We start from the raw sequence: 72089 nt of genomic DNA on the forward strand, positions 1-72089 counted from the left end.
ACCTGACCCTCCTGCGAAAAACAAACAGTACAAGATAAGTCATCCAGACCACGGCAAAGAGAGAGAGAAGGGAAGAAGGAACGGCAGGAAGGTTAACCAGACTGAGTCCAGTTTGCTACCCTACACGTGGAGAGTGGAATGGAGATATGCGTCAGTACAGAAACATGTTTGATGCAATATATTTTCGTATTCATCGCATCCATTACAACGTGCTGCCACGCCTCAATACTGTATACTTGCACTAAGCAAACTGATGCCTTAACTATTGCTTTTACAGGTTGTAAGCACCTGAGTTTAGCTATGACGGATACACGCATGATAAAAGAATTAAAAAAAGAACAAAAGAAAAACGTAATGGACAGTTCCAGGTTGTTTCTTAGCCTTGATACGCAGTTTTCGCCGTTCGTTCAACAGCATTACCGATCGCATTAACTTACGGCATTAAAGCGCAGAATTCCTTAACTACTTCACCCACTTGAAGTGGACGTCGGCCGATTCTCGCGCAGTAACAACTTGGAAAAGAGTAAATAGCGAAGAAAGGGGCACGGCAAGAAGCCTAACTGATCGGCGCGCGCTCCCTTGACGTCAACGCAAGGGGACGAGGAGGGGAGGAAGTCCAGCTACGAAAGCCTTATCCACAACGAACGGCTCAGGGTCATGCGCAGCCGCTGGATGTGTAGCCATTGCAATAAAGTTGCAGCCAGGACACTAGGACAGTGGGACTGCTGCGAAGTCTGAACAGGTGGCGAAGTTTGAACAGGTTACAGCAAGATATACTTCGTTGTGGCATTATTTGGCATCGTGGTTGGTAGCGAGATTGCCACTTCTTGCGCCTGCTGATGTCCCCATAAGGTTTCGTGATTCACGGATCGCATGGGGATACGCAGCTGGATTCATTACATCCTTTACAACGTGCTACGACGCCTCATGGCGTGTATAACATTTCAAGGATCGCACGGAGGTGTACAGCAGGGTACTCGAGAAAGCTATCGCGGACGTTGAGAGTCATCTTCGCTGTTGTGTGCCTCCATTTCACGACTGCCTCCACTTCACGACTGTCTAGGTCTATATCATAAATATAAACAATCTCGATATGAAATACAATATGTCAGCAGTGAGGCGTTGCAGCCACGAAGTTCTATACACATTACGCTAATGCGAATATATTCATGCCGCGAATGTGCATCGTTCTGACAATCGTATTTCGGACAGAAATTACAGTTGAGCCTAAGCATGCGTCTTTAATAATTACCCTATCTCATTTCGAGAGAGTATTAATTAAAAGACGAAATGGTGTAGAAATTTAAACTTTCCTGAATACGGTAATCTAAATTTTACACACACTAGAGCGGCAACGTGCTGTACATAGCTGGGTTGAAGAGCTTCTACAGAAGCACGATACAACATTATTTCAACAGAAAAATTATTAAGACGGCGCACTTCTGTTTTTATTCATATTTTAGGGATAATAAAATTTGGGATCGCAGACACACCTTGGACATCTGGAATACATGAATTTCGTGTCTGCCTATTTGACAGGTGCGGTAGATATAAGGTCACATGCGCGAAGTGCAAACAAAAGCGATATCGACCAACCGCTAGTGTGGAGACCGGGCATTCCCTACTTCGAGAACTCAATATCAAAGATTGATGCAGTCAGTCATCCTTGCATAGCCTAGTTAGGACGATCTTGCCGTCACAAAGAGCTTTCAATATAATACGGAAGGTAAGCGTTAACACATTTCGGTTTGTTTGCTTGCTTATTTATTTTTACACATAAGGTGAATAAACTTTATGTGTCAGACAAAATGCTCGCTGTCTTTCTTGACACTTTCGACTTTAGATTGCGTTGGGCCTTTCCGACCTAAATAACCCATTCCGCAAGCATTAGCAAAACTTGCTATCTCTTATAGGTTATTTATTACATGTATAATATATTATCTTTTATAAGTACTAGCATGTTTTCAAATTTTTTAGCCTTTCTGTTGTAATACCACATTGGCTTATCATGAACTTTTGCCGGTTAGCATTGTGGGAACCAAAAACAAAAGTTGTTTCTTCAACAATATTTACATTTGGGACATTTGCATATCTTCAAATATTGGTGCATGATAGGTGGAACACCCTGCACCCGCCGTGGTTGCTCAGTGGCTATGGTGTTGGGCTGCTGAGCACGAGGTCGCGGGATCGAATCCCGGCCACGGCGGCCGCATTTCGATGGGGGCGAAATGCGAAAACACCCGTGTGCTTAGATTTAGGTGCACGTTAAAGAACCCCAGGTGGTCAAAATTTCCGGAGTCCTCCACTACGGCGTGCCTCATAATCAGAAAGTGGTTTTGGCACGTAAAACCCCAAATATTATTATTATTATTAACACCCTGCATATTGACGTTATGAATGAAAAAAATCTGTCATACAAACGATAGTAGCAAAAAGCTACAGAGGAAACCATAAGGATTCCTCAAGAAGAAACGTGTGCAGTTGAAGAGTTTCTTCGGAAATCAAGAACGATTTTACTCTTTCATGCATCTTCTTTCAACTGGCCGGCTTCCGTAGAATTGATTTGCCAGAATCACATGATTTTGAATTACACCACGACGGTGATGAAGTTGTTATGACGAGATGGAGTTTCGGTCTGTCACGCCCAATTATCTAAAACACTTGAGATTCGCGTGATAGGCAAACATTACAACGCTCTAGTTTTCTTGATATTGTTACGGATGAGGCGCGTTTATTTACAGATGATGGATGAGAGTCTGGAAAAACAGTCCAGCATCGGTTTCGTTCTGCGCTCCGCACCAAAAGATCCGTCGTCCTCCTCATCTCCCTTTCGCCTCCACCAAGGCGTTACGTTCCTCGTTTCGCAGGCGAAGCCCACCATGGGAGTTAGGGCTGAGTGATAATGTGATATCGCTTGAGGCACGTAACATGCGCGAGTTGAGTAGCGCTAGAGCGGCGTCCTGGTGGCCTTACACTGGCGACCACATATGTTAAATCACTAATTCGGTCAATGACTCTGAAGGGACCAGTATACTGAGTCAAGAACTTTCGGCATAGCCCGAGTCTGCGCTGAAGGGTCTGCAGCCAAACCAAGTCACCGTTTTTCGAATGAAACTGAGTCGTGGCAGCGGTCATACCGCTCCTTGGAGCGATCTTGTCATGCCAGTGTACACAGACGAGCAATTTGTCGGGTTTCTTCAGCACGGCCCAAAGTTTCGGCAACTGAGTCTTCTGTACGGTGTGTAAAGCGGAAAATCGTGTCGAGACAGCTGCGCTGTGCCCGAGCTTAGAGCAGGTAGAAAGATGTCAAGTCCGTGGTTTCGTACTTCGCTGTATTGAAGTCATAGGTAATAAACGGTAAGATGCCATGCCAGTCCTTGGGATTGGATGATACATACATAGCCAGCATATTGTACCAACGTACCAACCGCCAGGGTGCGGCTGGTACGTTCGACAAGGCCATTCGCTTGGGGATGATCTGGTGTTGAGTGGCGGAACTGCGAAATGCAGAGTCTAAGCATTTCTTCCATGGTGTCAGCGACGAATTGGCGATCACGGCCGCTGATGATTACGCGAGGCTTACCTTGGCGAAGAATTACGTAGTGTGACAAGAAGGCAGCGACGCAAGTGGCTGTGGAGGAAGATAGCGCAGCTGCTTCCGCGTATCTAGTAAAGTGATCGACCCAGACGATGACCCAGTGATTATTGTTTGAAGATCGTGGAAACGGTCCCAGCAGGTCATACCAACTTGCTCGGTACTCTGTACTCGGTACTCAGTACTCGGTACGACACTCGGTACGGTTTTTCCCGGACCGGATGGGCAGGTCTTGTATCGATCTTGGGCTGAGCTCGAAAACAGGGTAGAGATGGTCGCTTCTCCTTTTCGCCGAAGTCAAACACAGAAGCATGTATTTCCAATAGCCCGACCAATCTCTGTCGCTCGCGTGACCATAGGTTCTTAGTAACCATGCTCAGAATCTGCGACTCGTAGGAACAACTGCAATCGCAAACGGTCAAGCGTTTTTGACCTTCTTCGCCGTCAACGGCAGCGATAAAATTTCCGATGGCATCATCAAAGACGGCGAGCTTCATTCCTTGAGGAAATATAACAGGCACTGGCGAACATATAAGTGTCAACAAAAACGTGGCTCGGTTGTTAATCGACACAATACAGCGACGCACTAAGATGTCTTTCTTAGCACACTGACCGGTGAGAGGTTGAACGACGGCGTCAAAGAGAGATACGGCAGAGACGGAAGCAAACACGGCAACTGACCACATGAACCATGGTGGCACTGTCAGTTCATCGGAAACAACCATTGTGTCTTCCGCGGACGGCAGCTCGTCACTGAGGGCAGGAACAACTTCACTGCTGACCGAAAGTTCACCGGTTCCACAGTAATTCTCGGTAGTGGCTTTCTTGGAGAGAGTAAATACCGAGAAAAACTTCGTGCGTACAGTGCTGCAGAACCAGGAACTCAGTTGGGAACACCTTTCCGGCCAACAAGACGATAACGACGCAAACTCCGAGAGGGTAAAGCATTTCCCCGCTGACACCACGAAATTTTGTAGATTCGTGCCAAGTAAACATAACTTTGCGGTCAATGCTATCTTTGAACGATCGGCTCATAACAAATGATTACACCAGTGTCTACTAAAGCCGTTACACACAGTCCATCTATTAACACGTGTATTTTGTTCATAAGCATTGTAACTGGTGGAGGCATCTGAGGTAAGTCACTTAGTGCGACCTCACCTCCATCGGTCGCGCCGGCTAGATTCCCGGTGGTGACGGTGGTGACAGCCGCCGTCGCGGTGAATGCGAGCAGCGCAGTCGGGCGGACGGAGGTGTCAAGCTACGGTCAGAAGCGGGAGAACTATTGAGCCGATTCGCTTGCCGTGAGGTGCTCCTGGAATATGCAGACCAGGGATCGTCGTTGTGACCATTGCTGGCGCGCTGAAATGTTGATGGCGGATCGTATCGTGATGTTTCCCTGCGCCGACGACAGAACCGAGCTATGTGCCCGATAGCACCACAACAATAACACACAGGAGGTTGGCGATAAGCATTGTACTACTGAAAAGCATTACCACGACACTGTAGGACAAACGCATCTTCACGCAGCTCCTGGTGTGTAACGGCCTGCTGACGAGGATAGCTGAAGCGGTGTTCCTACCTCGACTCTGGGTATAGTGATTGCGCTGCAGCCTCGGTGGCAAGCGAGAACTGTAGTTGTAGTCCTCGACGCCAGTTGCAGCAATATAACCATGATGAGAGGGGCCAGGGATTGGCGCAGAAACATAAGGTGTCGAGTGCCCGTGTAGGGTGAGCTCTTCCCGTATAAATAGACGCGAGATCAAAGGAAGTCTATTCGTCAACACTTGCAACGGCAGTCACATTCGGTAACCGACCGAAGTTAGGCGTGATACGCCGCATCTCCAGGATCTCGAATGTACGACAGTGCCGTATGACGTCAGCCACTGTACCAAGGTTCTCTTCGTCGATGAGGAAGTGATACACACCCTCGGCAATTCCTTTTAAGAGGTGGCCAACCTTATCTTTCTCTGACATATGCGAGGACTGACGCTCTTGCAGAGCCTCAATATAGCCTCAATATACGTCGTGCACCTCTCACGTGGGACTTGGGATCTTTGCAGCAGCGTTTGTTCATCATGCTTCCTCTTCGCGACTGAGTCCTCAAAACACTTCGTTATTTCGGACACGAACCGATCCCACGTCCTGAAGGTGCCCTCATGGTTGTCAAACCACACAAGCGCCGTGTCCATTAAGAAAATCATGGCATTGGACAGCTGAGTTACCGCATCCAAATGGTAATAGTTGCTCACCCGTTTGTAGTGTGTGAGCCACTCATCCACGTCCTCGCCAGATTTGCCTCCGAATGTGCGAGGCTCTATGGGATAGTGAAGCAGCCAGGGACCAGCCGCGGCTGAGGCACGTACCGAAGAGGCCGCTGTAACCACGGCAGGGGCTGCAGCTGCAGGAACTGCAACATTCCGGGTTCCGTCTTCACCGCGAGACATCTCGAGCACCAGCGGCAACGGGGGCATGCCAACAAGGCGACGGCTTCGTCGTAGATCAGGTGGCTGCAGAACCGTGTTGCTTGGTTGGGTACCCAGCACCTCCACCATAAAACTGTTACGGATGCGGCGTGTTTATTTACAGATGATGGATGAGAGTCTAGGAAAACAGTCCAGCACATGTTCCGTTCTGTGCTCCGCACCAAAAGATCCGCCGTCCTCCTCCTCTCTATTTCGCCTCAACCAAGACGTTACAACATGTTATATCAATTGCCTTACATAAGAAAAAAATTGTATTAGCCGTATTTTCAGAGATTAAGACTTTCGCGCTCAAGCTTTGGCGCGTTGGGCGAGATTCAAGAATAGCTTATATGCGAGTGAATACGGTATAAAGTTATCCAAGAGCTTTGCCGGAACCAGAGCCCCCGTTTTCAATCCCTTGTCGCGATATTTTTTATTCTTGTTTTCTCGCTACTTGGGGCGATATAGTGCCTGCGGCACTCTATTAATTAGAAGGCCGAAATTCTTGTGTGCGTGTGTTTTTTTTTTTTTTTTTTTTTCAAAGAACGTAATGCTGTTTTTGACGCCTGAGACAATCTTTGATCGCCTTAGCACTCCTTTCATTATGATGTCTTACAGCTTACGCAAGCAAAAAGATGGAAGAATTGTATTGAGTGAAATAAATAATCGAGATATGACGAAGACATGTTTTATCACGCAGACATTCATTTGTGTATTGTTTTATACTTTGCAGGGTGCCGGAACCTAAAGAAATGGGGCCACTAGAACTAAAGTACGAGTAGAGTCAGGATAAAAAGAAACTGACACAAAAACAGAATAATTTATTTTCGTCATAATTGGCCAGGTAAGGTGAGAGAGAAATGTCAATAGCACCCTGGGCATGTGCCCTCAGTGGCCGAACGACGTGTCCTCATTTAAAGTTATACTCAAGAGCCACGCAAGACAATAGCCCGAATGTGATTGTGGATTTGTAGATAAAGATATACATCCCCTGCTTCTAGATTGCCCACATCACGACACACCAAGACGTCGACTTAAATCAACCATAAATACACTAGGCCGCAGACCTTTCAGTTTAAAGAAACTTTTGGGTCCTTGGGCAACATCGGCCTTGCAGAAAAGCGCTTTAAACGCGCTAACAACATTTCTCGAAGACAGCGGCATGGTTGGCAGTTATTAACGCTTTTAATGTTCCTTTCATTTCAATATGGCTGTATATATGTATACGTTTGTAAATTATGCTATGTTGACTGTTCTGTTGTGACTATATGTGAAAAGAGAGTGTATTATTAGGCGACAGGGGGTATCATTTGCATTTTTTAAGCTTTCTTCTACAGAACTGTGAAGTAATTTAACTTGTATATTGTATGTGCCATGTATTTATGACGTCATAGTGTTACTGCGAAAACGTTGTTTGACAAGTTCTGGTGCTTGTATAAAAAGGTTATTTGATACGTAATCTTGAACCATGTATGTTGTAGGCTAGACCAATGCAAGAGCTAAGGAGTAGCCGGCGCCTCAAATTGTGTGTCAACATCTCCTTATATCATATCAATAAAAAAAAGAATACCAATGCAAGGTCTACTTCGGTGTTTTCTCTTCCTAGCAGGATGATCAACAACACGGCAAGATGACCTAATTTCTGCCCAGTCACTGTTACTGAAAAACAGCTGTTGTAATGTCTTTTTTGTCCTTTGCATATGTGTTCAAGTGGCACATTGATTGATTGATTGATTGATTGATTGATTGATTGATTGATTGATTGATTGAATGATTGATTGATTGATTGATTGATTGATTGATTGATTGATTGATTGATTGATTGATTGATTGATTGATTGATTGATTGATTGATTGATTGATTGATTGATTGATTGATTGATTGATTGATTGATTGATTGATTGATTGATTGATTGATATTCACTATAAGCAAAACCAAGTCTATGACAGGCACCGTAGGTGAGTGCTCCAGAATAACTTCGACAGAGTTTATTTTTATTCTATTAGCTTTACAAGATACTCTTCTCAGTAAAGAATAGTTACTTGCGTTTCTATCCAAGAGTATTGTCGGACATCAAATATTAGAGACGTCAGAAGTCCGAATTACTTATAAAACGGCCTGAAACAGACTCCATGCAACCGCTAGTCTTGATAACAAAGTTCTCGAACGGATTCCCAAATAAACAACATTTTAATCGGGCCCCTCAGTTAACCCCCTTTCTTCTCGTTCATTATATAACGAGGTTCCCTAATCCGGCAAATTGATGCCTTCAGGCAGCAAGTGTGGGTTTATTGACCAGTTGCTCTCCACCAAAATGCTTTCGCACTTGTGATGCCTGCGGCAGAAAGGATGTTCCACATCCGCCGCCAAGGTTTGTGAGTGGTGGCGGTGGCTAACACTCCCAGGGTTAGTTCAAGTAGCAACACATAAATACCCTAGAAAAGGGTATGGGAAAACGGCGCCGTGGTAGCTAAATTGATAGAGCATCACACACGTAATGCAAAGACGTGGGATTGTTCCCCACCTGCGGCAAGATGTCTTTTCATCCAATTTCATTTCCATTAATTTATCTTTTCTTTAATTCAAATAGTAAGTACAAGTAATTTGCCCTGTGTTGTCCTTTGTGACTCTGTTTGTTGGCTTCTTATGATATGAATTTCAGTGGGCCATTAAGATTCTATACTGAAAAAAAAAAATAGTTTCGCATATTCACAAAAGCCTTTAACAAGGATCTCACCGCGAACTACAGCAGTTCGTAAGAGTTCTACGGAGAAACAAAACCAATATTTTTCGATAATTACAAAGGCCTTTGACAAGGCTGATTCTGCTCTGGCGCTATCAAAATACTGGAAAAATTAAAGCACACAGCAGCAGGCCAGATAACAGAATAAAATAGCAGTACTAACATATACGCAAGCAAAAGGATGAGCGGTCGAAAACGAATATAACCTCGCACCTTGAACGCAATCAAGCGATCTCGAACAGGGCGTCCAAAGATTGTTATTTTCGCTGAGAAAGCGCAGCAGCAGCGTGGAACAGGCGATGCCGCGTCGAGTCGAAACCCCGCACATTTCTCAGCAAATTGGCCACCTGCTCCCGCTTATTATCATGCAAACTACACAGCCGAGAAGCGGAGATCGTTTCAAAAGATGCGAGTCTACATTTTATTTCTTTTTTTTTATGCACATATTCTGCTTGTACTTACTTCTCAACCTTTTCATTCTCTTGTTTCTAACTTTCTGTTTCCCCCGCCTGCATATCTTCTTTCTATCATGTCTTCTTTTTCTGCCTTACCCAAGCGCCTACATAAACTTCATGAGAAGCTCAAAATCGCGTGAAAATATTCTAGCTGGCCTCTGTCCGCTACTACCACACGTATCAACACAAAACTATGTGAGCACAAAAAATAGGCTGTTTCTGCGTGCGTGCGCGTGTCAAGTGGCAAAAGCGTCGACGGCAGATGCAAATGAAACAGAGTGATTCAGAAATACCAAGACGCGGCGCGAAGTAACGGCTGCCGCTACTCTATAGCGTCATTGATTTCTTTTTTATGTATGCGCATATAAATCACGAACACCGTCTTTCCGTTCGCTCAGCACGCAAAATGTCATTTAGAAACCTTTCTGCTGCCAAAAGACAAAAAAGGCGTTAAAAAGGCGTTGAAGCTTATAATGGTAAAAGATGAGAAGAGAGAGAGAGAAGAAAGGGAAAATTTAAGGCAGGGAAGTTAGCCAGAACGGAAACGCCGGTTTGCTACCTTGCACTTTGGTACGGGAAAGGTAGAAAGTTATAACTGTACACAGACAGCGAGAAACAAAGAATGCAAATGCATAATCACAGCCGGTGACGATCACCGCACATCAACATAACACATTAATGGTAGGGCATATCGAAGAACATCACTGCTACATTGTGACTTTGCCACTCACGTCTTCCCGTTGCCAATTTTTGTTTTATTTTGTGGTGCCAATTGCAGTGCATATAGATAGCTCAACGATATGAAAATAAAGCTGTAGGAAGTCTCTGCCGCCGTATGTCGCTTTCATCTGTCTCTACGTTCCCCTTGTCCTGTTGCCCCCTCCCCCTTTTTTTCATTGTTAGTTTTCCTCTTTTTTTTTTCAACAGATGGGAGGTGGACGAAATTCGCAATATTCATACAGGATGTCTCTCGTTGCCTGAACGCAGCTAGCTACAAAACGCAATGTGCTACCACTTGCCATAATACTGCTACAGCACTGGTGCTACACGAGTCGCAAGCGCGATCGCATTTTGTACTTCACAGGCTACAACCAAAAGGCCAGTCGAACTTTCACGTCTCGGCCTAATTTTCTCGCACTCCTTCCCCGCCTTTAATTTAGGCAGATGACTTACACCTAATTGCCTACCGCTCGTTAGCCGTTCGTTCCGAGAATAACCGGACCAGTGATCAGGCGAGCACACGCTTCTGCACGTTGTGCAATGAGGACACGCTCGCGATATACTTCTTCCATGTGCTATGCCTTTACTGCAACTTTCTTTATTCCCCTACAGTGGCCTTCGATAGCGCAGGCCATTCGTTGGCGAGGTTTGCGTGCCTAGTAAAGCCCAATCCATTCATTGATTCCTCCCCGTGCACCTCTCGTGTACTAACGACGCAGCTGGGCAACGCGCTGTAATGAAGCTGCCTTGCAGGGACGCGCTTGCCTTTCTTTGCTCTTTCGCAGCCAGCTTCCGGCGATTGGCATCAGCAGGGAGAAGAGAGGCTGCTGTGGTGTGAAGTCCTGCGTGTTTTGTTTCGTTTTGTTTTCTTGCAACCACCATTATTCTTTGTCAGTGAGCTACAACCCGAACGAACTCGACAACTAGCAGACGGGAGGAGGTGGGGACACGAATGTATCTTCTCTTTCCGCTGTGTGTAGATGTATTCGCTTTTACTTTCTGTGCCCGCCGAAACACAGATAAAATGCCTAGTGAGGAAAGCGGAATAAAGGTCCACCCCCACCCACTCTATAAGGAAAGTTGCGACAAAAGCGTGTGCCGGCGCCTTTCTCGCACACTGCCACGCGTGCCCGCCGTATAGAACACGTCGCCTGTCGCTGACACTGATGCATGGGTGTGGCGATAGAGTGGCGGCTCCCGTTCATCGGCCATTCGGCTCGTCTATTGATTGCAGAATGAGGAAAACACGTATCCCGTGCCCGCCAGCATCGTCGAGACGCTGACTTTCGGCGCGAAGCTGCCTTTATTTCCGATAATTCGAAAGGTCGGAGTTCCCGAATATTGTAGTTCACATTCGTCTCGAGGAATTCGACTGCGTTCACAGTCGCTTATGCACATTCAAAGAAAGTACGGAACTACGGCGAAAGGTTGCGAGGAACAGCTGCGATCTCGCGGAAGGACTTGACTTCGTCCGTATCCTTTCTCTCACTTTAAGGCGGCTCTTTTTTGTCTTAAAGGAAATAAGGAAATATTATGTCAGTTTTCTGGGATGCCGCAAATGTTAGAAATTATATTGCGTTAATGTCTCACTTCACATTGATAGCCTACTGCTGCTGACATCCACGCACGCGTTCGTTTTGTTGAAGTGCGTGACGGGACATTTAAAATAATGCGCCGCACCAGACGCATATTCGATGGCAGCGGAGTGCGAAAACGCTCGTATAGCGTGACTCAGGTGCACGTTAAAGAACTTCGAACGTTGAAATTGAATCTGGAGTTTCCCACTATGGCGTACCTTGTAATCTCATTGTGGTTCCGGCACGTAAAACCCCAAAATTAGATTTTTTTCTTTGTGCAGAAATTCACGGTAGATAAATTGGACTTCGAAGCCGTAAACAAGAAAATTTACAAACGTAGTATCACCAAGCAATTTGACGCGGACCACGTACTTGCGACATCTGTCAGCACTGCGTTGTGCTTCCATTAGTGACAGCCTTCAAGAAGATATTTCCTTCATTAGGAGCCACTAGTTTATTCGTTAGTTGGTTGAGAGAGAGAGAGAGAGAAAGTGGTTGACAGAGAAGAGGAAAGCCTGCAGACCGCATCGTAACTGTCCAGTGCACGGCTGACGCATGAACGTCGGTCTGCAATGTGGGGAAGGAGGAGAAATGACAGAAACATGACAGAGGTAGGAAGGAAGCGAGTGCTCGGAACTGACAGCTCTGCTGGCATAAGCTGCTTTGCGAGCACTGAACACGCTTCAGGAGCGTGAAAAGCGACAGAAATCCCACTGCACCTGCTACCTTGCAGGTGCGAATCAATCTACCTAGCTTACATTAGGCACGCTGTCAATCCTGACCGATCAAAGAAGTTAGCCAGGTTACAATGCGCCTTATTTCGTACGCTGGCAGATCCCCGCAACTAGAGGAAGCATTCCCCGCTATCGAAAGAAAGGCAAAGTTCGCGGTACTTATCAAATAGCCCTTGACTGGCCACTTGGTCGAGCCCATGTGAGAGGGAGATTCCACGCACGAAATTCACCTGCTGATTCCCAAAACAATGCTCGGTTACCACATCGCATTTAAATGGTGTTTGGATCGCAAGAGCAAAGAATTTGCGGCAAGTGTGTTGTCGTAATGTTGCTGTAACACGCGTAAACAACTAGTGCTATGCGCTCATTGTACTTCTTCCACGTTTATTGTAACACCAGTTACTGTACACACGAACATCAAAGCTCTCCTCCTGACCGAGGCGATATTAATCGCAGCCTTTACAATTACTTCTGCATATATCAGTCAATTTATCATTCACTCATCCAATTAGCTAATCAACATGCATGCTTGCTGCCAAGCTATATTAATATAATTTGTTGCTTATGCTAAGGTATTAATGCATTTCACCCAGGAGACAATCACGTACTCAGGTCATCCGGGCACGTATTCACAAAAAAAGAAAGAAAAAGCCGTTTGCATAATTTTTGATGAAGAGAAATCCTTGTGATCGAGCCGTTAGCACGCCCTCTCCATCATACCTAGCCGGCGCCCGTAAATTGGGGAATTACGAAACGCTCTCATGTAAGACGATAAGCAAAACGAGGACAAGGTGAAAGCAGGAGCCAACGTTTCGACAAGTGGACATGTCTTCTTCAAGGCGACATATGCTCAAAAAAGCATATGTCGCCTTGAAGAAGACAAGTCCACTTGTCGAAACGTTGGCTCCTGCTTTCACCTTCTTCTCGTTTTGCTCATCGTCTTGAATTTCCCTCTCCCGCCTTCCCCGTGCTTTCCCTGGCTCTCGCGTAAGATAACTTTTTATGAATACGGGCCTAAACTATCTCTGGACGTGATCGTGTTGCTTAATAAAACTCGCTAAAAGAAGCTGCGCATTAGCAAAAAAAAATTGCAAGCTAGAAACCAGGCGCATGATTGGTTAATTATCTGACCGAATGGTAAATTCACTAGGTCTTCGTTGGAGAAGACAGGGCAAAGGTCCAAAATCTGCTGCGCTTTATTAGGTTAATCCTTTATCGTACATCCGTGCACAAAAGCAGTGCATATAGGAAGGGCGATTGGATTAGGATGTGACGTCCATGACTAACCTAAATGAAGTGCAGTAGATTCTGAACATTTTGTCTGTCGTCTCAAACAGAGACGCAGTCATTTTTTCTTCTCAAAACGGTAAATTGATCGGTTTATTGACGCAAAGTGCTCTGCGATGTAAATGCTTGTCACATGATAACATTTCGGCATCAAATCTGCACACTAGGAGCAATCACAGCTTAAAGACGAATCGGTCGTTCCATCTTATAGCGCTCACGATTGTATACATTGTTTCACAATATCGCACGGCGTCACGTACATGCGACGGGCGCCCCCTTCGCCGAAGGGAAAGAACCACGGGGCGGCTCGCGCGTTCCTCCAGGCCGCCCTCCCATTTTCCTTTATGGTCTCCCAGGCCGCAGGAAAACGACCCAGCGAGCGGCACCAAATGGGGAGTCGTAATGAGGGTGGCATTACTAGGATCGCCGCGCGCTATTCCGTTGTTTCCAAGCTTTCGAGATGGCCGCGGTGGTACTTTTGTCAGTGCGTACTCGCGGTCTCGCGAGAGCCCGAACGCAATTCGGGTGATCTTTACGTGCACCAATAGGCGTAAACTACACGGATCGTGGTTTCTCGGGAAGTTCTTGGCTAAGAATCGCATTGAGAATGTCGCGTTGCCTAACAATTCCCGCTATGTGACCTGGGTCGAGTGGTGTCTCGCGCAGTTTTACCTGAGACTGGGTCAAGAACGCAGTGGACTTTTGGCATAATATGGCAAGGTAAACGTTGGACGCATTTCGTACAGCCTGTGTCGAGAGATGGCAACTCTTTAGTCCCCTAACAGAAAAAGAAGTCATCCATCGTGCACAGAGGCAGTTTTACGCCCTTCCGTGTGTCAAAAAAGGCCTAAATCTTCCATGAATTAGGCGTACATTTCATCCAGATATCTTCAGATGACTTAGTTCCTTACCGCCTTCCACAAAGGGGAAATAATAATTATCAGCGTATCTCCGCTCCAAGTTTCTAATATATGACATACGTCACCCTAAGCTTGTAATCATTATTGTTCGTAAATAAATAAGAATACTCTGCGCTCCACTGCCTTGTAGTGTAAAATATATTGATGTAACGTTTACTACGAATTTATAGTTCGGTTGTTCGCACAGTTATCTTCGAAATCCCTTACCGTGCATAAGACTCAGACAAATAAATAGTGTAATGCAAGAAATAAAGAAACACGAGGTTAGGAATGTAGGCAAACAAATGGCCGATAATAAAGGAGCTTCTCCTTATCAAAAAAAGCGAACGTGCTCTCGATGTTCTTTTATTTTTATTTTTACAAGAGGAGGCAGGGGACGCATGCTTTCTTACATTTGCTAGGCAATGCAGACATAAATCAGTGCCGATGGCGGTGCAACACTCAAGAAGCCTCTACACCCTACTTATTTACAGCCATTTTTATAACTGTATTCAGTGGCGCTGCACCAGTTTAAAAAATAAAGGGTGGTGAATGTTGTCACTAGGCGAACTCCATACCATCCCTCTTGCTGTGATTTGTGCACACACACACACACACACACATATATATATATATATATATATATATATATATGTCACGGCTCAAGATATATCCGAGCTATCTTATCTGATACAGGTGCAAGAAAACACGCCTTCGAACAAGCGCGTAGAGCGTCTAGGCTTAATGCGAAAATGTGCGGCCGTACTCTGCAAAATGCGCGATGGCTCGCCCGAATCTCACTTTGTTAACCCCCCCCCCCCCTCCCCTCTACCATTACTTCATCTTTATTTGTTATCCACAACTGTTTCGCTTGTTTATAAGCAAAGGCGCCGCCTCCAACACGTGTTACGTTCTCAGATATCAATAAAGCGCATAAACACGCAAGAATATTACACCCTAAATATTTCTGTTACCTGTCACGTAAATAAAGATTCATTGCTCCAAAGATTCAATAGCGTGTAGCCTGCTGCTTTCCTGAATTTACGAGCCTCACATATTGAGATACACACCACGCCAGTGTGCTGTCTCCTACTTTAAGCTTATACTTTATTTCTGGCTATAACCGAGAAGGCATTTTGGAAGCATTTATTTATTTCTCATCCTGTCACAACTGACTCCTCTTTTTTGTCGGTTCTTGTGTGCTTAGAAAAGAGGAAAACCAGGAGCCGTTTGGTGCGAGACCGACATTGTTGTTGTTGTTGTTGTTGTTGTTGTTGTTGTTGTTGTTGTTGTTGTTGTTGTTGTTGTTGTTGTTGTTGTTCAGCGAGAACATTATTCGGGATAGTAAATAACCCTCCCTACCTGAACGCCATTGTTTTCGGTTCCGTCAAATATCGAACAATAGTGGGCAAGCATGCTTCGTTTAACGAGGAAACATATCTGACCTTATCACGTGTTTATTAAACGCATACACTGCCCAGCCAGTGTTTTCCATCACAACTCGCATTTTCTGCGTACCTTGGACAAAGGAGCCTCACAGGATTGAACCCAGAATGACACACGCTCGTTAATAAAAGCAAAGATACCACAAAACGGGCGCTTCTGTCGCCACGGTCACGACTCCGGACTTCGTATATTTTTTATTTAATTTGCTTCTGTTTCTTGTCGTCGTTGTCGTGGTTGTCGTCGTCGTTGTTGTCAACGTTGTCGTCATCGTTGTTGTTGTCATCGTTGTCGTCGTCGTTGTTGTTGTTGTCGTCGTCGTCGTCGTCGTCGTCGTCGTCGTCGTCGTCGTCGTCGTCGTCGTCGTCGTTGTTGTTGTTGTTGTTGTTGTTGTTGTTGTTGTTGTTGTTGTTGTTGTTGTTGTTGTTCGAATGCTCGTAGTGCGTTGGCGCTGCCATTGTCGCGTTGTAACGATATCGATACGCATGCGATTCGAGGGTTAGAAGCTCACCAGAGACGGGTAGCAGACAAGCGAGGGGAGGAGGAGTAGGGGCGAGGGCGGAGCGCTGTACGCACGCCCACTAAGTAGCTTGTCGTTTACCGCGGTGCACACACTGGTCTGAGCTGAACCGCGGAGCGTAAACATCGAGCTCAATCTGTCTAATCATTTCTTTGGCCGCTGGCGAATGTCAACGGTTTTTCCTTCCGTCTCGTCTCTTGCACAGTCGAGGTGCGATGTCTGCGACGCCATTAGCGGCGCGCACCTCACCATGTGACTGCTCTGAGGCGCCTTGAGCGCAGCGATAAAACTTGCGGTCGCTTTCAATGCTTCAACGTCGGGGCAAAACTGTCAATTTATCTATCGTTCCTTGCTTACCTTTTACGTCGACTTAATCATCTCCATCTGAATTAGCAAGTCTGGCATGCGGCAGGGTTCACACCTTCAGTTTTCATTAAACTTTTTCTTCACCCTCTCTTTCTCTCCCTCTCTATTATATATATATACAATAAAAAACGCACTTTCCTATGTTTTTCATCCTGCAACAAACAAAAAAAGACATAACGAGATACGAGACAGTAGGGTTCACAAAACCACTGCACTCACGTCGGTAGGAGTGAATATCCTTCAGTACAGCAAAGCGAAGAAATATTCCACCGCGACCAGCGACCACAGTGATAATGGATCTCCTAGCCGAAAAAAAGAAAGAAAAAAGAAAGACTGTACAACCACGGTGACGCCTTTTAACGACTTTACCGGCTTTGATACGCGACGCTCATTTTTGCAGCGGAATAAACAAACCAGCCCTATCGTCAACTTTCTTGTACTGGCGATTCTTCTTTTTTGCCCCACTTCTCCACGCCATTGTTTCTTCGTCTCTCATAATTGTGAATGCAAGCAGGAAACACAGTTCCTTCGCCTTCGCGCTTTATTCTCTTTTTTTTTTCTGTCTTCCTTTTTTTCAGTTTTGTTCTTGACTTCCCTATTTCTTACTTAGTTACTTGGTCGTTCTCTCTTTCCTTGTCTAAAGACGTACTTGTGTTTTCCTTGATCGTTGATCGTTTTTATATTGTTGTGAACTACCGCGGCCATACAAACCTTAGTCCCCTTTTCCCCTTCTTTTATATTTCGTTTTCTTAGCTTAGAGCTTTTATCCACGCTTCTGTTTCCTCTCGTCACATTTCATTCAGTAATAGGCGTCATTTCTTTTTCCTTTATTCTTTCTTTCTTTCATTTGTATTTTTTAACATCGCCCCACTTTCATACTTCTTGTGTTTCTTGTGTTTTCTTTTCATAATCTTGTCTTCCTTTTCTCGCGTGCGTGTGCGTGTGATTAAATCAAAGAGAGGAGACCATGTCACCGTATGCTAACTAGGGCTACGGGTTTTCAATTGCTCGTTAAATAAAGCAAGGAAATAAACGTCAAACACACAGACATTGTTTCCTCTTTAATTATTTGCACGCCTATTCCTTCTCGAGTTCATTTGTTTCTTTCCACGTGTCTGTATCTGGTCTGTTCGTTCTCGCTTTGATTCGTTCCATCTCCTTCTTTCAGCGCCGTTCTCTGCGAGCGGCATTTGGACGCGAAACGCCTTCCCGCGTGCTCAGACGTGCTGAGCTCGACCCAAATGATACGGCTGGCTCTGGCCACAGGAGAAGAAGACCGCGCGCCCGAAGCGGTCACGCAGCGTAGAATACCGCCCCCCCCCCCCCCCCCCCACCCCGCAGGCGGCCCCGTCCTCCCCTCGTTGCGGGGTTTTCGCGCATGGCGGCGCATGCGCGCGGAACATGCAGCGGTGCAGCGTCGGCAGTTTGCGGGGAAACAAAAAAAAAAGAAAAATTCGCCGGAGTAAAAGCGCGCTGAAAATGAAATAAAAGTAAGGCATTTCTGTGTTTGCGTCCGTGTTGGTTAAGGAAAGGCACGCGATGAGAGAAAAAAAATGTCTGGCTGCCTCCAGACTCATCTTAAAACGTATTGTGCGCAACAAACAGGGTTTTACGTTTTACGTTTTAAGATGAATTTGTTCCAACTAGGCCGACTCGCAGTCTTGCCTCCAGACGTAACAGCATTGACCTTCATATACCGGAGAGAGACACCGATCACCTGCGAAAATGTTTCCTTTATGCAGCCACTTTCTACAAGGAACTCTATTTACGGCCATATTAGCGGCATGATTCAGGTTGCACCTACCTTTGTACGCAAGCATAATCTGTATTTTATTTATTTATTTATTTATTTATTTAATTATTTATTTATTTATTTATTTATTTATTTATTTATTTATTTATTTATTTATTTATTTATTTATTTATTTATTTATTAAATATGGCGGATATGAAAGGCGGACATTCGGTAAATGCAGCACGCGAAACACATTGAGCGTGCTGCACATATAATCACGAGTAGCGGCGTATTAAAGCCCTTAACCTAAACGCCACGTGTCTGAGACAAGGCAGGCAAAGAGCAGCGGCGTGCTAAGAGGCCGGAAAGGCCGCAGAGGTGCGAGCCATGCGTAGGTGCGAACCGAAGCGAGAATGAGAGAAACCGCCGCTGTATAAAGCGCCGGTGATGGCTGCGGCTTCTGGCGTCGTAATTGCGAGATGCCGGGTCGCTGCTTGCTACGGCTTGCTTGCTACGGCACGTGTGGCTTCGGTGGCGCCAAAAACCAAAACCGACACGGCCGCACCGAGAAGCTTGCGAGCATTGTAGCCGGAGTCGAGGAGGCTACATTTCTTTCTTGATCCGCGATACCTGAGCTCGTCGGAGACGGATTCTGGAGACGTTCGAGGTCTTATAGAAACTTGAAACTGGTGCCAGTTTCAAGCTTTAGTCCAACCTGATATGCTAATTCGTAAATTGCAATACCTGCCCCAAAGTAATTAGATAAATATTCTTTAACTCGGTAATTTGCTGGGAAAAATTTCCGTTACCCGACAAGCACGCAGAACAATTCTGCATCCAGGATGAAACATCGCATACGGCTCCATGGTACTCGTTAAGTTAAATGCTCACATGTGGGAGGTGTTTACATGCAGAGGTAAATGAAGGAGTAAGAATGAAGAAGGAAGTATACCTTCACTCGGTAAACTTTTTTTAACAGACATAATTCACCGACGATTACGATACTCCCTAATGCGAAATGCGAGTGCAGCTCATTACGTGTTTTCATTTTACGATGTATTGACTGGCACGGACAATCTGCCTCGTGCGGCACGTTGCGCGACTGCCTCGCTAATTGGGACATCATGAAAGGCAGGGCGTGGGTGACGCATGGGCGCTATTCACAGCAGCTGCTCCCGACAGACCTCCACTCATGCAGTGCTTTGTTTCCATATATGGTATCGGTGTTGTCATCGGTGAACAGACGATACGGACCACACCCTTGCTTCCGAGGGCGACAGCGAGGGTGACGTGGCGTCGCGGCGACGCCCTCTGTCCTCACGCAACACGTGGCGCGCTATCGCAGCAGCAGGTGTTCCATATGTCGCCCGCTCTGCTTCGTCGAGGCACGCTCGTGACGTGGCGTCGCAGCCAATGGGAATTTACGTGCCGTTTCGCGGTTCCAGACGACAGACGCCGGCTCTTTCGCTGAATGGGCTATTTGACGCTTTCGCATCAAAAATCATTTAGTGCACGACCGGTTCTGACACGCCCTCTCGTAACCATATCTTCCTTTTCCCTGCCAATAAAAAAACCACTACTTATATGGCGACCTAGGCTGGGGGTGGCGTTTACGCGCGCTCATGTGCGCCTAATGCGACACACCGAGTCTCTAGACTGCGAGCGGTGTCACGAGCAGCTGTCTGCAAAGCGTGCTGTATGGAACACTTCTCAGTACGTCGAAGAGCAACCGAAGTTGACTGATGATCTTGCGCGCCTCGAAATCCAATGTTTGTCAGACGACGTTACATATATTGGGTTCTTGGCGTGACTGTAAGTCTAGTTTTCAGGTCAGCCAGGCCTTACTTGGCTTTTCCAAATGTACGGGTCTGGTCTCTAGGCTCTGAATGCACACACCTGTTGCGTGTTTCGCATCTTCCTTCTGTCGTCATCGTCACGCATCATGATTCTCTTTGTTTCCCCTCTCTCCATTCTCACTGCGTAGAGTAGCTGGCCAGAGGAAGTTCTTCAGGCCAACCTCTCGGCCTTCCATATCTTCAAACTTTTCTTTCTCTCGTACCCAGAACGGAGCGGTGAATCTGGAAAAGACAGAACTTAAACCATGGGGCGAAACTGCCTTGAAATACTTCTCGCATGTTTTCCCCGTAACGTGATGAATTTTGACAGCGTCTACTTGCGTATAGCTGAATATTTTTATGAGAGTGTAACTTGTGAGATACTTTGTGAGAAACTGTATTGCACACTAAAAAAGCCGGGGACGAAACCTATTTAGGAAGGGCAAAGAACTTTTCCCGTGCTATAATTGCCCAATTACGCGAAAAATGTAAATTAAAACTCGTGACGCCACACTGATGACTATACTATTGGTGACGCTTCGGCTAGAAATACCAGAAACGGTAAGTTTGTGTTTTATTTTCTCCAGAAAAAAGAAAGCATTTTCATTTTTCACGCAAAGTTAATGAAAGTGTGGTTTTCACGAAAAGTGAATAGAATCTGTTCGCACTTTGCCATTTCAAACAGATTTCACGTTGGCCTTTACTGTCATAATAGTGCAGTGCGTGTTTCACAGGACGACGAGACTTGTAGCGTACCGGTTAGATCCTTTTTTATTCTTTATTACTGTTTTTTTTTAATCTCAACTGCAGCCGGAATGTGCTGTTTTTGTTCCTCTACATCTGCCTGCGTAGAGCAGTACATGTACAATAAATTACTATACTAAATAATAAATTATTATTATTATTCCCATTTATAAGCCTGGCACGTACTGCAGTCATTTCTTCACAAGCAACTTCAGGACTTGTTCTAATCGTAGGCACGGTTAGTGGACGTACCAGAGGAGGTCACACGTTTAAAAGGCAAAAAGGAAAAAAAAACTTAGCTTGTATTCGCAATATTTCTCTTTAGTAAGACCGCTTATTCACAGGTTGGTGTTTGGGTGACCGCCACTCAGTATAAAGATCGGTGGAATTAAGAAAAATCGCCACAGCGATGGACACACACTATTTATTTTGACATACGCGAAAAATGATGCTTCTTACACATTCAGTCCCCGCTAAAATATGCGTATCTGCAGCTGATGTTCCCATTTATTGTTTTTTACTTACTCCAAACTGCACTCTGCAGTTCACGCTTTATGTTGCATTGCCATAAATGATATAGAGGTGCTTCCGTTCGCGCTCGACGTACCTAATTTTATTTGGCTTACCGTACATTTTTCACGAAGTTCTTCCTAGCACTAAGCCCAGGAAAAGTAATTTCTCGTAATTTACAAAAGACAATGTGCCTCGCACATTCCTCACATGCAATATTCCTGCTGCCTCGCACCTACGGCGGCATATAAATGGCATCACTTGCCACGCGCGCAGCAGACGTCGTTTGTCTTAATTCGGGAAAGCCGAGGACGCCCGCTCGGGCACCAGACGGAGCTGCAATCATGTCACACCTTGTCTGCGAACCGGGCTGCATTGCTCGCCCTCTAAATTGCCAACATTTGCACGCTTTATTCTTTTTTTTTTCTTCGTCGCCTGCATTACTAATCTAGAAAAATTAGCAGGCCAGAAAATACGCACATCCTCGGCGACTGTCACCAAGAAAGATTCATCGCGCAGACGCGAGCTAACGAATGGTGTGGCCATTGCAACAGTGGTATAGCGATAAAATATTCTTGCGCAGAAACCACGTGGGAAACGAGATCGCGAGTGAATTATTATCTCGGCCACTTTATGCACAGCCGCTTCCATACGCAGCTGGAATATTTTACAATATTACGCGTTCACGCTCGCCTTCTCCTTGCCCCGTATGCATGCTTTGGGTAGCACTGACGAATATGGTAAATACACGGACAAAAAACAGGCCAGTCAATTGGAGGAGATATTAAGAAATGCAGACGTTTCGTGTATGCCTGTGTGAGATGTGCCGCGCAACGACAACAAATTTTTGTTTTTTATGCGAGCACCCTGATATATGTTTCTTTTTTTTTTTGCGAGAGCGCGTTGCACGCCCGATCAGACGTATTATCTGCGAGTAAACCTCGTCAGCTTTTGTAGAAGACTCGTCGAATGTCCCGCGTGCCTTCCAGAAAGTACTACACGATTCGTGCCGCGCATACAGTCTCATTACACGAGGTTCGGCGAGAACATACACAACAGATAGAATGAACGATAACATTCGACTGCATTCCAATTCGTGCAGGAGCGTCTTGCGCTGAGCGATAACTTAAAGTTAGCGGGCGAAATACAGTCCCAGGAAAAAGGATAAATAAGTAAACGCGTCACTGTAAAACGAAAAGCACGGAAAGGAAGCAAGAAAACAATCAAGCTTAGAAGCAAGGAAAGAAACACACAATAATGAAGAGAAATATGACCAAGCAGGAAGGCAATCAAGCAAAGAAGGAAGCAAGCGAATAAGAAAAGCAACGCGAAGAAATGATCAAAACGGGGGAAAAAAACGAAAGGAGGGCAGGCAAAGAAAAAGGAAAGAGGCAAACGGGAAGGAAAGCACAAACAAACAAAACCAAAGGCGACGCCGCGGTTATTTTATCGTTTCGGTGATCTGAATTACCTGCTACGAGAAAAGGTGGAACCGGCAAGAAAAGAAACGCGAAATTTGTGCCACTGTCGCCGCCCAGACAAACACCTATAAAGTTAACAATGCCCCCCCAACAAAGGCGGTTACGCACAGGCTACTTTAATAAGCCGTGCCGATCTACACTGGGACCTTCGCAGGTGCAAGCCCAAGCCGGCTATACAGGAGAAAGGTACGCGATACAGGAGAACGTGCTCCTGACAGCTGCAGTGGTACAAGTGGCATATTTCAATTAAGGCCGGGCGCCGAAGAACGAAAACGGTATGTCAACGCTGCGACGTAAAATACGCGCAACACCTCCACACAGACGGGCGCCTGCCCGTCCTTAATGTGGCAAGAAAGAGAAACACAAAATCAGTTTCGCCTAATTAAGGATTCTTTCAAAACACCATCTTCATTAGTTTTGCGGTAAGATTTTGGTTAATGAAAGAGAAATTCAAGGGTGAAATCTAATTTTTCAATTTCACGCCCAAACCTCGGACCAGGTAAGCCATTCTGACGCACGAACTTCAACAATTTTTTTGTCATATCTTATAATGCATCTGTTGGACTTTTTTTATGCTTGCAATGCCCAGTCATTGGCCCTTTTAGAACGCAATGCAGTCCACGTGGACCGATAAAAAAAAACTAACTAAGCCCGAGCAGACATAGCTAAAATGCACGATGTCTCGGTGAGATGGTGTTGGAACTTTCAAGGCGGCGTCACCACCAGCATTTTCTTTCGTTCTTGCGCCTTTCCCTGGATCAGCTAAGAGTGAATGTTTCATTGTTGTACATGGAGTAATTCGCTAATGCAGCTCAATTTAGTTTTTCTTCCTAGTGTTCCGTTTAAGTGAACATTAATTTCATTTTTCCGTACTTTTCGATGGCATCCCCGAATACGGGCTGACATTGTACATAATATATTACACCGCACTGAGGCAAAAGTGTCACTGCGGCTTCAGATAAACAACAATCTTCTCTCTCTCTCTCTCTCTCTCTCTCTCTCTCTCTCTCTCTCTCTCTCTCTCTCTCTCTCTCTCTCTCTCTCTCTTCTTTTTTTTCATATTTAAAAAAATTAAAATTATATTATGGGGTTTTACGTGCCAAAACCACTTTCTGATTATGAGGCACGCCGTAGGGGGGGACTCCGGAAATTTCGACCACCTGGGGTTCTTTAGTGTGCACCTAAATCTAAGTACACGGGTGTTTTCGCATTTCGCCCCCATCGAAATGCGGCCGACGCGGCCGTTTCTTTTTTGAGAAATCGCTTGCGGTAACTCAGTGGCGCTGCTGAGCACGAGGTCAAAGGTTCGATGCAGGCTGCGGCGGTCACATTTAGATCGATTATGAGAGAAAGAAAAGAATACAGAGAAAGGCAGGAAGGTTAACCAGAGGTAGTTCAGGTTAGCTACCCTGCACGGGGGGAAGGGTTAAGGGGGATAAAAAGAGAAAGAGAGTGGAAGGGGGAGATAGAGAGAAAGAGACGAGCATGAACAAAGCGCGTATACAGCGCGGATCGCGTACATGCTACAGAAGACCCGGGGATCAAAACTGATGACCCGGAGTTCCCCAATGCGGCATGCCTCATAAGCAGGTCCTGGTTTCTACAGAAAAAGTTCGAGAATTGCATTAAATAAGTTTATATCATGTTTTCTTTTGAAGAAACGAAGAACGTGCTCTGTAACCAAGCAACATAGATTGATAAGGCGTTCAGAGTGAGCACATCGTAACTTTGACTTTTTCACAAGACTTCTGCCACATGCCACTGGCGCAAAACTGACATGCTTGAACAAGAAATACACGCTGTACGGTATTACAAGCCGAAGGCAGCACAGAACCACCAATTGAAGTTATAAGAATCTAGATTAAATTGTAAACAAGCGAAGGTGCCCTACAATTCAGTGGCTAACAAGCATGGCTAACTAAATATTCAAAGGAAACTAAACAATAATATTGGGCAACCTTCATCAGGACATAAACTAGGAAAGTTAATTAAAGCGGAATGTGCTTTCGCTGCGAAAGAAGAAAAAGAATTCAACTTCGGTTAGTACAGAAAACGGGAAAGTGTGAGTTCAGAAGTTGAAATAAATGGGGAACCAGACCTGTCAATCTGAATGCTTTCGACTAGCTTTTTCAAACTATGAATACTGTACTAATATTGTAGTCATAAGCTTCAACGTCTTTCTTTTCTCCAAGTTAAAAATACCGCCTCTATAGTTACCAAACGCTATTGTCAGGCCTACAACTCCAACATTGTCAATGTTAAGTTTAGTTAATTCTAAATCTGTAGCAGACGACTACTGTACAGGGCGTATCAACAACCGAGCGAGAGACGCTATGAAATGAACCGCACAAGATAGAAAAACGTATTCCTATGACATTCACCAGACGCGAATTTAGCGCACCGGAAGTTGACTGAAAAGAATGACAAAGCAAAAATATAGTCATCAGTGGCTCACGCTCGGCGAGAATGAGCTTGCTGACAAAAGAGCATTCGCCGTACGAAATGATAGCAGAGGTATAAAAATATAGAAGGAAAAGCCGTCGCGTGTTCACGAAAGCACAACAAGCTCTCAATGACTTCGGCCTGAGCAACGGAAAATAGGAAAATAATGCTATGACTTTGACGGCCCCTAAAATAGCACCGGAGGACGGGGTGGGAAGAGACGGGGCACGAACAAAGCCGCAAGAAACAGAACTAGTAGTGCAAAACACCGAGATACTGACAGAAAGAAATATGAGGTGGGGACGAGAGAAAGCCCACAAAGAGTCACTGTAGCGGGAAAAAGACTCGCAGCCAAGAGCAACATACGGAAACAAAAGACAGTAAAGACAGACGTTAAAAAAACACCGCAGTGGACACGCTATAGCCTAGACCGAAAACCGACAGGAAAGCTAAATACAGAACTGGCGTATTACAAAGCGTAGAAAAGGCACAAGGAACGAGCGAAAATCGCCGAGTCGAGACACGGCCGATTGCACGAGTAAACCAAAAGAACAAGACGCGCGCCAAGTGCCACGGCGCTAGAAAGCAAAGAAGAACGGTTAAGGAAGAGATGCGCGGAGAACGGCGAGAAGGGACGTCCCCCAAACACGACGACAAGCAAGCGAGGGCAGCCGAGCGTAGACAAGGGCAACAAACGACCTACGCGTCTCTGGGGCCAACAAAAAAAAAGAAATAACGCCCAATTGTATCTCTTTGTCTCCCCGACTTCCGTCTGGCCATCGTTTTCCGGAACTTGTCGGTTTATTGTTTCTTCGCCACGCGCGGCGTCCGATGAAGAGTGCAAGAGCGGCACAAACAATGGGGCGGGGGGAGAGGGGGGACAGAACATCGCAAACAGGCAAACACGCACTTAAGCACGCAAGCAAGCTAGCACATACGCACACATACAAACCCACACGCGAATGAACCGCGGCTGAGGACGCAGCAGTGGTTGCGACATAACTAGCCAATGGCCCACCACGACGAAAGCCAAACCTCACTTAGAGACAAAAATGTAGAGGAAGAACCGCAGCGAGAGAGGAAGACAAGAAATGAAAAATTGCCAGTGGCGGGCTTCTACTGTGTGCCTCCTGGTAGCGGCCAGGAGGCAACCGGATCTCCTTTCGGGTTCGCAAGAGAAATTCGAGGCACGAACCGCACGCACACGCTTCGCGTTGACGCGGTTGCAGTGGTTGGAAGAGGAGAAAAGGAGGGAGAGCCAGCTAGGCTTTGGCAGGGCGGACGCGGCGTCCGCTACAAGCGCTCGATAGGAACCGATGGAGGCAGTGACGTTGGAGAGAGGGAGAGAGAAAGGGGAAGGGGTCGTCCAGTAGGCTAGCGCGGGCTCCCGTGTAACAGGACCAAAAACCGAGAGGCGGATGAGAGATGTTGAACACATTTGGAGGCTACCACCAAGCGGGCCTCATAGCTACCGCTCTTGCTCCATTTATTTTCCGGAGGGAAAGAACGCGAAGACGAAGACGACGACCGAGCATTCCCGCCTGCATCTTTTTCTTTTTCTTTATTCGTCTACTTCTTCAAAAAGCCACCGTGACTAGTACGCGCACCCATCGATGCAGGCTCACCCCTCTCTCTCTCTCTTTCTCTCTCTCTCCTTTCGCTACCCGGCTACTTTTCCCTAGAGGCAAAACAACTGAGTTCTGGCAAGTCTTGACTCACAGGCCTCCTTTCGTCACACTGCACGTCTTCGCGCTTTGGTGCCTTGGGGCTCGCGGCATTCTGGAGTCGATTCTCCCCCGCTCCTTTCTCGGTTATCTCGTTTCCACTCTTTCTGGCGCGCACCATTCTCGGTTCAGGCCCAGCGTTTGCGCGGCTCGCTTTTATTTCGCGTTTTCGTTCTTCGGAAATTCTCGAAAAAACGAGTGGCCTTCCCAGGCAAGCCTCCACGTGCCCTCGGCGCCGCCAAATGCGCCTCGTCGCATTTCTGCTGAACGCCTTCTTAGGCCATCGTGGATCCCTTGACACTGGACAGTGTCAATGGCACTATCACAGCCTTCGAAGTCGACCGTTCTGCCACTGACGGCATCAAATGCCAGTCAGTGTGTCGAGTCCCCACGTCGTTTCTCTGGTCTTTGTGAGCAAGGTTTGCGCTTTGAGACGATATTCCTGTTCCTTGTAACAACATACAAACGGATCCCAGTTCCTTCTTTTTTACTTGAGATATTGGCGAAATGTTCATCCGATCTACTCGGTATTATACCCACCACCCCTACCCCCAAGCGATGCTATTTTTTTATTTACTTCTGTTCAATTTTGCCTTCAATGTTCTTATTCTCTATTCCTTCATTCAAATATTACCCTCCGGTGCTCATGGGCACATGAAGGGAGTTACATCAACGAATACAATAACAATGTCCTTTACACGGTGCACTTGCTCTTCAGTCACCCTTTTACACTAGCCTACAGTTCAGGCGCAGAATTAGTTAGCAGACACGTTCGTCTTGATATGGTATGTTAAAATTTTGCATTCATGATAATTACACAATAAGGCATAGTGATACTTTTTAGGTAGGCTCCTTGTTAATTGCATTCTTACAGCGGTATAATAAATACCTAGGCTTATCTCAGTTTTCTGCATCGGGAGGTAACTGATTCCCAGCAAAGGTCACCTTTTAATGCCGTGCAACTTACTCTCCTTTCGTATCACCCCAAGGCAAACCTGGAAGCTCGGCTTTGTGTTTGCTCTAGAGCGGTAATGATTGAGAATTCGCAAGAAAAGTACAAAATTACCTTTGGAGTACTTGCCGCTCGGAGTTAATTAGCGCTGGGAGTATACTTCGCTTAGCGCTTAAGCACTGCAAGTGATAGCCGAATCTATTCTTCGCCCCTGCTGGCTGCAACTGCCCGAGCCGGTTACCTGCTGCAGCACGTCAGCATGCGCAATGGCCCGTTTTATTGGTGAAAAATACGTAGATTTTGAATGAATAAGGAAATAAAGTTTAGCGATCACCCAACACAGATAGGAAGAATGAATGACACGACGTGTATAGGGCTAGGACGCGTCGTTTTTCAGCTCTGTGGGTCAAAAATGTCCAAGGTCGCTGAATTCGGTTACTGAGTTCCACTTAATATATTGTCAACACAATACTTGTGCTTCTGCTGCCTTTGTCCTTTGTAAATAACTGTCTATTTTTCTGTACTACGTTGCAAGCGGCATTCAGCGATAGCATCTATGCGCATAACGACCTACGTGGCATACGCAACAAGACAGTACTCGCATTTCGCTTGAAGGTGAATAGTCGTAACACAAACATGCCTCGGCGCCACACTTTCACCAAATCCCGCTTGCGGCGCAGTACGTTAGGCTTAACACAATGCAACGTAAAACTGCCGTTTTTCGCAGTGCGTGCCCCGAATCGGCAGGTCTGAACTCAATCACGATTGATGCTGCCTCCTGCCACAGTTTTAAAAAAATTAATTATGGGGTTTTACGAGCCATAACAACGATATTATTATGAGGCACGCCGTAGTGGGGGATTCCAGAAATTTGGACCACCTGGGGTTATTTAACGTGCGTCTGAATCTAAGTGCGCGGATGTTTTCGCATTTTGCACCCATCGAAATGTGGCCGCCGTGGTCGGGATTGGATCCCGTGACCTCGTGCTTAGCAGTCCAACACTATGGCCACTAAGCAACCACGGCGGGTCCCGCCACAGTATATGTTCGTTTATAACTGAATTCAGAATATAAAATATCATTGAAATTGCATAGCATCGCTCATAATGACAACATTGCTTACACTGGGTACAAATTTCTAATTCTCTAATTTTCTTCGCGTTTCACATATAAGCTATTCGCGCAAGACATGGCTTCTGCAACGAAGAAGGGCTGACTACGGCGATGGTGGCATTTCTGATACCTGTTGATTTTATGGTCCAGAATATATTTTGGGTATACAAAAGGCGAATTAAGCCCTCCGACATTTTCTAACTACTTCTAAGCATTGTTTGCCGTCTTAAAAGGGTCTATCTCTTTGCACTTCTTTTTTTGTTGTCAGAATCTTTAACTACATTTTGCTCCTGTAAGGTGGTTCTTTTGCTTAAGCTACAGCTCCGTGGCGGTGCACCCTTTACAGGAGAAAAAAAACGTTTTTCTGAAATTGTCAAGCAACGCTCTCATTATCATTCCAATACAACGCTTGTGTTTGTACCTTCCAGTATGTATTACCTGTTTACTTTTTCAATGTGTTTTGTTCTTTGCATCAAATATTTTTTTTTCTTTCACCTGCTCCTGAGTTTAGCGATCACCCTTACCAAGGCATATCGCTCAGTAACAAAGTTTTAGTGATTCCTCAGGCTTTGGTTGGCTTATACATTGCGCGCAGTATAGCACATATCGCGCATCATAGGACTACCGTGAAATAAAGAATTCCTCCGCATGCAAACCCAAACAAAACGCATAAAATCACCTTATATCACAAGACTAAATTTCACATTAAGTAAGAGGGATGTCGTTTTTACAGCTTAAGCTGTTATGGCCTATTTCCGATAGCCGTCACGGTTGGCGATGTTGTCCTGCGCCGCCGGTGTCCGCTGTCCATCGCAGTTATCGCCAGCATCCTGCTCACTATGGGCGATTGGCCAAAAAACGGTTAGGTAGTCCCGAGGAAGGAAAAAGTCACAAGCCGACGCCATACATACATGCAGTAGTTGTATGGCACACCTGATTAAATCAAGCAGGCTAGGTGACTGTTTGTCACCGCCCCGTTTAAAAGATGATACCAATAGATATTAATCATCATCATCATCATCATCATCATCATTAGAATTGTAGCCTCGATACCCGTGTTTACACTTCGGTACACTTTATGGCGCGTCCTCGCAAGCTTATAGAGCTCTGCTGAAGAAGCAAATTGGAAACCAGGCAACGTCGGGCTCAGGAGACCGCTGTGCAAAAAGCAGCAGAAGCCGCAGTTCACCGTCGACGCCGGGCGGACAGTTAAGATCGTTCTCGTGAAAACGACGCAAAGAGACTTCGCTGCGAAGACCCTCTTGTGCGTGCTGTCGAAAATGGAGCTCCTGTGGATCCGCTTCTCCAGCTGACGCTGTGTAGGTGCTGCGTGTGCCGTGCAGGCCTGTGACTTGTTGTGAACAGCACTTGAGCCGCGAACGAATGTTAAAGAACTAAACACAAACAAGCAACGCTGTCTAACAGAAGCTTGTTCGCACTTCCTTCTTTTTTCTTTTTTTTTTTTTCTCGCAGTACTGGTGAACTTGTACTTACTTATAGCAACCTAAAATATGAAATTCAGAATTCTTAGTATCTGGCTCCAGCCTAACTCCAGAGTTCCTCTTTTAGTCCCTATCTCAGCGAGCGTCCGGCGCATGCCCTCTTTTCAAACTACGGAGTCTGTTGATTGAGTCACGCTATGGACTGTTTATTATGGTACGACTACCTTCGCGTCCTCACTGACTCCTCATCTTTTTTTTTTTTTTTTGTCGACACGCAACTGAGATTTTATTTATACTTTACTTCATTGAGAATGTGAAGCCATAGACACTTAACTTGGGCATTTACAAATTTAGAACGTTAGCTTATAAGTGAAACCTCACTATATGGCAAACTGTGTTAAAAGAACTAATAGATATAACGAAGTAATTGAAATACCTCCTTGATATTTTTATAGAAAATCATTTACTCCAAATCTCGTTTTGACAAAGCAAAATCTTCCTTTAACTTGACATAACTAAATTTTTTTCAGTTCAGAATGAGGATATGAATGCAAATAATGAAAAAAGAAGAGGCAGTGCTCGTCGTCGTCATCGTTCTCTCATTCGCTGTCTTGCAGAGGCCCTTGTAGACATCTTAAATTGCGGTGTTTTAAGCGCCAAAACCACGATCTGATTATGAGGCACGCCGTAGTGGGAGACTCAGGAAATTTGGACCCCCTGTGAGTCTCTAATGTGCACCTAAATCTAAGCACATGGGTGTTTCCGCATTTCGTCCCCAGAAATGTGGCCGCCGTGGCCGGGATTCGATCCCATGACCCCATGCTCAGCAGCCCAACACCGCAACCACTAAGCAACTACGGCGGGTTCCCTTGGAGGCAATATTTGGGTGTTTGTGATTTGTGTTACAGTGTGTGTATTGTTTGTTATTGCTTTCATATTTTCTGTTTATTTCCTGAGCAGTGATTGGAACTCCGAAATATCCGGCCCAAAAAGGACTAGCTTCTAACTGTTTCTCATTTAATAAAAGAAATGAAATAAGAAAGAGATAAAAGACAGTCTAGACCACAGGCAGCCCCAGTTAACATAAGTGTAAAATTGAAAGATACTTACCAATAGATTTTTTTTTAGCTGTGGGTTTTCTGCACCGGTTGTTATAGCGATGGCCGTCTCCTGTTACTGTGCAATACAATACTACTCTGAACAAGATAGTTCTTGCCGGTCAGAACTAAAACAAGTGAAGGTGAACGGAAATTGTGCACTACTTGCCGATAGGATCACATAATACCTAGCGCTCACTATCAACTACCAGTCAACAAGCACTTTGCAATTGCGGAATCTAAGCCGTTCAGTTCTCAAAATATTTCCACTTTGTATAGCAGGCGACGACGCGCGTTGACATTAGTACGTGTGGTTTCATCCCGCTGAAAGCTCAACCGTCTCTACTACGAATATTATTACTAAAGTAAAAAATATATATTCTTTACATCTCCATAGTAAAATACAGGCAAAAATAATGAGAAATTCCCGGTGTATTTTCTGGCAAGATATCGAAGCTTGCTTTCTTTATCTTTGATCTTTTCTTTATAAGTTGCCAAGTAAAGGCGTTGTCAGCATATGGTTTTTTTCAAATTTGATATTTAAAACATACATAAAAGTGTGTAATATGGCCACAAATGATCTGATGGCCCTATTTGTACCACCCCAGGCATTATTATTATTATTATTATTATTATTATTATTATTATTATTATTATTATTATTATTATTATTATTATTATTATTATTCCATTTGTGCCTTAGGCAACATGCTCAAAAGATACCTCACACAGGCCTAGCATGAACGTCGCGTTAGGCAGAATCACTTATGAAATATCATCAAGAACCAGCAAGAACAGTGTTTATGTGCTGCCCGAAGCCAGCCGATTATATCATCAGAGAGAAGGGAGTAGGATTGGGCTTGTTGGTGAAACATGCTTTAAAGTTTGAAAAACAGCACAAGGACAATATAGGGGACAGAAAAGAGGACAGATCTCAGATTTGCAACAGCTTATTTTCTTTTCAGAAAGCGTAACGTTATGTAGCCACACACTAGCGTACCAACTCTGCGCAGAACGCCGCGACAAAGCCCCACAAGATTCAACGTAGTGATAGCCCGAAGTATCTGACCTCGTTGTAAGTTAGCGCGACAGAGGGGGTGCTGACGCACCCATCCTTTAAACAGAATTTTTCCCACTTCGATTATTTCACGCTTCACACGATCCTCGTGTTTTGTGATGATACTGCACGATTTGTATCTTAGCTCACATCCACACATGCAGCAGGTGGCAGAAAGCCAGCCCTGCTTTGCTCGGTCATTGTACTTGTGCCCTTTCAGCCTTTCATTCACACATCGGCCCGTCTGTCCAATGTAATAGTTACCATAGGACAGGTGAACCCGATATACCACATTGTTTGTGCAGTCTACAAATTTATTCGTGTGTGGTAAGGCATCCTCGCTTGGACCTAGATGCTGGGACGGTCATTTTGCAAAGGCCGCCTAATTTTTTCAGGGGCAGAGAAGACAACTTTGACATTAACACGCTGGGCGACCTTTGTTTGGATTGTGCGCGATTCTATGCATGTACGGAATTACAGCAAGTTTTGTCTATCCCGGGTTGGTCCATCTGGATTTTCATTCAACACAGATAAAAAAGCTGCGAAGGAGGCCTTCAGCAACAGAGACATGCACTAGAGATAGATAGCCTGCCGAAGTTAACCGTTCAGATTGCTCCCGGATGCTGTCGATCATTTTATGTTGGCAGGATTTTCCTAACAAATTTTTTGAAAGGTGAGCTAACAATGTCACGTTTTATAAGTTGAGAGCTCGCGGAGTTGAATGGAAGAAGTGGCTTGTTGCCACGTGGGTGGAACATTCAACAAGAACGGATTTCGTGCAGAAATAGCTTGACGTCTAGGAATTTTATTACACCATTCTCTGAAAATTCATGGGTTATTTCATGTGGTTTAAAACATTAGCGCACTGTGTCCAGAACTAAGAAAGCATCAGACTTGTACGAACTGACATCACTGTCAAGAAAAATTAAAAAGTCATCCCCGTATCTAAAAGCGGCTAAGACGTTAGTGTTAAATAATGCATCCGACACAGATCTGTCAAGTTTTGCTAAAAATCACTTAATATGGGAGCAATGCATGATCCGATGCAAATGCCTTCTTTTTGGAGGCGAGGTTTATCCTCACAATGGATGTACGTTGATGTAGATAAAAGCAAAGTACTTCTAAAAAAACCACTGACACTGGTGCCAGACTGAGTCGAACCTTGAAGGGAAAAATTCATCAATGCATTCATCTGTTCAGTGAAGTAGTGAAACGTGTGGTAAAGGAAAATAAAGGTTCTTAACGTCAACTGACAAGGCAAACAGGCTTTCATTGCGTCCTGAGCTGACAAAGTGGTGTTCTCTCTTCTGTCCCCTCTGCTGTCCTTGCGTTGTTTTTTAAACTTTAAAGCCATCAGAGAGGCTGACAATCCTATCTCATAAACTAGTTCTGGTGTTTGCTTTTCGCCATGTTGTATGTTTTTGTGAAACAATATGATTCCCGCAAGAATCATTGTACCAGAAAGAGTTAAATAACGCTTCGAAAAGAAAAAAATATACATAACACGTTGAAGCATTTTGCCGCAGTTTTTTCGAACAAATAACTTCGAAACCGGTGCTGCGTCTTAGGACCGCAATTAAGTGAACCTCCGCTGAACACTGGCCAGCTTAGATTGAACAATTGTAAATTCCCACATACCGGAATAAAATGGGAAGAAAAAGTTGGTAATACTTTTTTGCTACGCGCTCTCTTTTTCTTTTCTTTGTCGTTTTTTTTTACCAGTCCGAATAAATCAGAATAGAACCGCACCACGAAAGAAATGGTGGAGTACAAGGGAGTGCAATTTTAAGATTAGGCCACCGTTAGCGAAATCCAATAGTCGCTATCCGTTTGATGCTTCGATTTTTCTTCAAAGTTCAGACTATCCATATAAATTGGCCTAAAAGTAATAGAACCGTACAGAATCTTAGATTAACTTTTTTTTTTCCCCTAAACCTACTCTCCGCTTTGCTGTCCGTGCTGCGGTACCTTGCGTCCAGGCGCTGCTAGGCGAACACTTTACGGAACGTGATTTGTCTTCCGGCGCTCAGTAGTCGAATCTTCGCCCTAGATTCGGCACCGCTCTTCGAGACCTCCCCCCAATCCTCGCGCCCGGAACTCCTGATCCCATTTATACCCGCCATTGTTAAAATGGCACCCGCTGCCTCCGACTATCAGGGTCCTTGATTTATGCGAACGGTGCCAAGAGCTGCAATTGTGGAATACGGGGTAGCCCGAAATAGGCGCTCACTAGCTCACTTCTTGCATTTCTATCATATTTTTTTATTATTATTTTTTTTACATGCGCCGAGCACCAACAGCCTTAAGTTTTCTTTCTCGTGCTTGCCGCAATCCGTATCCGTACCCTCTGCCTTACGAGCGCTCTTTCCTCGCCCAGAAATGCAATTTAAGAAGCTTCGTGTAATCGACTTTCGAGCGAAGAATGCGCCCGCTCCAGCACACCTCGTTCACTTTTGTCGGTCGTGTAGTTGCGTACGCAACTTAGCATTAGATTACTTCGCCTTCGAGCGTCTCGTACGGGAAGAGTAGAAGAAAAATAAATTAACTTAATACGCTGGAAACCACCGCGTGAGGAGTCCGCGCGTCCTCGGATATTGCAGCGCTAAAAGCAGAATGTGCAAGCTCGCATGCAGCCTTAATCTCTCTAAAAAAAAATCGAATCTTGTAAAAAACGAGATCCAGGCGCTGCGCGCGGGGTGGAAAGTGATGAAGACGAAACTTGACACGTGCAGATGTTGTGGCAAAGGAAGTTCTTTACTGTAATATATTATGTAGCTATTGTTCTCTTCATATTTGTTTTAGTTAACTTTTAGGTTCGCACTATTCTGTCACTATCTTTTTTTAAAGCAAAGTTGTATATGCCTATAGGGTTCCGTGTATTCTTTCGGAGACGCGGCGGAGGTGAATGAAGCAGGCTTCAAGCACTCCGCCAATAATAATAATAATAATAATAATAATAATAATAATAATAATAATAATAATAATAATAATAATAATAATAATAATAAATCTTTTATTGCGCATAACGTATACAGGGCAATGAAACGGGCCTGTCAAAGCCTCTAGTGGCTTGAGGGACTTGGCCCGGCAAAGTCGGCAGACGGACGTGCAGTAAAACATAAAATATGAACATAATATAAACACAATATATCAACACAATACAAACATGAAATCAATAGTGACTAAGGTGCAAAAAGTTATGAAAAGTAACATCAACAAGAAATGAAAAATAAAGAGCAAGGAACAGTATTTTAACAATTCGTGCCTGATCATGAACATTTTTCAGGCATATAGGAACCGTGTTACAATGAGTGAACCATGATTTTTTAGCACTTTTTTTGATGTTGCGGAAAACATTTCCTCTGGTAAGTCATCAAAAATTTGGGGAACATAAATAATAATAATTATATTATTATTATTATTATTATTATTATTATTATTATTATTATTATTATTATTATTATTATTATTATTATTATTATTATTATTATTATTATTATTATTATTATTATTATAACCCGAGCACAGCAGCGCAAACATTCAAGATAACGTCAACACAAATTCAAATGTGAACACTTTCGAAACTACTGCAACGCGTTAGTCCGTTTCCGGGTGAAACTGCATTCGTAACAAAGGTTTGATTCAGACTCCAAAACGTACATCTGGGACTACTCCACGCTTAAAAACCGACTACAGAGCAATTACGCATCGCCAACTTCCATTAGTCACGCGTAAGAGGAGTGCTGGCCAATTATTCCCTCCCTGTTCGCGTTTCCATTTATGCAGAATGTGAAACAGTATTCGCGTCACGCGCAGTCTCGTTAGACAAGATTTATATATATATATATATATATATATATATATATATTGTCACAAGCTGTCATGAACCACGCCTGCCGCGGAGACAACGAGAAGAAAGAAGAGAACGACGTTGGCCAAGCTGCCGCGAGACCGCTCTTCAACAACCGCGCCTATCAACCAGATTCATCTGGTTCTGCGTTAAACACCTCGTGTGTAACATTTGGTGGAGCTGTGCGGGGTACCTCCCACGACTTACAACGGAACCACCAGCACTAGAGCTACGCCGAAGCCGTCGCCTCGCCGGACTTTCGCCGTCGCGCTCAATCATGGCTACAGAGCAAAATACCCTCACCAGCAGTGCCTCGGCAAGCCCAGTCCCTATCCAGCACTACCGAGAGCCACGCACGTTCTCGGCGAAGGCAGAGGAAGATGTGGATGAGTGGCTAACCCATTACGAAAGGGTAAGCCAATACAATAACTGGAATGCTGCCAGTCAGCTTAGGAACGTTGTTTTCTTCTTGGCCGGCACGGCGCTGGTATGGTATGACAACCACGCGGACATGCTAACTACATGGACACGCTTCGTTGAGGAGATCAAAAAGTGTTTCGGTGACTCGGACGCAAAGAGGAAACGTGCGGAACTCACATTAGCCCAGAGAGCTCAGGTACCCGGCGAGACTTGCACTACCTATATCGAAGAAATTTTGAAGCTGTGCCGAACCGTGAACCCTCACATGACAGAGGAAGATAAAGTGGGACACGTGGTAAAAGGAATAGCGGAAGACGTGTACAACTTCCTCATTGGTAAAGAGAACTTGCACACTGTATCAGAACTGATACGGCACTGCCGTACGTTCGAGGCGCTGAAGACTCGCCGAATTACACCAAAGTTTGGACGGCTGGCCAATGTAACAACTGTAGCAAGTGTTGACACGAGTCCTCCGCTCCCAGACCTATCGTCCGCCATCCGCCAGATAGTCCGCGAGGAGCTACAGCGACATGACGAACAGGCACGTTATGCGGCGCCACGTTACAGCTCCTCCGTTTTCCGAGACACTCTTTGGGAACCCCCTTCGGCTACTTGGAACCACTCGGTGAACGTCGCGGATCTTAACGGCTCCAGAGACGAACCGCATTACATTACGACCGAACCACCACGCAATGATTCGCCCCCTCAACGTTTTGATCCACGCCCACGCAACTTTCGTCCACGAAGACTCGCCGCTACCTACGACTTTCAAGGGGAAGAGCCTCGTTACCCTCAACCGATGTCTTCGGCAGAATACTTCAACCCGCATTCTGAACTTCGCCCTTCGCCAGTGTGTTACTGCTGCGGCATGCCTGGCCATATAGCTAGGTACTGTAGCCGACGCCGAGCATCGAACTACGGATCGTCAGCGCCCACTATGCGGTCTAGCGGTCGTACACTGCGCACTCAGTGGCCAGGAGACTCCACTTCAGGAAGCCACTTTCGAGAGGACCGATGCAGCGCCCAGGAGACCTACCTTGGAGAAGAAAGAACCCGGAACCGCTACCGCTCCCCTGCCTCCGACCGTACTCTGACGCCACCACCAGCCTTCCGAGCCTCCCGATCACCATCCCCTCGGCCGCGATTCACGTCACCATCGCCTCGGCGCCGTTTCGTGTCGCCCCCGCCGGGAAACTAGCCAGCGCGGCCGATGGAGGTGAGGTCGCTGGAAAATGTGTGCTGCCGACTCAACTGCCTCCAACTATTTTCATGCTAAAGAATAAGGTTCATGTACTGATTGATGGGGTCTCTACAATGGCTTTAGTCGACACGGGAGCAACTGTCTCGGTCATGAGTGTGGGGTTTAAAGGCCTTCTGGGACGCAAGGTTATGTTTCGTTGGGACCAGTGCACAAGTTTCCGTGGAGTCAGTGGTGAATCATTATACCCGGTTGGTGTGTGTAACGTGGATGTGTCATTGGGTGGGAAAGTTTTTAATGCAGAGTTTACTGTTCTTCCTCGCTCCTCGCATGACGTGATTCTGGGGATTGACTTTTTGCAATTGTGTGGTGCGAATGTTGACTGCCGGACGGGAGAACTCAGTGTCGACACCAGTGTTTCACCTGTGCTCTTTGAAGGTGAAGCTTGCCCGGAGAGTGTGCTGTGCGTGTCTGAGGATACAGTTGTGCCCGCCTTATCCGCGATGCGTGTTGCCGTCGCCTGTTCATCTCCGGCTCCTATCTCGTTCGACGCTGCAGTGGAACCTGTACATCGGAACTGCCTCAAGAAAAACGTGTTAGTTCCGCACTGCGTAGTCTCAGTGACCAATGGATGCGCGGGGCTGTGGGCGCTAAACTGTTCCACTGAAGCGGCAGTGCTACCTCAAGGCCTAAAGATTGCCACGTTTCAGGAAGACTCGCCCGTATCGGTGGCAGTACTTACAGAGCTCCCCGATGGAGGAGCAACCAGTGTCTCGAGCCCCGGGAGCTCGAAGATACTTTCCATGATTGACAAGTCACTCAGCGATCACGAGCGTCGAGTTTTGATGGCCCTGCTTACGAAACATACCTCGGTATTCGACTTTGAGCAGCACGAGGGCCCGCCATCAATTCCTGCGTCCAGAACTCGTCACCGCATCAACACAGGAGCCGCCCAGCCAATCCGACAAAAACCCTATCGTGTATCTCCGTCAGAACGCAAGATAATCAGTGATCAGGTCCAAGAAATGCTATGCAAAGGCGTCATTCGAGAATCATCTAGTCCTTGGGCAGCACCCGTGATATTGGTGAAGAAGAAAGACGGTACGTGGCGGTTCTGTGTTGATTACCGTCGCCTAAACGCCGTCACTAAGAAAGATGTATATCCGCTCCCACGAATTGACGACGCCATCGACTGTCTCTTTGCGGCATCTTACTTTTCCTCAATCGATTTACGGTCAGGTTACTGGCAAATTCCTATACACAAGGACGACAGAGAAAAGACAGCATTTGTAACACCCGACGGACTATTCGAGTTTAACGTGATGCCTTTCGGGTTGTGTAACGCACCTGCAACGTTCGAAAGGTTCATGGACACGATATTACGCGGCTTGAAATGGGAAGTTTGCATGTGCTACTTAGACGACGTTGTGATCTTCGGGCGAACGTTTAGTGAGCACAACAAACGTTTGGATTTGGTCTTGAACTGCTTGGAGAAAGCGGGCCTCGTGCTCAATTAAAAAAAATGCCGTTTTGGGGAACGACAAACTCTTGTGCTAGGCCATCTCGTCGCTAAAGAAGGCATCCGACCAGATCCACAAAAGACTGCGGCCGTAGAAGCATTTAGAGTACCAAACTCTGTCAAGCAGTTAAGAAGTTTCTTGGGCTTGTGCTCCTATTTTCGCCGATTCATTCCCCGGTTTGCTGACATGGCTCATCCCCTTACACGCCTTCTCCAAAAAGGCGTTCCCTTTGAGTGGACTGCAGATTGCGACTCATCGTTTCGCCAGCTCAAGTTCCTGTTGACATCCCAACCAATTCTTCGGCACTTTGATCCTTCATCACCAACTGAAATTCACACCGATGCCAGTGGCGTAGGCATCGGTGCTGTGCTAGTTCAGCGTGTTGACGACAGTGAGCACGTGATCTCTTACGCTAGCCGGTCCTTGAGCCGCTCCGAGCGCAACTACACAGTCACCGAACAAGAGTGTCTGGCGGTCATCTTCGCCGTGCAACGGTTTCGTTCGTATCTCTATGGGCACCCCTTCACTGTGATAACAGATCATCATTCGCTATGCTGGCTTGTGAATCTGCGGGATCCCTCAGGACGACTAGCGCGCTGGGCCCTCCGTCTACAGGAATACGATTTCGTTATTTGCTACAAAAGTGGCCGGCGACATGCTGACGCTGATTGTCTCTCTCGGATGCCACTTCAAACAACTGAATGTGATGCGGACAAGTTTGATGAATACATCGCTTTTGTGTCCCAGGAATTTCCGGATATGCGTACCGTCATATCCGAGCAGCACAAGGACGAGAGCTTACAACCGCTCTTCGCGGCAGCACAGGAGTCACCTGCAGGCAGTCGCTTTCGCCTACGTGATGGTGGCGCGCTGTATAAGAAGAGCTACTCGACCACCGGTGCATGCTACCTTTTAGTTGTCCCCAAGAACCTTCGCCACCAAGTATTACACGCCATGCACGATGACCCAACTTCCGGTCATCTTGGTTCCACACGTACACTCTACCGGGCTCAAGAACGTTTTTACTGGCCTAAGATGCGGAAAGATATCGAACGGTACGTCGCCAGCTGCTCTCAATGCCAGCGCTACAAGCGTCCGCCACAAGCGCCACATGGCCTGCTTCAACCAGTTCCCCCTTCTAGCGTCCCCTTTGAGCAAGTTGGTATAGATCTTCTGGGCCCTTTCCCGCGATCCTCCAAGGGTAATCGTTGGGTTATCGTTTGCGTAGATCACCTGACCCGCTATTGTGAGACCGCCGCATTGCCATCGGCCACAGCTACAGAAGTTTCTATCTTCTTGCTGGCTAACGTTATACTCCGACATGGACCTCCTCGCATAATAATCAGCGATCGTGGGCGACAGTTTACCGCGGACGTGGTTGAAGAAACCCTTCGTCTGTGTTCATGTAGCTTCCGCCATTCTACGCCCTACCATCCACAAACTAATGGTCTGGTCGAGCGCACAAACAGAACGCTTGCCAACATGCTATCCATGTACGTCGATTCAGCACACAAGAATTGGGACAGTATCTTGCCTTTCATTACCTATGCCTTCAATACCGCGAGACACGAGACCACTGGTTACTCACCATTTTTCCTTCTGTATGCTCGTCCGCCGCGCTACACCCTCGACACCATATTTCCCTACTTCGCTCATGACAACGAATCAATTGATCAGATCCTATGTCGAGCAGAAGAAGCGCGACGCCTCGCTAGGCTACGCACCCTAGCATCGCAGGACCGGTCCAAGATCCGCTATGACGGGCGTCACCGCCACGTTTCCTTCGATCCTGGGGACCTTGTGTGGCTCTGGACGCCGTTGCGGAAGCGTGGCTTGTGCCAGAAGTTTCTCGCCCACTACGTCGGCCCTTACGTTATTCTGGAGCGCCTCAGCGAAGTAAACTACCGCATTGCGCGTGTCACGAGCAGTGGACGACGCTCGGCCAAGGCTGAAGTGACGCACGTCGCGCGTCTGAGGCGTTACAACCCACGAGATGACTGACTCGCCCGGCGGGCTTCGTCTGCCAGCGGGGAAATGTCACAAGCTGTCATGAACCACGCCTGCCGCGGAGACAACGAGAAGAAAGAAGAGAACGACGTTGGCCAAGCTGCCGCGAGACCGCTCTTCAACAACCGCGCCTATCAACCAGATTCATCTGGTTCTGCGTTAAACACCTCGTGTGTAACAATATATATATATATATATATATATATATATATATATATATATATATATATATATATATATATATATATATATAATATCGGCCACTATATTCAGAAAATTTCGCAGTTGCCGCTCGCCGTGCGTCGAGAGACAACTCGGTAACAGTGATAATAAAGTGGTGAACGTTCTCCAGCAACAAGTAAAACAATGTACACGGGACAATGCCTGCCGATAAAAAGGCAGATACAGATAAAGATGGCAACACACGGTCGATGACACGGGCAATTCGTGTCATCACTTTGTGTGTTTTCATCTTTATTCCTGCAAATACGCATTTCACATGGCGCGCCATTTCTCGCGGCAGTGGAAATACGCACTGGAATGGTGAATCCTACCGCAAGACGCGATCGTGACAGCAGCAACATAGCATGCCCGGTATACGCCCAGAGTATAGGTCTTTTTGTTTTTCTGTAAAACGTAGCTAGGAAATCATACATGAGTTCATATTTAACCAATTCGAGATTTACGCAATGGTCAACGAGTGTGTCATTCTTTGAATTGTAGTCCTTAGTTGTTGAGGCCCGACCGGCCAGAGCTTGGCCGACATAGCTCGCGCGACACTGAGTTGAATTCTTGTAATTGTCCTTGAAGAAACTGTCTTCGTCGCTTTTGACGTCGTGCATTAAATGCATTTCTCGGGCAATACGTATTATAAGGATATACTCCGAAAAAGAAAGAAGCTTTACTGAAAGCAATACCAGCAATGTTTCTCGCACCCTTCTTCACATTAGGATTATGTGTTCATTTATCCGTGCATCTCATGTTGCAGTTTTATCTTTCAAATGAACTGCGCTCCAAACTACCGTAAGAAGTCGCCCAATATTTGTAGCGAAGCCGCATCTTGCACGGAAATAGTGCGAGAGAGAGAGAGAGAGAGAAAACAAGGGTAGGAAAGGCAGGGAGGTCAACTAGAACAGCATCCGGTTTGCTACCCTACACTGGGGGTGGGGGAAAGGGGAATAGAAAGAGGAAGAAAGGGAGAGAGGAAGCACTGAGTACGTGTGGGAGCGACACCATACACAAGGACACTATAAACGGTCTGTTAAGCCCGTGCACTTCAAGTACCGCACTAGTGCACGAATCGCTTTTCGAGCCAGTGACGGGTGTGGCCACGGTCCGAGTATCTTTGACTCGGTGAAACATCTCGAGTCCAGTCTGCGTAAAGTTGCCCGCAGAGAGAGGCGTTGGACATCGTAGCGAGGGCAGGTACACAATAGGTGCTCGATGGTCTCTTCGCACCCACAGGAGTGGCACATCGGGCTCTCGGCCATTCCCATACGGTAGGAGTATGCGTTCGTGAACGCCACTCCCAGCCACAAGCGACACAACAAGGTTGCTTCGCCGCGGGGAAGGCTAGATGGCAGTTGTAGCCGTAGCGTGGGGTCCAGTTTACGTAATCTGCAATTTAGGCCACTTGAAATCCAGAGATCTTGGGATTTCTTACGCGCAAGTTGGCGAAGTTCTCTGGCAGCGTCCGACCTCGCCAAAGGTGTTGGACGCGTCTTGGTATCTTCGTGGGCACACCGGGCAGCCTTGTCAGCTAGGTTGTTGCCGACGATGCCACAGTGAGCAGGAATCCACTGAAATATAATGTGGTGTCCACTTTCCAGAGCATGGTGGTGCAGTTCCCTGATTTCAGATGTCATTTGCTCGTAGGTTCTGTGACGTAATGCGGACTTGATGCTGTGAAGGGCTGCCTTTGAGTCACAAAATACGACCCATTTCTCTGTAGGCTCTTCGGTGATGTACATCATAGCGGCATGGAGAGCTGCAAGTTCTGCCGATGTAGATGTAGTCGTGTGCGACAATTTGAATTTAACTGTAACGTTCTTGGCTGGAACGACGAATGCGGCAGTTGAGCTGGTAGGTGAGGTGGAACCATCGGTATATATATGTATGCGGTCATGATACGTCTGGTGCAGTAATGTGAGCGTAAGTTGCTTCAGAGCCGGCGATGGATGATTGGACTTTTTTGTGATTCCAGGAATAGCAAAATTCACTTGAGGCTGTCGCAGGCACCACAGGGGAGAGGAAGGCTTCGCCGCCGGTGTAAATGATGCCGGTATGTACTCATGATGAGCGCTAATAACTCGTGAAAAGGTCGCTTGAGGTCTCTCGGCTGGTAGGGAGGCCAAATGATGGTCGGGGATCCTTGACAGATGGCGAATGTGCGCTCTGAGAGAGTCGACAGCTACATGTGTCTGGATTGTATGGTCTCTTGCGATGGCGATTGTCGCTGCTGTTGAGGTGCACCTAGGCAGCCCTAAACACGTGCGTAGGGCTTGACCTTGTATGCTCTCCAAGGCGCGAAAGTTCGTCTTGCATGCATTTGACAATACTGGTAGGCTGTAACGAAGGAGTCCGAGAAACAAAGCCCTGTACAGCTGCAACATAGAATGGACTGGTGTACCCCAGTTTTTCCCGCATAGAAATCGGAAGATCTGAGCAATGGCGACTAGCTTCTTCTTCAGATAGACGCAGTGAGGGCTCCACGAGAGGTTGCGGTCAATGATGACGCCCAGAAAGCGATGCGTCTTAACATAGAGTACAGCTTGACCATTGATCGTAACAGGATACGATGACATTTGTTTCCGCGTAAAACCAAGTAATGCGCACTTTTCAGTAGACACACTGAGGCCTTGCTCTCGGAGATAAGAAGCCGTCATGGTTGCTGCCCGCTGAAGCCTGGCTCTTAGCTGAGGGCGAATTAAACGTATATCGAAGGAGGAGACATACACGCGCCAACCGCAACGAATGGTTTAATTCAAAACTGGGCGCAAGCATGTACGCACACAGATCACGCTCAAACAGCATAGTTGCCATGCACACACTAATCGCCACATTAAAAACGATAAGTATTTTTTGATAGAGATAGAGAATTGGAGGCGCGTTCAACAAGAGCCCAGACTATCAATTTTTGCTGCTTCAATTATCAGTCTAATGAAAGAGCTTTCTTTTTCCACAATGGTGCAGCTCTAGAACATCGGCCGACACACACGCACGTGTCCTTGCTCAGTTGGTCCTTTGTTTGAGCTATTTCCTTGCAATGCGTTGTTCCAGCAAAGTTGAATTCTTCCCATTCTCAAGACCTGCATCCATACAGTCATGTCTTCTTGCAGCTGCCGTACATGCTCTTCGATCCAGGAAGTCAATTAAACAACTATAATACCAATATCTGAGTATCACTCACGGCAGCAAGAAAAATAATAAGATTAACTGTCTTCGCTCTATGGAAACCCCCCGAAAAGCTTCGACAAAATGAAACCCCTTGCTACTATGGTCGATGATTGTTCTTGTTCTTGTCGTTGTTTCCTTCGTTTTTGTTGCTGGTGTTACCCTACAGCAATGCAACCTTAAGAACAACAGGATTCCAAGTGCTTATCGGCGTTCCCATGCAGGCTCGCGAAAGCACGTGATCCCGTTGATTGGCTTTTGATCACGATATCGTTTTTGCGGTACCTCTCGGCGGCAGACCTGACAGCCAGAAAATATTTAGGCCACACACTGCCTCACAAATCAGCGGTTGAACGCAATAACATTCTAACCACAGGAAAACAAATAAAGTGTTATCCCGCTCTTCACAGTTGAGCATCTTCGAAGAGAAGCTTGGGGGGGGGGGGGGGGGGGGTACTTGGGGCTTTCTTGATGCCTAAGCTTGCGCTACCTATCGCGAGGACACGCAGTGCGTCTCGCCGCGATTACTGCGGAGGTTATAGGCCCGTTTATCACGAAAGAGGAAGTTACTATAGAAAGGCGAAAGCTGTTGTAGCTGTCTCACACACTGGTGGACACCTGAACCGGTGAGAGCGTGTGTCAAACCCCGTAGCAGAAGACAGCACTTCCGTTCCGATCCTCGGTTGCTGCACACTGTCCGCACAAGTTCGGGAGAAGTACTTTACTGTCGGAATATACCGCTACGTTGCCTTAAGTTATAGTCTTTTAATCCCGCGACAATTTATTGTTTGTGGAGAAGCTGACGAGAAAGCGGTTACCTACATTTCCAATTACATCCAAATAGATATAATCAATCAAGCATCTGATGAATACCACGGCGCAGCAGTCAGGGTCGGTTCGCACCGGCGGACGCGAATGCGAAGAGCTTCCAAAGGCAGCGTCGCCGCTTCTGCGACCTGTTATTATACACCACGTGATGAAAATTAATTTCTCCCAATGGCAACCGCTACAAGTTGCTGCCGGTGGCATCCGCATTAACAAAGAAGCGTTCGTCCAGAATGGCGCAGACTGTAATGGAATAATTTGTAATTGTGGTATGAATCCGACGACTGTGCGATTCACAACTTTGTCCCTCCTTAGCAAAGCTGTATAGGGCATCTCCACAACGTTCTTTATGCGGCGGCAGCTAACGGTAGGAATGTGCCACGTCGTCTTCGACATGAAATAATAATATTAGTAATAATAATAATACACCTTATTTGCATCACGCCGAGTCGTACACAATGCGAGAGGCCAGCAGAAAAATATCCGATAACAGCAGCTTGACTGCAGGCTCCCGCATTGACACATACTCGCAGCGACAGTAAATCAATAGGCCACATTGTTCCTTTCCCCACATGACTGCGGGGAGTGGAAGGCGGCAGCAAGGGAAAAGGAGAGTAGTAAACCAGCTGCATTCCTACACAGAAACAAACTTGTTTACAGCCAGAAGACAGCCCTCGAGCGCTTTTATGTACCGTGTTCCGCGCTGCAACTACTGCAACTGCGATAAAATCATTCCCCGCTGCCAATGTTTCAGCACCACGAGCGGCTGTCAGACAGGCCTGGAGCAAGCAGGGCCAACTCTGCAACTAATGGTTCCTCTCACGCCGTTCGGACGCGCATGGGCACGTGCGCGCGCAAATCGCATTTGCGAGGCACTTAAGCCGGGCACCGTGTTAATTCGTTCGAGCAACTTCGCCGAGGTCCGCCAGCCCGAACGCCTTTGTGCGCCTCCCAAAGCTCCGTTCTTAATTTAGCTAATGAGCAGCAGCCGTGTCTCGTGCTCGTATATGCGAGATTAGAAAGAAAAGAAAAGCGAGAGAAACTAACACGCGAAAAGCGAGGCGAATGATGCGCAGTATTAATAGTAGTCGAATCAAAAAAAAAGGAAATTAACGGAAGCGGGGGAGGGGGGATTCAATGATCGTCTCTAACGACTCTACTCGCTTGAAATTAGCAATCGGAGGACAAGAAGAAGACTATGAACTACTCACCCTGTCTTGTACTTTTGCTGACCTATTATTAGATCTAAATAGTGCTCGGTTCGGTCTCGGCCCACTGACGACACAATAGCCTGGAGCTCTTGTGAAGCGCTTAAACGAATGAGCTGGAGACAAAAGGAAAATTTCAGAGGCCCTCTCGAAAGAAACCCTTCAGCAGCAGCCAATTCAACGATAGCTGCACCAACGGCAACACCGACGGCGAAAAACAACGGCGACATCCTTTCGTAGATGGATTGCGAGTTGGACGAGTCAGAAGGCATTTACGATGATCCTTACCAACAGAAAGTATGTATGTCTCTTCCCTCAGTTTCCAATACACGCTTCGCTATTAGACGGCGTTTATCGCGTGGTTTTCTAATCTTGTATTTGTCTTCCTGCGATCTGATCATCATACACATAATTTCAAACTGCGGCAGAGACCACGGAAAATTCCCCGTTCTCGGCTCAACTCAGATACGATAAACACAAAGATTCAATGTTTAGACACCATACACAAGCTTGGCCGAAATGCAAGCACCAAATCAGACGAATGCACAGCGTGAGACGTCGACGCAACAATGTAATGGGGAGTTGAAAACTGAGCTTGGTACATTTCGAGAACATTTGGCAACACAACAGCGCGAGAAAACTGGACAAGAATAAACAACCAAGGGCGCAGTAACGCAATATATATGCTCAGGTTTTATGTCGTAATTTCCTGTTTGATTAAGTTTAACAGAGCTGCGCGCTCAGTGGCACCAGTTTGTTGGTCGAAATTGGAACACACTAGCTAGCCGAACGTACGACGAAAATACAGGAACAGGTACCGAATGGGTCCCGCTTCGTCGGACCACAACAAATCAGTCGTCATGGCGAGTGACGTGCAGCTCACGACTACGACGACGTAGCCGAAGAGCGTGAAAAACGAATAACTTTTCATGCGTGCACCGTACACATTCCTCTTGATTGGGCTTCGCTTTTACGATCGGTACGAAATACGCACGGACGGTCCGCTTGGCCTTTAGCAACGCCCGCGCGGCCCACAAACATCCTACGCGTACAAAACACATCCAGAATACATTTAAGGCTCCATGCAACTTGTGTCGCAGCCGCACATCCATTCTGAGGGATCGGCCAAGAACGGCCGCATGCCTAATTTCCAAGTTGTTTATTCGGGCACGCGCCCAATGGGCCAAGTTGTCTATATACATGTATATCCACAAATATACATGGCTAGGAAACGGTGATTAACGCCACGCCCTAGGTAACAGGTAAGAAAAGGTTCGCTTTTAAAAGAACGAGCGCAGAAACGTACTGGCTCCTCAGGCGAAATGGGAGTGCTCAATGCTTCTGCAGTAAGGGGACGTAGAATTGATCAAGTAGCCCTTCATTACGCCTGAGAGACGCTTACGAGACAAAATGATGGCCTCGGGACCTTCGACGACGGCGTGCATCGAAACCGGACTCTGTCAGTGTCCGGCGCCTGCATAATTCAGGCAATCAACAGACCTCCTCGTGCCAGCCTACGCGCTGTCACGAGGTTCCTGATACGCATGAAAAATGACTCGGGCGTTTAAAGCGCTGTATTGACCCGCGAGAGTCGCGTATTGACAAAAGGCGTTCGATGTTGGCCACGTGCGTGTTCTGTTATATAAAATGTTTTATTCTGGCATGCATTGGGGCCGATTCCTAACAAAAATAGAAAGGGTGGATATGAATGAAAAGCTGCGCCCATCAAACATAGCGGCGGCACACAAGAATGAGACACAGCTGACACGAAAAAACTGTTGGACTAAGATTATTATTATACAAGCCGCCACGGATTATCTATTGGTTACTGCAATAAACTGTCAGGAAGCTCATATAAATATCCCCACCATAGCAACCTACTTCTTGGGTGTTCGTGATTCCCACGCGCTACTGACCGGCTTGCACATGAAGAAAAGTACCCAAACAAAAAAATCAAATTTCAGGGTTTAACTTTCCGAAACTGCACAACGGGTGGTCAGATATAAGAGACGCCGTAGTCGAGAGCTCTCGAATAATTTATACCACCGAGAGTTCGTTAGCGTGCACCCCAGTCTAAATACACGAGAGTCTTTGTTATCCGTAAATTTAACCCACGAACCATGTTCTTAGTAGTGCAAGGCCGTAGGTACTGAATCACCGCGGCCAATGTGGCTTAGTAAGGAGGCCTTCGTTATCGGACAGAATAATTCCGCCTACTTCTACATTCAACTTCCGGCTCCGCCATTCATGGTTGGTTTACCGATGCCCTGGGTTGCTGGATTTCGCTTGTGGGGCCGTCTTTCTCATCTTTGAAGACACGCTTCTTCAAACTATAGCCATTTCTTTTTTTTTTCTGTACTACCTAATTTTTAGCACCTCATCAATTTATTTTTCTTTCTTTCTTTCTTTTTTTTGCGTAAGCTTCATTCGGGTTGTGGCGTCTTCCCCTTGTCACGAGAAGTGGGCAGATTTATTCAATTCGCGAGTTATGTGTGCCAAAATGACGGTAAGTTCAGAATCCACTGCCTGTCTTCTTATTGTTTTCGCCTTTGCCATTCTGTACATCAAATATCGCTACGCATTGCATCCGCTATCGCATTTGCCCTTATACGCAGACTCAGAGTAGCCAAAGCGAGCGCCACATAAGATCGTAGCTTTACTCACATTCAAAGTACTTCATGTGTAGTCCGTCAGTAGGAAGGGGGGTTGCAAGAAAGGCACACGTTTTTCTTGCTACGCCATTTGGCGTGGACATGGCGCACGCAAGTCAAGGCAATGGAGGATCGGGCTGAACACTAAAAAAGAGAGAAAACAATACTCCAAGTAGCACAGTGGCAACAGCGGCGACATAGGAAGAGAGTCAAGGCAGAACAGATCAAAGGAAATGCATTCACTACTAACCTGCAAAAGGTATAAGAATAACTTAAGGGGGCGTACTTCCGCCGCCGCCGGCAACACCCTTAAGGCACTCAAGACTTGTTGAAGCTTGACTACCAGAAGCACAAGCAACAGCAAGAAGATAAGCAATCTTTCTTTCCTTTTTCTTGCGTCCTTATGCGTTTAGGTGCTACCATACGGCACTCTGTATGAGCAGGCCACGTACCCCTCAATCTGTAATTTCATATAGTTACAGCTTTCTTGCCTGTTCTTCTTCGCAACTTTGCTGCGAAATTAATTACAATTTACGTCAGGTGTTTGAACCGTGAACTTCCTAGACCTAACAATTATGGGATTAGGTATTGGACTCCCAGCAGGTACGCCTAAGATTAGCATATATTGCTCCCTTGCACCATAGTGGGCGCAATTCGGTATTGAAAGTGGCAACACTCGCATGAGGTTCAGGGGTAACCTACACGCGCCATTGCATTGCGATCGCATTTTCCTCTCTTTCTTTAGCTTCTTCTTTTTTTTCTTTCTTTTTTGTACTAAAAGAATATCATTTCGGCAACCTCACTTGACGGCACGAAACATTAACACCCCGAGGACTAAATGGTGCCATTCGTCTTCCTATGGATATCTCTCCATCCGAAGACGAAACAGTTGTTCTCTAAACATTGCTCATGGCGGTCATCCTCGCGGTACTTTCCGGTGGAGTCTAACAGCAGATTGTAATGACTAAGTTCGCTCACACTTTTCCCGGCACTTTTCATGGAGTGCATAATAACGAACGTCACTCATTGCAGGTGCTGGAGAGCACGGATTGTGTGCAAGTTCACGTGGAACCAACCGCATATATACGTTGTCAAGAAAATCATCTAGAGGTATATCGCTCGCGTTCTCCACAGAGGACGTTGTCTAACGTTGCTCTGCGGTGCATTGTTTGCCCAGCGAAGAAAAATGAGGTAGGCGGTATTGCCTACCTCATTATATATATATATATATATATACATATATATATATATATATATATATATATATATATATATATATATATATATATATATATATATATATATATATATATATATATATATATATATATATATATATATATATATATATATATATATATATATATACATCGCTTGTCCAAGTCATTACACGCGTCTCAGCAACATCGCTGCTTTTAGCGCCCTGCATACCTATCTATTTTTCGCAAGAATCTAACCAATCCCCCCCTCTCCCACCCCGCCTTTCCGCCTATTTCCTCCCTCCACTAACTACAGTCTCGTGAAAAGCCTCGTGGGCGTAATCTGGCGTAATATCTAGGGCGCCTGAATATATTGTGCCCGTAACAATGTTCCACTTTCTTTCGCGTTCTCCGACTGTCTCCGCTCATTGTTGATATATTGCTTGCTTTTAACGTTACACGCATAGAGGACCTCTGTGGTCTCAAGTTGCATCGGTAACACTGCCGTCTTTTGGCTGCTTATACGCTCCTATGACTACACAATGTTGCGAAACGTCTGCCTATCTGTGAAATGCCGCCGTATCGGCGGCGCGCAGCTGCGCCGTATTTGGAGCTGTAAACCCGACCGTAAGAGCATAATAGCCTACGCGGGATTTTCTTGTTTCCCAGAATATAAGAGAAAATACAAAATAATTACGAGGGTGAACATAACGCGAACAACTGGGAACCGCCGCGTATTCGCAAAGAGCGATGAATCGTCTACCGCGTGGCACAAAATATAGTACACTTCGCAAAGCGTGTCTTCGTTGGAGAATGTCGTTTCGGAAACATCGCCTTGCCTTGCTGGAAAAATGCTCGAATGAACACGCCCATAAAGCGGCGCTTTGTTGCGAGAGGAGACATACATTACGACCTTCGGCATAGCGGAATCTGTATTTTCGTATTGTAAAACGTAAATCTTACTCACTTTAGTGTAAGGTATATAGAAACACCACCACACTTGTAAAATTTTGAGCCCATAATTCCCTTTTTCCTGCAACCCTTTTTCTCGGTCTTCAGCTTTAAAAGCATCAGCGACATTTTATTTCACTGTACTGCGTCTTTTGTTTTCCTCTCCTTTTTCTGCTTGAAGTCTGGTTGTCATTGTGCTGGTCTCTATTACCCAGCCACACGGGACGCTCTCGATCGTGATCGAGTCCGATCGCGATCGAATTTATTGACCGCGATTGGTTCCTTCGTGCAAGCTGTGGAAGGGAGCCAATCGTGCTGGTTACTATTAGTGTAGGTATAACAATAAGTATATATTATAATAAGGGTACTATACACATTGAAACAATGAATTAGAGGTTATGTTCCCAGGTTTCGCGGGAATTCGGCTTTCTCGCAAACGCCGCGTACTGTAAATGTTTGTGGCCGACCGTACAATCAGAAACGACGTGTTACGACGAGTGCCTCGGCGAGTCAACAACCGGTCACGAAGTCACGCACGCCGAGATGCCTCACAACATTCAAACGCTGCGCCTCATTTCGCCGCCATCCAAGGGCACGCACGTTCAACTCGCATGACGGTTACCCGCTTTTTACGCACCCCACAAACGGATGTATTAATTGCCGGGACACTTCATACTGCAGAGAGATTGGCTTATGCTTGCGCGCGCTTCATTCTTTAGCGTCCGTCGCGACCCCGCAGAGGAAGAAGAGGAGTTCTTTCCAGCCGAGCGTGTCGTAGGGAGCGGACGTCCGACCGAGCGGTAAAGGCCGTGGCAGGCTCAGCGTTTTACGGCCCTCTTAGGTTCCATGGTTTTACGGGCGGGCGGCAACTCTGCAGGCAGCGGCAGCGCCATCAACAACGTCAGCCACGCACACAGCAGCAAAAAAAAAAAGAAAAAAAATATATGCAAGCGCACTCTTCTTTATCCCAACCAGAAGAAGAAGAGGAGGCTGTCCTCCGGGGCATCCTTGCGCACCCCGCCCGGGGACTTTATGCGCAGTTTGTCGAGGCCTGGCTTGCGCACCGAGGCAAAGCAACTCCTAGCGGCCGCTAGATACAACAGCGAGGACCCGGTGGTTCCTCTCAGGCTCGTATCGGACCGCTTGAGAGCGTACGCCTTTCTTTTCGGAGGCGGCAATTCAATCAGCTTTTTGACTGGATATACCCGGTGGGCGGTGTGGCCTGCTACGCGCTATTCTCGGGCTAAACGAGTGCAGTATAGTTCGAGTGGCAGCAGCAGCAGCAGCAGCACGAGCGGCCACGAAGGAGGAGGAGGAGGCGTTGTGCTCGCACGATGCTCATCCTCGCGAAGCGCGCTGCTGACGAGAACGTGCCGAGAAAGCAGCGAAGACGACGTTCCCCTCGGGAGGCGTAACTCGCGGCGACGCTCTGGATCTGCAGCAGTCCGGCCTTTTTACGAACCTCCTCCTTATGCTGCAAAGCACTTTCTTTCTTTCTTTCTTTCTTTCTTTCTTCCTTTCTTTCTTTCTTTCTTTCTTTCTTGTTATTGCACGTTTTTCACTACTTTCCTTATCACGTACAGTGTCTCGGCACTTGCCGCGGTTGTATATACATACAGGCCCCTGCTCGAGTTGCCCCCAAAAGTTCCAGCCCTGTTGAGCTTGATTACTGTCTGCTAGTCTGAACTGCGCTATCCGTGGGGAAGTATATGAGAAGGTTCTCCGTCCAACGCTTTGAGCGTTTACGGCGGCGTTTATTTATAATTTGCTCGCTAGGGGGGCGAGAAACAAGAACCGTCGTCTCTGATTACGGGTGACACGCGGACGCACCGGCAGGGAGACGATGACGCCAACCCTTGTTTTACGGGCCGTTCCAGACGGCAGGCGGCGGTAGCAGATTCCTCATGGCACGAAAGTGGCGTGAGACTCAGCTTCGGAGGAAATTCGTGCGCGAGAGACCTATAAGATGATCGATGACGTAGCAAACAATAAAAATTGCAACTTACAGCTTTATGACCAGGGAAACATGGAAATTTATATATCTGTAGAGTACATGCACCAAAGGACGATGAAGTTCGCCGCAGAACGTTTCAACCGCACGCATCCGCAACACTTCTCTTCACCGCCACTGTCTGGTACTTCCGTGCTTACCTTTTGCGAGCCGCCGCGAGAGACCCCCTCGTTCAGATCTCATCTGCGGTTCGACTCGATCGTGGCACACTCCCTTTTTTTCGGCACCTTCTAGCCTCCGTCCTCCATCGCTGCGCTACAGCGAATGTCGACGCTTGAGAAAAAAAAAAGGAAGCAGGACTGAATCTGCCCCGTGCGCACTGCCGCCCATAGCCGGGAATTGCATCCCTACGGGGGGCGTCGTCTGCTCCTCTCGCATGCCTCTCCAGGCAAGCGGGAGTTTTGCTTTCGCGTCTATAGGCGCGCGTTGTTGCGACCGAATGAATGTTTCTCCCATTAAGACCGCGACGCCCGCTGCACGTGCGCGTGAATTTGCAAGCGTCGTCGTCAGAGGTCTGTTTTCCTTATTTAGGCCTGCGCGTGCTGCTTTGTGCCTCACGCGCCCAATGCAGCTCTTCCTCGTTCTTCCGAGCGCAGCCCTTCCGCGACAACTGTCCACCTTTGCGTGCCACGCTTAAGGCTACGTTGGTGAACCACCTCGTCTGAGCCTGCGTCGATAGTGGGTGCTCTGGTAAGAGCGTCTCAGAAAATCAAAAGCCTAATACGTATATTTCGTTTCACGTCGAGTAAACGGAGGCACGAATTATGCATCGAGATTTGTTTTTGTTTTGTTTTTCGCACTGCGGGTTCTCTTTGCTGCCATGGCCGAACGTATAGGCTTCGCGACGTGACACACTTTCAGATTTCATATGCAAATTGGCAGCAAGCCGTTCGAAGCGGCTAAGTGATTAGCGATCACAACGTTTGCGGAAGCGTTCTGACGCAGTATTTATCGAATGAAGAATTAACTCGAACAATTTAAACAAAGTATTCTGTGTTAAAGAACCAGTTCACTTTAACGCCAGAAAGCAGGAACACCAACCATTCTACATCAAGGCAAATTGAAACAATTAAGTTGATCGTCTTTATTTTTGATCATTGAGAGAACATTCGTGCCAAAAAAGAAAAAGAACAATGAAATACTATTTGTCTTAAAACTTAAATAATACAATAATTATTTATTTGATAATTTCTTGGCTGAGCTACGCGTCCACAACTGAAAAACTTCACTCCAGCACGTCAAAAACGGAGCTGGGACTTTTCCGTTAGGTTCCTACGCTCAAGTGCCGTATCATCATTTCGAGGTGTCAAACTCAGCGTAACAAATATGATATGTTATTCGTTGTGCGGTTAAAGTCACAACAGCAGATGCAGTGACGAGTTGGCGGCCGTGGCTTGCGCAGAGCAACAGCAGAGCAACTCCGTGGCGGCCGGATAGCTTGCGTCCATATACTCAAAATAAAAGTAAGGATAACAAACAAGCCACGGCTTCTCTACACATCGAGCACAGACGCCTTATGCAGCGCACGTATTCTAGGACCGAAAGCTCTTGCAGTGAAGACAAGCTACAGCAGCACAAGCTTTATCATTAAAGATGAAACGAAAATAGGAATCCATCGAATAACATAACGAAAAATGAACACGCGCGGAACTTTGCAGCAGACGAATTTAAGTATGCGTGTAAGCCGAACGCTGTACTCGAAGGGTGAATGGTGACGGGGAGTCGAGAAAAAATACGAATTGACGTCGTTCTCTATAATAGCAAGCACGATCGACTAAAAGCGGCGCTCAGAATGTGAAAGAAAGGCGCACGCACAAACAGCGCCGCCGCGCAACTAAGTATGCTTACAGACATTACACGTGCTGCAACTACCGGCGCAGCGAAATTATCGAAAGATAGAAGAAAGAGAGACAACTGATAAAGTAGCGGAGAACCAGCATGATACAACGGTTTACAGCGAAAATGTCAAAGAACAAGCGGTGAAATTGCCCCCAAATGACAGAGCAAGAATTTTCCAATGTCCGCCTCGAACAATCAATCGCACGCAGTGAAGAGATCAGGCAACCCTCTATTTGTCATTCGGTCCGTTTCCACATCGGTCTTAGTCTCGTTTCAGCATCTTCGCTGTAAACCGAAACCTCGTGCAGATTTTTATTACTTTCGCCATTGTGCCTGTTTTCTCCCATTCTTTTTTTTTCCTTTCATTATTTTCACTGCGACGGTGTGTATATATATCACGTGTAGCTTCAGTTAGTCCTTTAGCAGCGTGTCGGGGTTGCGTGTTCCAGCGCTAAAACTTCATGTACTGCCTTTGTGTGCGCTGCCGTTCTTGGACGATCGTGAACCACCGACTCACCGAAGCTGCCGTCTTTCTTTTGTAATGGCAAAGCTACCATTCCCGACGATGGACGATATGCGGCACAACAAAATCTGAGAGATTCGCCATAAGCTCCAGCTTCCTTCTTTCCTTTGCTTCGCGCTGTTGTTGAGTATTGGCTTCCGCCATTCTTTGTTCCTCCACAGGTCGACAGCCGGTATATAGTGTCACTTACAGCGTCATACATGCGACACTGGGCCTGTATATCTATAGACCGAAGAAGAGCCCCGTAGCAGGGGGACTCCCGGGTCGATACATAATGCGCCTGTTGCAACCCAATACACGGCCATCCCGGAACTCCCTTCGAAGTTCGTTGGAGAACCCGCTAAGCCTGGCGAAGTGTGAGCAAACCCCTCCCTCCCAGTTTCCATCTCCCTTTCTCTCCATCCGATCTTCACAATCCTTCTCACCGTCCGTATCCTTCAGCGTCGTCTTCTGGCACAAGAGAGCTGGAGACAAGAGCGCAAAGAGCAATGCTCGTTGTACCGTTCCCCCTTCGTCTTGGCTCTTTGCTCGGTGCCGAAACGGGCGTTCGGATATCGATGTGCACCAGCGCAGACAGGAAAAGCATTGCACATTGAACAGCCGCGCCGCCCGCCCGCCCATCGTGTGGATCGTTGGATGGCCCCCATTTCTGACTCTCAGCAGAACTTTCGGTCAGCTTTTTGTGCCTTTCGCAACGATGACGGGTGCTGTGCTGCGTGGAAGTCATCGAAGCAGAAGCAAGTGCTTCAGTATAGAGGCAGCGGCAGCAGCAGAAACGTTGGGGAGGGAGACCCAAAGGATCGTCCGTCACCGAACAAGCGCGCGCTCGGACCGTCTCTGCTATCTGAGAACGCAGAGACGCCATGCCATGCGGTTCCCTCGAGAATCGGCAGCTCTGTGTCGGCCCATTCCCTGCTGCCGTGGCCGCCGCCGTCGCCGCTTCGGCTCTGCAAGGTGCCCTCCTACCGTCCCCCGTCCCCTACATTCTCGCTGTTTGAGAGCAAGGTGCCACTTGTCGCAACTCAACCAATGGAGCAATATCCTCCTCCACTAGAAGCCTTTCGAGAGTCCTTGTTGAAAGACCAGTTTTCCCTCCGAGTTCTGTTTTCATAGACTTCGCTCTTTCGCGCGCTGGACGATGTCAGCAGCAGAACTCGCGTAATGCGCTGTTCGGAGCCAGCACAGGTCAATGAAAGCCGGTATTGAGGTGAACTGACGTGTTCTGGTCAAAGCCGAGGTTTCCTTTCAACAGCTGTAGATGCGCGACGACGGAGGATGAGAACGCGGTAGCTAATTAGAGAGAGAATCAATAATTGAAGTCTGCTGTGAAGAGAGGTCTAAATGAGCTGGACGACACTGCTCCGAGCGTGTTATTAAGCCCGGGCAAACACGCAAGACCGAGTAAAAAAAGATACGCCTACCGAGGACTTCAGGTGAACGCGGGCGGCAAATCATTTCGACTGGGTCATTATTTAACTTGCCGGAAACTCCACTCAAGAAAGTATTCTCCTTCTGGCCACAGCAGGACATATCCATGGCCGTCATTCTGACCTGCGGGTTGCAGCTGAGCAACGCAGCGTCTTAGCCGCGGAGACATCGAGGCGAGTCATAATTATACAAGCTGCGTGTAAGATGCCAAGAAATCGAGCGCATCGCACCCCCTCTAAAGGAACAATAAGAACTTGAATTACGAAGCCTTTAAAGTCTGAAAGCAACTGACTTGAGTGTTCGAGGACCCGTTCTAGACGTGATGCTTTGCCCGGTGCATGTAATCTCTCTGAAGCTTCGCCTCTATCGTCTTCTCTCTCTCTCTCTCTCTCTCTCTCTCTCTCTCTCTCTCTCTCCCAGATCCAACTTGAGATTTGGAGCGTAGGCAACTGCAATATTTCCGTCTTTATTTGTATGTTTGTCTTATGTATGTATGTATGTATGTATGTATGTATGTATGTATGTATGTATGTATGTATGTATGTATGTATGTATGTATGTATGTATGTATGTATGTATGTATGTATGTATGTATGTACGTATGTATGTATGTATGGCGCGACTAAAACACCACTGGGGTGTCGAATCGCGATTTCCCAGCTAGCTCGTTTTCAGTTTCCTTCGTGTCAGTGACAAGCGCCCACGCAAGCCGCAAGACAGGTCGGCCGCGACGTCCCATTGGCTGCAGGCGCCGCTCTCCCTGAAGGCCCATTTCGAACAAACGCAGACGCATTTTATCTGAAATAAAACAAAGAAATCCGCGCCTGCTAGTGGGAGCCTCTCTGCAAGTACTACAGCTTCGAGCATACCTCGCGTTAGGCGGTCGATGTTGCATTACCGAGGCCGTTTCCCTCCCGCGCGACGCCTTCCCGGATCCGGAAGTCGTCGCCCGGGGCAGAGCCGTTTCCGGCTGCCGGGGTTCTTGGGCCTCAGGTGCGTCTGTCATCGGCAGCGGCGCAGGCACCAAGTTATGAAAGGAGGCGGTCACCACCTTCCCGGCACGAAAGCCGATTACAGGCAAAACACGTGCGCAGTGGCAGATCGCATTAGCAGTCCTCTGCAGGCGCAACGACTTCAACCGCTTGCCGAAGTTCTTGGCGCCAGCTTTCGCTGCGCGAACACTTCGCAACGAATCAAGCTAGGAGACTTTGCCTGCAGCGACGAAAGGCGAAGCAATTCCCGCTCTTGACGGAGTCCCAGTCCCAGCTGCGCTTGTTATGCGTTGAAGTGTACGCCATCTGTGTGTGTTGATGGATGTGGCAGCTATGTATTTATGTGCAAGTTTCATCTCTCGTAGAACGTCCGGAATCGCCTGCCAACTCACCAGCCGGGTTTACATCTCTAGTTTCTCTCTGAGCCTTACATCTCTCTCTCTTATTGTGCGGTGTCAAAAATTGTTTCTTTTCTTTCTTTCTTTTTTACATAGTCAGACACACAACTGTTCCCGCCGATAGCAAGCACGGAATGGAGAGAGGATAGCACTTTGGTTAGATAGCGAAAGCCGTAAGAAAGAAGCCTTATGCTCTAACCAATGTATTTAGACGACAACAGTTCGACTGGAAAACCACTGTTGAGAGCGCTGCGGGGTTTTTACGGCGAAAACTTTTGTGAGGTGCACACTCCGTAGCGTAAGCACAACATTCTCAGTAAACACTGAAAAACTCTAAGAATCCTCAATATTTTATACATTTGTCGAACACTTCAAACAAGAAGTGTGATCGCTGTCATTTTTTTTTTATCTGACGGCATCCAGCAGACTTCTAACACTATTTTATGAAATATCGTTCCCACGCACCCTATACGAGCGCTATCTATGCACCGTGTTCATGACGGTTCGAGTGAACCCGACTACCAAAAATAAGTCAACCCCACTTTTTATTGCGATAGCAACTATGTGGACACTCCAGGCGCATTTCTACCGTCGTCGTCGCCGCGACGTTCTGTACCAAGTCCTAGACCGATAACATCGTCCCCGCGCGCCGTATGTGCGAGTGAAAGCGTGAGAGGGTGAGCCGATGATGGCGGCTCAATGTCGCGCGCGGAAGGAAAGAAAGCGAGAGGAAGCACGCCGTTTTTCGTCGCACGCAAGGCACCGGGGGAAGGAGAAAGAGGGGGGGGGGGCATTCTACCATAGAATAAAGAACAACTTTAGAGAAGGGAAACTGTACCTTCCACAGTGGTTCGAAAATAAGAAGCGGCAGCGCATGGAACTTAGTGGGGGGCCCGACAGACGGCGCTACTTAAACAGGAAGCGGAAATGTCTTTTTTTTTTTAGTACAATATTCAATATGGCTGCTTTATACCGGTGCCGTACGCTGGGTACGCGCCGTGCTCGCCTCGCTGGCTTTGCGGCATGCCTCAGCTGCCGCGTTTTAATGGCCAGGAGACTAAAGAGCCTCTACTGACGCCCATACAAACAAGCCACAAGTGAGTGAACAGGACGTGTGACTTTATTGGCACAAGAAAAGCAGTGCACCTTCTCATACAAGATCAGAAATAAAATTTGCATGTCGAGATGCGCTGAAACCATTAACGCGAGCTCGTAAACTGCTCACTTTCGTCGCCGCACATGGCGATCTGGTAACGAGCGACAATCAGTAGCGCAAGCAAATTGGGTAGTGCACCACCTGTTTGCTTTAACAGTCGCCGTAACTTACATTGCGAAGCAATCGGGTGACGCAAGGCATCTGCTGCCGCAACCAACACAGCGACATGGACTAAACGGCATTTTAGCGTTCCCGCCTTTCCAACCTGCACGTTTCTTTTTGTTCTTTCGGGGGCCGCTAATGTGTAACTCATAGTTGGTGCCCCACATTCTCAATGTGGGCATCACCATTTTGCAGCCAGTTTTGCAGGCCTTTCCACCTATGTGGCTATCAACTTCGGACCATGTAATAACGTGTGCTGTCTCCGCTCACGCCACATCACGGCCGATGAAGGCCCACAAGCATAATTTGCCGGCGGCTGCAGCAAGAAATGTCGAATGGGGAGAGCACCAATTACGGTGCATGTAAATTGGGAGTCATTGTCGCTGTGTGGACTGCAGGAGCAGATGGTTCCCTCGGGAGACTGTTGCCCATGCAGCTAACCAGGTCGCCACATTGAAGAAACAGAACGCGGCGACCATTCTCAAATTAGACTGCATTCAATCACCGCATAAGGTTCAGACAATACACTGTACATTGGCTAAGATCCATATGACAACAGTGGGCATTCACACACTACAAATTGCATACAGCTTATTCAGCTATCCGACTTCAGGCACAGTGCTTGCCTACGTCGCACATGGTGGTCTAGTAACCAGTGACAACCAGCAGCACAAGCAGATTGGACAGTGCCCCACCTGTTTACACTGACAGTCACCGTAACTTGTACTGCGAATCAATCGGGTGACGCAGGCACCTGCTGCCATAGCCAACACAGCGACATGAACTACCCGGCATCCTAGTGTTACCTCCTTTCCTACATGCACGTTTCTTTTTGTTCTTTCGGTGGCCACTAATGTGTTGCTCACACTTGGTGCCCCACCTGCTCTCAATATGGATGTGGTCTGTTTTGTGGGAATCGCCATTTCGCAGCCACTTTTACAGGCCTTTCCAACCATGTGGATATCAACTTCATACACTTCAAACCATGTAATCATGTATGATAGTCTCTGTTCACGCCAAATCATGGCCAAAGAAGGCCACAAGCATGCTTTACCCACGGCTGCAGCAGGAAAGGACAAACAGGGAGCACCAATCACACTACATGTAAACAGGGAGTTTGTGTCACTGTGTGGACTGCAGGAGCAGGTGCTTACCTCGAGAGGCCATTGGCCAATACAACTGAACAGGCTGCCACATCCCAGAAATGTAACACGGCAACCATGACCAAGTGGGACAACATTGAAACAAGATTATGCAATCAAATCACTTCAGCATACTCTAACATAATGCTCAATCTATACATTGGCACTATGCATTGGCTACGATCTACATGACAACAGTGAGCATACATGCACACGGGTTGCTTGCGGCACATTCAACCGTCCGACTGTAGGCATAGTGCTTGCCTTCGTCGCACACTGCAGTCTGGTAACAAGCAACAACCAGCAGCGCAAGCAGATTGGACAGTGTGTCCCACATGTTTGCACCGACAGTCGGCGTTGAATATGAGCAGCTTGCATTGCGAAGCAATCGGGTGACGCAAGCATCTGCTGCCACAGCCAACAGCAACATGGAGTGCCCGGCATTTTAGCGTTACCGCCTTTCCAACCTGCATGTTTCTTTTTGTTCTTTTGCATGCCACTAATGTGTAACTCACACTTGGTCCCCCACATTCTCTATATATGGGCATGGTCGGTTTTGTGAACATCACTATGTTGCAGTCACTTTTGCAGGCCTTTCCACACATGTGGATATCAACTTCATACACTTAGAACCATGTAATTATGTATGAGAGTCTCTGTTGACGCCAAATCATGGCCGAGGAAGACCACAAGCAAAATTTGCACGCGGCAGCAGCAGGAAAGGACGGAACGGGGAGCACCAACCACGGTGTGCGTGTAAATTCGCAGTCTATGTCACTGTGCGGACTGTAGGAGCAGGTGCTTGCCTCGAGAGACTGTTTCCCAATGCAACTGACCAGGCTCCCACATATGAGAAATGTAACACGGTGACAAGTACCAAGTCGGACAGCGCCGAAACCAGATTCTGCAATCAATCACTTCAATGTAGCTTTCACAAAAACACAGGCTGTCGAGCAAGAATAGCAATCCTGAATGAGACTAGGAATTCAATATGGGAATGAGAAAGCTTGCATTCAAGAAAGAAGCCACTCTACCTTGCAAGCATTGAAAGCCAAAAACATTAACAAATGTTAAATGCTACATAGCACACAGTGTAAAGGTTAATGCAAGACACACGCCAATGCTGCATCAGCTATTTCAGGAGAGGAATTGCACATGGCAACATACACTAGAAAGAACTGCTACACATATGTTAGGCTACTAGACAGTGACTGGCATTAAGTATGAGCAAAGAATCGGTTGACCTTTATTGTTTGTATGAGGAATAGGAACGATCTCTAACAAAAGTGTGGAATGAAAAAGCTTGCATTCATTGAAACAAAATTATACTTGGCAAGAACTGGCAAGGCCAGGAAGCTCACTAAGGAAGGGCAAGCTGACAGAACACTCTTAGCCAGCGTCATCTGTGCTTATTCAGAGGTTGCAGGTACATCTGAAGACAAGTAATTTTGGTTGTTGAGGTACCTGGATGACTCGGCCAATATCCGTGCTGGTGGAATGATGGCGTAGGCTCTTTTCACTCTTGAAACAGTCGTCCGTAGACTTGATATCTCATCCAAATAATTCTGGAATGGCTTCTTTGTTTGTGGTCTTGCGAATTCAGCTCTAGCCCCTTCCTGTTGGTGTAGATGGGGGCTCCCGTGATGACCAAGATGTACTTGGCACAGACTCTGTTGGGGCAGAACAATGTCACATGAGATACAGCAGAGATTATCCAAACTCATGTAGTGTTTTCTTTTATGTTCGAACTAATTATGCTGAATTGTAAACATGAACAAATGTTCATATCATCTGCTACAAACAACTGACATGTATCTCAAGACTAGCAAGCCAATACAGCATATATCAAGCATATTTATTTCTGAACCAGGTGTTGTTTACCTTGTAGTAGCAGCCAAAGTCCACACAATGACCTTGTTGTAGCAGGCAGCAGCTTCTGTTTAGTGCATGGAGTGTGTTGCTTTATACTGGTGCCATCCTCATTACTGCATGTCTGGAACAGAAATTTTGACTGCATCAGAAATTGAATAAGCACAATTTTGCAATATAAAATGCGTAAAGGTGCGACATATACATTGCAATGGTTTGTGACTACAGAACACATGCAAATGTACACTGTTTGTTCTAGGGTGCTTAAGCAGCATGGTAAATAAATATGGTTACTCTCTGTAAAATTGATGTCTGCGTAACTACAATGCATGTCAACAGCTTAAGTATTATTATTAAGATCACAAATAAGTACATTTGTGCGCTCGTTTATACACTACAGGAGATCACACTGCTGATTTCACAAGCAAAGAGATGAAAGACATGAAGCTATTATGATGCATTCTTTTTGTGCATGAACGTGATGCACCGCTTCACTACTGCAAAAATAGATGTCCTGAGGTAAGCCAAACTGAACAGCAAGAACATTTGGAACCAACAGGTACGAAATATGGGTGAATTATCATGTGTGCAACTGTTTAATACATTAAATTCAGTACTTTAGCTTCAGTTTATCAAAAGGTTATTCGGTTCTGTGAACGAAAGAAGTTGCCGGCGGACTCGAAAAAAAAATATATTGATAAGGCAACTCAGTAACTTATGGCTACGGCTACAACGAGATGAAAAATGTGACGCGCGTTCCGATATCGTTTCTCTTTCGTGAATGCGTGTATAATGATGGCCTCGCAACTGAAAGTTTATTTCGGAAACAGCAACGGAGGGTCCTGACTGCCCTTATGTAATGCAGCATCTAGTTCGTTAACTTACCTCCGCCTGTAAGTTAACGAGACGAATAAATTACATAGCGATTGAAGCAGTGATGTTAAACGACTCACCGGTAGTGCTGTCCCCAGTTGCAGCAGGACCCGGCTCCCATTTCGATGCAGACGTGTTCCACATGGCTCACGACTGAAACCTAGCTTTCAGGCTTACACCCCAAATTAAATAACGCGAGACATCGAAGCGCAGTAAACTGGTGTTAGCACAATATAACCAACCAATGTACGAACCAAGGAATCCGTACCTGCCGCGCACGCGAACATACCGGTAAAAATTTTAAATTCAGGCCAGAGGTCACGTGGGAGGTCGATGATGCTGAACGCTATTTTGCGTTTAAAATGACAAAAAACAACAAAGTTGGTAATGAAAAGTACAATGTAAAATTAGGAATTATAATTTTGTAGTCTTTATCATGCAATAAAAACGCTTCGTTTACTGTTGAAGAAAGTTTGTAGGTTAAAATTGCGCTTACTACGGCGCCTCTAGCGGGAGATAATGTGCTCAACGGGGAACCTTTTTAATTGGTGTACTATGCCTGTTTCTTTAGCAGCGCCGCGCGGTCGATTTTTTCGCCCTCTGTGGCCATTTGTTGAACTTGAGAGTGTGCGGGCCCTGATTCTACTCCGGCAGCTGCTACGAATGCAGCGGCCGCGTGGGTCATATCTTGAAAGTGATCTGCCATGGAGACAGAGTGTACGCATGTAGGCGCACCGAGGGCCGTTAGCTTCGTGTGCGTTGTGTTGTGGTCGCGTAGTTCGCGCTGAAGCGAGAGGCAACCCGAACGTCAATTCGCTCGCTGCTGCTGCCACGCCTCCTCACTCCAGCGTTTTGATAGCGAGTTTCCGCGGTCACCGGGTGAGTTATGTTCATATTTTCTTGTGGGCGCGGGACACCATGCTTGTTAATTTAGTTAGTAAGCGAATGCTTACAAGATTATATGGCCAATAAAGCTACTATCCTTATTTTGTATAGCTGTCTACCAATTTGCCATCGAACCGATACATCGCCGTTCGGGCGAAGCTGGAAAGGAAAGTTATTCAAAGTTCAGAACCCCGACATATATGTGACACATGAAAGACACAAAAATAGACCATCGAACGAAAGAAACACGAGGCCCACAAGCTACGAAGCCCTCGACGTGTAAATTCGGTTCGTTACGTCGTATGCGCCGGTTCATTCTTACTGCTCTATCGACCTTAATAAAGGCAGCAACTTTCTTTGGAGAAACAAGAGCAGTAGAATTCAAATTCTGTTAAAGCAAGAATATTGGATTTTTTTTTTATTCTGTTCACTCAGGGTGCTCTCAACCTCAGCCACAAAAGTATAGGTGCTCCGGATGCCCTTTAATTACGTTGGCAAGTGGCCAAGAAAAGAAAAGCGACAAATCGAGAATTGCGGACTCTTTTCCGGTGATTCTTCGCCATGAGGTATTCCCCCTTGAGCGTGAGCAAGCTTGTTTTAGAAGAACAGCACTGGAAAGAAGCTGATGAGATCTTTTTTGCTCTGTGCCGCGCAGCGTGACCTCTTTCGACGCTTTCGAGTTCTATGTGTATTTCTCTTGATGTTTCAGTGGCGCGGAGACGAAGGCTTGTCTGACAAGGTGCTCCCCCCCCCCCCCCCCCCAACACCGCATGGGTGGAGTCCCAATCAGGCCGATCGCACGGCAAGAACCTCGGGCGAGCGGCGATATCGATTTCATTCGTGTTCCACCACCGCCCTTGGCGAGAAATTTGGGAAGAAAGGAAGCCTGGAAAGCAATGAGAAGTTTAGAAGTACTATGAAAGAGGTGAGGAGAAAAAATGGAGTGAAAAAGGTGAGCGGAAGGTATGAAAGCGCTGAATTCCTTCTTTATCTCTCCTGTAGGGTACATGCTTTTCTGTCTGTCTGTCTTCGTTGATTGCCATCCGCATGAGGGGAAAATGAATGAATGAATGAATGAATTCTGGGGTTTTACGCGCCAAAGTCACGATTGCATTATGAGGCACTCCGTAGAGACGCACTCCGGATGAATGTTGACGAACAGAAGATTAACGTACCCCCAGCACGGGACACGCACGTTTTTGCATTTCGCCCCCATCGAAGTGAGGGCGCCGCGGCCGGGCTTTGGTCTCGCGATCTCCTGCTTAGCAGCGCAACACCATAGCCGCTAGGCCACCACGGTGGGTGCGATGGAAAAACATAGGTAGAAACCAAGCTCCTGGTTTTTAAAGCGAAGCTGTAAAAGCACGACCGCTTATAGTGTCCCTGTGAATCCTCCCACGTGCACTCAGTGCTCACTCTCTCCCGCTTTTCCTCTTTCTATTCCCTTTGCCCTTACCCTCAGTGTAGGGTAGCAAAACAGATGTTCGTCCGGTTGACTTCCCTGCCTTTCCTCTTCATGCTTTCTCTCTTTCTTTGCCTCTTCCTTAGACTTTCCCACTGCTGCTGCTGCTGCTGCTGCTGCTGTCTGGCACACCAGATTGGAAGGGGGGGGAGGTCAGAGCGTGTGTATGTATGACAGGAGTGTGGCAGAGAGGAAAGGCGACGCGACAAACTCGTTTCGGCCTTTGCACCGCGGCTAATGTGCATAATGCCCTCTGAAGCTCCCTGGGCGTCGCCACATTAGCCTTTCGACAACTGTAATTACCTGTGATCTCTCGCAAACGCATTGCAGAAATCACAGCGCATACCTTTCTATTAACCGCACTTGAAAATGCGGTCGTTAGCTTGAAATCAGGGGTACAATCAGGACTCGATGACAACCAAAGGTCAGTCGGAAGCCTCGCGTCGGGCGCTCAGGGGAAGACTACAAATGAAGCTGTGCAGGGTGATATGGGCTGCACAAGTTTTGAATTGAGGGAAGCTCACAGTAAAATTAATTATGAAGAACGACTGAGGCATGTGGAAGAAAGTAATTGGGCTGGGAGAGTGTTCAGGTATTCGTACAGGAATAACATTGGTTCACAGTGGAGGTAACGAACTAGGAAGCTTACCCGCAAGTATGTGGCCTGTATGGTGAGCAACACAGCAACAAAGAACGGCAAGCGGAAAGTCAAAGAGGCTGAGATAATCCCACGGGTGGCGGCAATGGAAAAGAAACTTGCCATCAGTAACTACTTAATAGGAAAAAACGAAAACAGGAAAGGAACAATTTATGATAACTCAAAGGAAGCTCATTACTTTTCAAAGCGAGGTCAGGATGCCCTAGAACACGCACTTATAAAGCGAGATATAAGAAGAAAGAAGAAACATGTGCTTGCTGCGGTAAAGCTAGGGAAACGATGTAGCATGATTTATTAGAATGTGACGATACCTGCACAGCGATCGATTTAGGAATCACTGGCCTCCTTGAAGCCCTTGGGTTCAGCGAGAGCAGGGGGAAAGTAAACATGTCCGCAATAGAGATTAGTAAGAGGCGATTGGAAGATTAGTGTAAGAAAAGTGGGGAAACGACAAACAACGAAAGCGTACAAAAACAAAGTTCACAATAGGGATTCAGAAACTTTGGTTACGGAAATTAATCGTGTTTTCTTTCCTTTTCCATTTTTTTTCTTTTTTAACATAGATGGGACATTAGGCAGTAAAATAACAAAAGCTTGGTGGCGCAACCCACCACCCCGTTCCATAGGGCACGGTCATAACCTTTATCCATCCATCCACATGCAAGTCCAGGGAGAAGCTAGATAGAATGGTAGAGGTGAGGGGGCAGAAGAGGCAGAGAATGGGTAGAACCGACACAGTCGCGAAACGAGTGAATAACAGCCTTGCCAATCTTCACTCAAAGTTCCCATACAAAAAGTCGAAGGGTGCGGTGGGGGGGGGGGGGGGGGGGGATAAGGGGGGTACTGATAAAGAAAAGGTGACGTGAGAAGGCAAATAAACGCTACTACTATAGACACAACAGTGGCTGCGGGCAAATGGAATAAATTCAAGTTCGAGGTACGGTACATTTCTGCTATTTCTGAAACTTACGTAGAGCATGCAGAAGCAGAGCCGCATTAAAGCGCACAGTCGGGTATAGGCAACACGGAAGTGGTCACACGTTAAATCAACACTTCTGTGCACGCCACGCTAGCTTTGCGGCTATGGCATTGCTCGAGGCCGCGGGTTTGATTCCTACCGCGGCAGCCGCATTTCGATGGGGGCGAAATAAAAAACGCTCGTGCACTTATAGGTTTAGGGAAGTGTTAAAGAACACCACGGTGTCACAGTAAATCCGGAGTCTTCCACTACGGCGTGCCTCATAATCCGATCATGATTTTGGCACATACAGCCTCACAATTCAATTAGTGTTTAATACTTCTGTCACGATGCGATGTGCCATGTGAGGCAACGAATGTGCTCAACCCTCTCAGACGTTATGAAGTACGGCGCACAAGAACGCCTCGAGTAAACACCTCTCCCTGTGTGTTCTGTCTACTACGTAGTCAAATAGCAGTGGCGCACGCAAGGTAACGTTTAACATCAACTCACCACTTCCGCGTTGGACTAAACGTTAAAAGAAAATAAACATTCGCCGTCAAAATCACCGCTAATTATTGTTAGTCAAAGTACACAGCACAGAAAGCTTCACTTTTATCGATTCCCACAGCGGGTGAGATCGGCCTATTTTCTCTCACTTATGCGTAAAAACAGAAATACCAAGATGCAGGAAGCCAGCAGGGGAATCAAAAGAAGCTAACTATAATCAAGCCCTATTAAATAAAGTGTGGACACTAAGTTTAGTAAAGTCAAGTCAGGGGGAGCTGCAACCGTGGTTCCTACAGTACAATAAAAGAGGAAGCGCTGGTGTTTGTACTTTAGGTAACTGTTCGTTCTTTTTCTTTCCATTTCGCATGCAGCGCTTCGCGGTGCAAAAAGAAAATTACGCCAGGAATGTAGCACTCCTTTCTGTCTGATAACAATAAGGGGGGAAAATACCAGGAGGTTCGAGGGGCACTCCAGAAGCTTCGCTTCTTTAGCACTATTATTCTTTTTGCTTTGAGTGAGCACGCATAAAAACCTGCTATCAAATAATTCGGCTAGCACTGTGCCTTCGCGGCTTTAATTTGAGTTCTACTTCGTTCACCCTGGCAAGTTTTGTCGAATAACGTTCTCGAGCACGAGTACACGCACTCATTAAAGGAAACTGAGCAGGCTTTTCGTTAAGTTAAAGTCTGAAAGTGCGGAATTTCCCCGCCGACCGTGCATTCTTTGGCGCGTCAACGTGCACTTGCATTGAGTTTCGCGATAAATGCCTTCGGAGGTAGAACGGAGACCCAGGTCGAATTGCTCAGCGTGATTGCGACAGTCAATCTCTCACGACAGGTGGAAGTAATCGGCTTCCTTCTTCTGACCGGGAGAATCGGCCAGTTGAAGTCAATGGCGTAGCCATTCAGGTTTGGCCGGGTGATTCCTTCCGCTCGGAGAAACGAAGGCGCAATCCTATAAGCAATTCCTGAAGCTCTAAGACTATAACTGCTGAACAATGGGTGGAGTAATGGCGTTGCGCTTCTTAGTTGAGATCGCGAGTTCAATCCCGGCTACGGCGGCCGCATTTCAAAGGGGGCTATATGCAAAAACGCTCGTGTACTTAGATTTAGGTACACGTAAAAGAACCCCAGCTGATCGAAATTAATCTGAAGTTCCCCACCATGGCGTGCATATTAATCTTATCGTCGTTTTCACCCGTGAAACGCTGTAACATAATTCAATTTAACGTAATTCATTTTTACATTGCGTTGTCGAAGAAACCATCTCACCGAATTTACTTTACAAATTGACGCTGCTTCGCGGAGTATGCGGTTGCTCAATATACCAGCGCTGCACGTCACCTTGTGCGGCAGACAGCTATAAAAAATGGCCACCATCACTACTTTATCTCAGAGAAACCTTTGAACGGTCGTTTTATGGCGACACGGCTGTTGTCCAAAGTTTTTAAAGATAGCATTAAAGGTGTGTTTATGCTTAGACTAATAGAGTCGCAGTTTTATAGGACTTTGGTAATGCTAAGAACTCTGAAACGGCGAATCGAATGTGCCCTGCCCTCAGTTAAATCAAATACAACGCCCAAAGCGAGCATTTCGGCTATTGTTACTGCGAGATGGGGGTGAGGAGGAAGGGGGGAGAGGTAGGAGGGTTGGCTCCCAGAGTATTCACTTCATTTTACATTATTTTGCCGACTACTGACGTTTGCCAACGTGCTTTGAAAATGCCAAGAAAGAAGCTCTTACTGATAGACGTAGCAATGCTGTCGAGAGCATTTGGTTCAATTTGTCTACAAAATTTGTCACCAGAAAATTTTCTCGTTACGTACAAATGCAACGTATGTTTGCCCTTATTTCCATTTTCTTGTGACCTGTTTCTTGTGATCCTGCACCGGCAGCAAAGTTAGCAAGAATAAAAAGGCATCTCATCTAGAACGCGTCAGGAAGGCCATCACTAGCACGCACTGGCCGTAAAGCTGAGGAAGTGAATCGTGGCGAGCGCACTTATTCCCAGTAAAGATATGTGGGCGACAAAAAAGTGGGTTCATAGATTGAAGTTCTTTGTCGGAGGCTATTACAACAACAACAAAAATAGCAATAACGAGGCGACAGAAGCTATCTGAGCAATATGGCGAGGCTGCACAAAGTCGATGACGTAACATCCGCCCCGTTTACTTCACTCTTTTTATCTAGCCGAAGAAACAAGCGTGTGGGCGCGGGAATTTGCATATTCCATTAATCTGGGCAACAGACGCTGGGCACAGCCGCGATCGACAGCTAGGCTGCACGTCTGCCTCGAGAGACGGTAGCGACGGCAGTTTACGTTGGGCAGCCCTCAATGCCTCTAATGCGCCCGCTAACCTCTCGTTTGTCTCCTCCCAAGGAAGACGCCCGCTGATGCTCCCCTTTTGAGCAGCGTGTGCTCATAAAAGCAATGCGTAAATATTTTCCATTCTTGATAGCATCATTCGAGTGCGTCAAGAAAAGAAGCTGAAACGTGCGTATTTGCATCATTTACCACGCCTGTGAAGCCATTGACGGGTCGGGAGGTGAAGTGGAATGTCATGCCTAGGTTCCTGAGCAAGAATAATTAATGAAACTTAAGCAGAAGAAAGCATATGGACCATTAATTGGTTTTGAAATTGAAATGATGAATTTAATATTACATATAATTCCGCATCTAAGTTCGGATAAGCTTGAAAAACGGAAATGTAAGCTAGAGAAAAGATAGAGTTGGCGCCGGTGAGATCACGACCCACAACCTTCGCATGACGTGTGCGATGATGTATCGACTAAACTAAAGTGATTACTTTCTCCCGTGCACTTTGTCCGGTATCTGTGTGTATGCATACCAAACCTATCCCTCAGAGTGTTAGCCTGAGCCGCTCAAAGTTATGACGACGGAAGCGAAGTTCTAAGCCCAAATGTGACGCCTAAGCATGAACGTGGCCCTTAAGCATGTTCTGTAGCATGAACGTGGCCCGAAGTCTGTAATTTGCACGTTCAGGCGAAAATTTTGACTGCAGTCTGAACTGTGGCAGAATGTTCAAGTTAAACGCTCTCCTTG

This window comes from Dermacentor andersoni, chromosome 4 (genome assembly GCF_023375885.2).
Source record: "Dermacentor andersoni chromosome 4, qqDerAnde1_hic_scaffold, whole genome shotgun sequence".
Classification (NCBI taxonomy): domain Eukaryota; kingdom Metazoa; phylum Arthropoda; class Arachnida; order Ixodida; family Ixodidae; genus Dermacentor; species Dermacentor andersoni.